The sequence below is a fragment of the Aegilops tauschii genome, chromosome 6 (assembly GCF_002575655.3).
Source record: "Aegilops tauschii subsp. strangulata cultivar AL8/78 chromosome 6, Aet v6.0, whole genome shotgun sequence".
NCBI classification, from domain to species: domain Eukaryota; kingdom Viridiplantae; phylum Streptophyta; class Magnoliopsida; order Poales; family Poaceae; genus Aegilops; species Aegilops tauschii.
The window spans coordinates 24545592-24617680 of NC_053040.3; the positions used below are offsets into that span (position 1 = coordinate 24545592).

The 72089-nt window shown below is 46.2% G+C and overlaps 2 protein-coding genes, 7 non-coding genes and 1 pseudogene across 9 annotated transcripts; all 10 read right to left on the bottom strand.

Annotated features, from left to right (window-relative positions):
• Positions 1 to 24937: 24937 nt before the first annotated feature.
• Positions 24938 to 25180, bottom strand: LOC120967719 (small nucleolar RNA U3; annotated as a pseudogene).
• A 3849-nt stretch (positions 25181 to 29029) lies between these two features.
• Positions 29030 to 29100, bottom strand: TRNAG-GCC (transfer RNA glycine (anticodon GCC)). Its single transcript has one exon. It is a non-coding gene; the product is annotated as a tRNA-Gly (tRNA).
• A 1087-nt stretch (positions 29101 to 30187) lies between these two features.
• Positions 30188 to 30409, bottom strand: LOC120967707 (small nucleolar RNA U3). The gene has a single exon (XR_005761432.1). It is a non-coding gene; the product is annotated as a small nucleolar RNA U3 (small nucleolar RNA).
• Positions 30410 to 31915: 1506 nt separating this feature from the next.
• Positions 31916 to 31986, bottom strand: TRNAG-GCC (transfer RNA glycine (anticodon GCC)). The gene has a single exon. It is a non-coding gene; the product is annotated as a tRNA-Gly (tRNA).
• A 1592-nt stretch (positions 31987 to 33578) lies between these two features.
• On the bottom strand, positions 33579 to 33798 carry LOC120967711 (small nucleolar RNA U3). The gene has a single exon (XR_005761435.1). It is a non-coding gene; the product is annotated as a small nucleolar RNA U3 (small nucleolar RNA).
• Positions 33799 to 36121: 2323 nt separating this feature from the next.
• LOC120967713 (small nucleolar RNA U3) lies at positions 36122 to 36345 on the bottom strand. Its single transcript, XR_005761437.1, has one exon. It is a non-coding gene; the product is annotated as a small nucleolar RNA U3 (small nucleolar RNA).
• Positions 36346 to 38828: 2483 nt separating this feature from the next.
• On the bottom strand, positions 38829 to 40396 carry LOC109735383 (putative serpin-Z12). The gene has a single exon (XM_073500882.1). It carries the CDS (start codon positions 40188 to 40190, stop codon positions 38922 to 38924), a length of 1269 nt encoding a protein of 422 aa, XP_073356983.1. The 5' UTR covers positions 40191 to 40396; the 3' UTR covers positions 38829 to 38921.
• A 4406-nt stretch (positions 40397 to 44802) lies between these two features.
• LOC120967708 (small nucleolar RNA U3) lies at positions 44803 to 45024 on the bottom strand. Its single transcript, XR_005761433.1, has one exon. It is a non-coding gene; the product is annotated as a small nucleolar RNA U3 (small nucleolar RNA).
• Positions 45025 to 47560: 2536 nt separating this feature from the next.
• On the bottom strand, positions 47561 to 47783 carry LOC120967704 (small nucleolar RNA U3). The gene has a single exon (XR_005761429.1). It is a non-coding gene; the product is annotated as a small nucleolar RNA U3 (small nucleolar RNA).
• A 1142-nt stretch (positions 47784 to 48925) lies between these two features.
• LOC109735374 (putative serpin-Z12) lies at positions 48926 to 50414 on the bottom strand. Its single transcript, XM_020294589.4, has one exon. It carries the CDS (start codon positions 50263 to 50265, stop codon positions 48988 to 48990), a length of 1278 nt encoding a protein of 425 aa, XP_020150178.3. The 5' UTR covers positions 50266 to 50414; the 3' UTR covers positions 48926 to 48987.
• Positions 50415 to 72089: the final 21675 nt, after the last annotated feature.

Genomic DNA, 72089 nt, shown 5'->3' on the forward strand with positions numbered 1-72089 from the left:
GGCCTCCATGAAGCGTCACCGTCTGTCTTCATGGGCTTCAGATGAACTACTTATGAAGTTAACCCGGCCTCTCCTGGCCGGTTTACGCCTAGTGGTAATATCCCCAACATTAGGCCCCAGATTGATTTGAAATGGTTCATGTCAATCCTCAATACTTGAGTAAATTTCTTCTTCAACATCTTCACACGATCTTGTAAACCGCCATGACATCATCTTCTAGGATCTTGGTAAACCGCCGTGACGTCACCTGTCATTAACGAGCCTCCGACAATCGAGGCGACAGCATTACCTTATCCAGAAATCCGGCTCCTCCATTTTCGTATCTGTCGTTTATCTCCTTATAAATAGGGCCAGGGGGTCTTTCCAGTTTCCCCCTCGTGCCTCTTCGCTTCATCTTCATCCTCGCGACGCCCGAACCCTCGACCTCAGCCGCCGCCGTCAACCTTCGACCGCTGCACCAACTTTGGCCGCTGCATCGACCTGAACGTGCCAGAGCTCCTCCGCGCGCCGCCGCTGCTCAATAGCATCCGTAAGTCTCCCCTTTCTCTTACCATAGATCTGCGCTTAGGGTTTCCGTTGTTCATCGGTGTTCGTCGCCGCCCTTCTTTTCCCTTGTTTATATTCGTGGGTTAGATCCAAAAACCACATACATCTCGTGCGGTAGTAGTTTAAACTACATAGATCTTGTGCTTTAGTAGTTTCAGCACATGTTTGATATCCAACTCATCTCATCTTGGTGAACCTTCAGTACACTAGAATTTAGGTCACAATATATTTTGTTTTTCCCATGTGCGGTAGATCTGAAATTACCATAGCAAGATGTGAAACTTGTTTCTTCCTTCTCTTACACCCTTTGAATACCAGATTGGCCGGTTTAACCTCACAGAAAAAATGATGACCCGGTAGATACCATTAGCCCCCTGTTGAACCGCCAATGCATTACACTGTTCCATTGCCAGACTCCGGTTTACCAATATGCTAGTATCCTCATACCGATGTATAGTTGTCCACTGTAAATCTTAAACCGGTAATCCTCATGTTTCAGATTTTCCTTGTCATGGCTAAACAAGTTTATGAGTGCAATTGGGCTCCCTCTCGAGTAACCGAGGAGCAATTAAACAACCTTGTTAAGACGGGCGCCCTAGCCAAGAAAGATGTCATCCACTGGGGGGTCCCTGGCCCGGAAAATCCTCCTACACCCAAGGATGGAGAAGTAATCGTGTTTGCTGATCATCTCGGACAAGGTTTTAGCCCTCCCGGTTCAAAAAAATTCCGAGATGTGCTAGCCAATTTTCAGCTGCGCCCTCAAGACATCGGCCACAACTCTGTTACCAATATCTGCCACTTCCAAGTATTCTGTGAAGCTTATCTGCAAGAGGAGCCTACAGTCGAACTGTTTAGGGATTTCTTTCATTTAAACCATCGCACCGAGTTCTCAGATGGACCCAATACGGAACTGGGCGGGATGGCGGTTCAGAAGAGAAAAGAAGCCACCTTCCCCCATCCCAAACTCCACAGTCACCCCAAAGAGTGGAACCAAACTTGGTTTTACTGCATGGATACCTCTCCATCTGATGAAAACCCCCTGCCGGGTTACCGCCCTGAACGCTTGAGCAACACACACTCATTTCCTCAAAGGCCTACAACAAGAGACTGGGCCAACTATGCTCCCCAACTTTCGAAGCTTAGAGCCTTCATGGTGAACGGTTTGACAGGAGTCGATCTTGCTCGTTGCTGGATAAGCTGGAGCATTCTGCCCTTAAGCCGCACCCCGGTTTGATTTGTGAGTACACGGGGAGTTTGAAGGATGCTCAGCGGCACATTGACATTCAGCTTACAGATGACGAAGTCAGTGAGGCTGTAAAGAAAATACTGAACAAACCGGAAGCCGTCTGTGCCCAAACCGGGCTACCCCCTTTCTGCACCTTCAATAAACCACCAGTTGTAAGAATCATATAATCCTTTGTATCTGAATTTGCTTCTGTCCTAATACTCTCTGAAAGTGTGATTATTTTTCTGACAGGGTGATGATCCATTTTGGAACAAGAAACCATCACAAGATAAACCGGCAAAACTGCAAGACAAACCGGTCAAGCCAATTCGTCCAAAGACCAAGGTTGTCAAGAAACCTGCCAAGAGAAGGACCACTGCATCCTCCGATGTACCAGTTGATGACAATGTGCGTAATCCGGAATCAGAGGTAGAACTTGACTCTCTTGGTTCATTTTTCGTACATTTCATTGACAATGATTATTATCAGGACGACGCTGAAGGCAGTCACGCTGAGGACGTAGAGGTAACTATTCTTTCCTCCGATTCAGATCCTCTGCCAACATCAAAAATCCGTCAAGCAAACCGGAAAGTATAATTTTCTCACCCTCTTGCTTATTTGGATTCAAACTTTCTTTTGAAGACGCAGCAGCATGAAGCTCGCCGTACAACTCGGCACAGCGGCCAGGTAGTTACCTCCGCCGGTTTACCGAACAGTCCGTTTCGGAAACGCCGATCAGAGGTCTCTTATCCCATTGATACTTCATGCCCAAAAGCAGGTTGTTCTCGCTAGCCTCTTAACCCGTCTGATTCAAATTATCAGGGTACTTCTCACTCATCCTCTGGCGAGTCTTCGGCCACACAGCTTCCACCTCTCAAAACAGTTCCTGGGTGAGTTATGCGCATGTCTTTATTTGGGATATGTTATCTTTTCATACTGTACTGGTCCTTATGTCTTATCTTTTCACAGTGCCAAGCCAAGACCCAGCAAGAAAGCTCGGTTGAACAAACCGGCTGATGAAAATGTAGCTGCTGAACCGGAAACAACTCCAGATCTGGAAGAAACCGATGCTGACGCCATGCTTCACGATCCGCCGCTTCAAGACCATGATTTCCTTGATGAACAAGTGCAAGTTGATACTACAAGTCATGCAGACCGGCCAACCAGCCCTGTCTGAACTGGTGACAAACCGGTCAGTCCAACGAAGGACACTGATAAACCGCCAACTCCGGCAAGAGCTGCGGATGAACAAGATGATGATGTTATGATTACTGGCACTGGCCACTCCGCTCCAGGCAATCCTGTAGCTTTGTCAAAGCATACTACCAAGGATGATCTCTCTGCTATCGGCAAAGGCAAATGGAATGCCGATTTATCAAGCTTCGCCAACCTCAGTGTTGAAGATATTCACTCTGGCTTCTTAAACCGTCTGTATACCAGCCGTCACTATGAAGCTAGTTTGGTAAACTTGATGAAGGAGCGATATGGGGTAATTACTGTTTTTCTCCTTTCTCCAATTGCAGTTCATCGACTCGTAGTAGCTCCCAAGTGACGGTTTATGATACCAATCTAAACCGGGACTTTTGTCATAACTTAACCTTGCCTATTTAGCCTCCAGGGATCGGATTACCTTGTTAAGATGAACCGGTTCCTTATAATTTGCCATACTTCTCTTTTGCCGGTATAGTCCCCAAGGGCCGGTTTAACTTTATAAAGATGAGCTGGGACTGTAGAAGAATTCCATATCAACAGCTTTTTGAGCAAACACACATTAGCCCCCAAGTGCCAAGCTTAATACTTGTATTGTGTTTGGGACTTGTAAAAATTTCTGAGTAAACGCAAATATGCATTAGCCCCCAAGTACTAAGGGCATAACTTGTTATGTGCTTGGTACTTCAAATATGTGTTGTCAACTCATTATGTATCTGTCTCTTTATAGGCGGAGCTGAGCAAGAAGGAACGCCAAACCGCTGATCTGCAGGAGAACATCAAAACCCAGCAAGGTGAAGCCTCCAAAGCGAAGGAAGAGTTGACCCGCGCTCTAGGCGCTATGGAAAAACTGAAAGAGGGCTTCAACAAAGAGCGGGCAGATTGGGAGACTGAAAAAGCCGCTTTGATAAAAAGAGCTGAAAACACAGAAGCCGCTCTTAAACCGGTGGTTGACGAGCTGACTGGTCTAAAGCGGCAAGTGCATGCTATGACCTCTGCTGTGTTTGGTAAGCATCCTTCCTTTATGCTTTCAACATATCCTCTCATGCGTTGCTGGTTTACTGATGTTTGTAACGATATAGGAACCTGCATTAGCCATCTGGGCTCAGATGTGCAGAAGAAGTTGAAAGCTGCCTACACGCTGATAGAGCAACTTTATACCGGCGCACAACGGATTATCTGCACCACTTCGCATAATAAGCCACCCCCGACGTTAATCAAGGATACCTTAGACAGGCTATCTATGCTGCCGGCCCGGATAGAAGAGCTGAAGAGGTCTGCTGCAAGGGTTGGCGCTCTGACCGCGCTAACCCGGGCAAAAGCATGGGTGCCTGATCTCGATCCGACAGACGTGGCTAAAGGCTACACAAGCTTGAAAGAGGACGGATTAGAATTTTGCACTGAAGATCTCCGCGCCATAAACCGGGAAGTACGTCCACTGGATTGTCAAATTGCTGAAGAAGCTGATCTTTCACATTATCAGGCGAGTTATGATATCAATAACAAGCGGGTTGCTGCACCAGCTCTTGAAACTCAAAGCCTGATCCCTCCAATCCGTAAGCACACTTATGCCCCTGATATTGAACCGTCCACCCTTATAAGCGACGAAGCTGTGTTCCAAGCTTTAACAGGGATCGACTGGACAACTGTTGACTTCCAGCCGCTGGGTAGGGACGAAGAAGAAGAACCGGTGCAAGATGACCCGTAGCCGTCAGGTCAAGCTGCTCCGTGATCATAAACCGATGGCCGGTCTAACCTTCCAAACTTCAATGTTTATTGTGAAACAATTATTCCTTTGAGTACTGAATCGCCTTGTAATAGGCTAGTTAAAACACTTGGTCTGTTATGCCTTTGTGCATATTTATCTGCAACTGATGCATGTTAATCCGCCATGCTTTGAGATATGATGTTCATAATCCATAGCTATTTATTCCAATTGTTCCTGCAGATAAAAAGCTTAAAATGCCCCGGCGGTTTACCATCGGGCGGGTCATGATACCCAACTATATATATGACCAAGTTTTATAACCAAGGTTGTAAAAGATAACCAAGTATGGAAATATATGATACCTGCGATCTTTAGGCATAGTGTTGGCTGACCAACCTTGTAATGAAGGTAATAACCTTGATCCGGAGTAAAAGTATCTCCTGTTATATAATGCCGGTTTACAACAAAATCGTTCCGGGTTGTGATAAACACCGGCTTATTCCATACTGGTGACTATGAGTCAAAACCAGACCGGGCTGATAGTCTCCGGATTATAACTTGGTCATGTACTGACAACTTGTAGCTGACAGTCCAACCGGGTTGATAAACACTTGTTTGAAAACATCACAAATCTTAGCAAAAGAAAAAGAAACTTAACAAAAGGCAAGTAAAACCGTTGTAGTCGAGGCTTTTCACGGGCTGCCAGGCCCCAAATTTGATCAAGAGGTGTTGCTATGGTTCGGGTTTGACCAAGCCCCCAAGTGATGTTGTGGCATTACGCTGATCAAAAGGCATTGCTATGGTTCAGGTTCGACCAAGCCCCCAAGTGATTCTGTGGCTTTACGCCGATCAAGAGGCATAGTCATGGTTCGGGTTCGACCATGCTCCCAAGTGATGTTGTGGCATTACGCCGATCAAGAGGCGTGGCTATGGTTCGGATACGACCAAGCCCCCAAGTGATTCTATGGCTTTACGCCGATCAAGAGGCGTAGTCATGGTTCGGGTTCGACCATGCTCCCAAATGATGCTGTGGCATTGCGACGATCAAGAGGTGTAGCTATGGTTCGGATACGACCAAGCCCCCAAGTGATCTGATATCAAGCTTTAAGAAGCTAAATCAAGGGGTAAACTGGACGCCGCTTTGCAACCTCCATGTAACCACACGTGGTGTAAGAAAACAACAGATACCCCGCTTTAGCTGAGGTTCCGGTTTATTATATTGATCATAATATATACAATGTCATAATATGTACATAAGCAGAGCCTGTAGCTCAAGTATAGTAGGGCCGAAGATGAGCAATATTCCACGGCCGGTTGGTCTCCTCCTCTGATTTACGTGAGTCTTTGCATTCTCGAACATCGATTAGGTAGCACGACCCATTGTGCAAATCCTTTCTGACCAGAAAAGGTCCTTCCCAAGGGGGGGATAGCTTGTGCATATCCGTCTGATCCTGGATGAGTCGAAGCACCAGATCTCCTTCTTGAAAGGTTCTGGTTCTAACCCGGCGGCTATGATAACGACGCAGATCTTGCTGGTAAATCGCCAAACGGGCTGCCGCCATGTCACGCTCCTCATCTAACAGGTCAAGGGCTTCCTGCCGCGCCTTCTCGTTGTCCGCTTCAACATATGCCGCTACACGAGGCGAGTCATGACGGATGTCACTAGGAAGAACCGCTTCCGCTCCATAAACCATGAAGAACGGCGTGTAGCCTGTTGATCTGTTGGGTGTGGTATTGATGCTCCATAACACTGAAGGTAACTCCTCAACCCAACAACCCGGCGTCCGTTGCAAAGGAACCATAAGCCGGGGTTTGATGCCTCTCAAGATCTCTTGATCGGCCCTCTCCGCTTGACCATTGGACTGGGGGTGAGCCACTGATGACACGTCAAGCCGGATGTGCTCACGTTGACAGAACTCCTTCATGGCACCCTTTGACAGATTGGTACCATTATCTGTTATAATGATGTGTGGAAAACCAAACCGGAAGATCACCTTTCTGATGAATTGAACTGCCGTGGCTGCATCACACTTACTAACTGGCTCTGCCTCCACCCATTTTGTGAACTTATCAACCGCCACTACAAGGTGGGTCTTCTTGTCCTTGGACCTCTTGAAAGGCCCAACCATATCCAGCCCCCAAGTTGCAAACGGCCAGGTGATTGGAATCATCCTCAATTCTTGAGCTGGTACATGAACATGCCGTGAGAATTTCTGACATCCATCACATCTTTTAACCAAGTCCTCAGCATCAGCATGAGCTGTCAACCAATAAAAACCGTGACGAAACGCCTTGGCCACCAAAGATTTTGAACCGGCGTGGTGTCCACAATCTCCTTCGTGGATCTCACGCAAAATTCACGGCCTTCCTCAGGAGATACACAGCATTGAAACGCCCCTGTCACACTGCAATGATGCAACTCTCCATTGATAATAGTCATGGACTTGGATCACCGGGTTATCTGCCTGGCCAAAGTTTCATCCTCTGGTAACTCGCCCCGGTTTATATACGCCAGATACGGAACCGTCCAATCCGGGATAATATGTAGAGCTGCCACCAACTGAGCCTCCGGATCAGGAACAACCAAATCCTCTTCACCAGGGAGCTTGACGGGCGGATTATGTAAAACGTCCAGGAAAACATTAGGTGGAACCGGTTTACGTTGGGAACCCAGGCGGCTTAAAGCGTCTGCCGCTTCATTCTTCCGCCGGTCCACATTGTCCACCTGATAACCTTTGAAGTGACCTGCAACAATATCCACCTCATGACGATATGCTGCCATTAGTGGGTCCTTGGAATCCCAAGTGCCAGACACTTGTTGAGCCACCAGATCCGAGTCACCGAAGCATTTAACTCGGCTAAGATTCATCTCCTTAGCCATCCGTAGACCATGGAGTAAGGCCTCATATTCAGCTGCATTATTAGTGCAAGGGAACATTAAACGGAGAACATAACAAAACTTATCACCTCGTGGGGAAGTTAACACGACTCCAGCCCCCGAGCCCTCCAATTGCCTGGACCCATCAAAATGAATAGTCCAATAAGTGTGATCCGGCTTCTCTTCTGGCGCTGGTAATTCTGTCCAATCATTGATGAAATCCACAAGTGCCTGAGATTTGATCGCCGTTCGGGGTATGTACTTCAACCCGTGAGGCCCGAGCTCGATAGCCCACTTAGCAATCCGACCAGTTGCCTCCCTATTCTGGATTATATCTCCCAAAGGAGGAGAGCTGACCACCGTGATGGGATGACCTTGGAAATACTGCTTAAGCTTTTGGCTTGCCATGAAAACCCCATACACCCATTTTTGCCAATGCGGGTACCTATGCTTGGATTCAATGAGTACCTCACTAATATAGTAAACCAGCCGCTGAACCGGATATTCCTTTCCTGCTTCCTTGCGCTCCACCACAATAGCCACACTAACAGCCCGAGCGTTAGCTGCCACATATAGCAACAATGGCTCCTTGTCAACCGGAGCAGCGAGAACCGGCGGATTAGCTAGCTGCCGCTTTAAGTCCTCAAACGCTTCATTAGCGGCATCACTCCAGACGAAGTTATCCGTTTTCTTCAGCATCTGATACAAAGGGATGGCCTTCTCACCAAGATGACTGATAAACCGGCTCAACGCGGCAATCCGGCCTGCCAGGCGTTGAACATCATTGATACACTTTGGTTTAGCCAAGGAGGCGATGGCCTTGATCTTTTCCGGATTAGCTTCAATGCCCCTGTTAGACAACAAAAAACCCAAGAGCTTGCCTGCAGGTACACCAAAGACGCACTTGGCCGGATTAAGCATCATTTTATAAACCCGCAGGTTATCAAAGGTTTCCTTCAAGTCATCAATCAATGTCTCCTTTTTCCTTGATTTCACCACAATATCATCCACATAAGCGTGAACATTGTGGCCGATCTGTTTATGAAGACAATTCTGCACACACCGTTGATAAGTTGCCTATGCACTCTTGAGCCCAAAGGGCATGGACACATAGCAGAAGGCTCCAAAGGGAGTTATGAAGGTCGTCTTCTCCTGGTCCTTAACTACCATCTTGATCTGATGATAACCAGAATATGCATCCAAAAAACTTAACCGCTCACAACCCACCGTAGCATCAATAATCTGATCAATACGGGGGAGGGCAAAAGGATCTGCTGGACAAGCTTTGTTGAGATCTGTTTAGTCCACACACATACGCCAAGTGCCATTCTTCTTGAGGACCAGCACCGGATTATCCAACCACTCAGGATGGAATACTTCAACGACAAATCCAGCCGCCAAGAGCCTGGCTACTTCTTCTCCAATAGCTTTGCGTCTTTCTTCATTGAACCGGCGGAGAAACTGTTTGACCGGTTTATACTTAGGATCAACATTGAGAGTGTGCTCAGCGAGTTCTCTCGGTATACCAGGCATGTCAGAAGGCTTCCATGCAAAGATGTCCCGATTCTCACGGATGAACTCGATGAGCACGCTTTCCTATTTCGGATCCAAGTTAGCGCTGATGCTAAACTGCTTGGACGAATCGCCAGGCACAAAGGCAACAAGTTTAGTCTCATCAGCTGATTTAAACTTCAGGGCGGGATCATGCTCCGTAGTTGGTTTCTTCAACGAAGTCATATCTGCCGGATCAACATTGTCTTTGTAAAACTTCAACTCCTCTGTTGCACAAACCGACTCAGCATAAGCCGCATCACCTTCCTCACATTCCAGGGCAATCTTGCGGCTCCCATGCACGGTTATAGTTCCCTTGTGACCCGGCATCTTGAGCTGTAGATAGATATAACAAGGCCGTGCCATAAACTTGGCATAAGCTGGCCGTCCAAATAGGGCATGATACGGGCTTCTGATTTTCACCACTTCAAAGGTCAAGGTTTCTGATCTCGAGTCATGCTCATCTCCAAAAGCCACCTCCAAAGCTATCTTACCAACAGGATATGCCGACTTACCAAGGACCACACCATGGAACACCGTATTGGACGGTTTAAAAAATTTATCTGTTAACCCCATGCGACGGAAAGTTTCATAATAAAGGATATTGATACTACTCCCTCCATCCATGAGTACCTTAGTGAACTTATAACCTCCCACCTAAGGTGCCACCACCAGAGCCAGATGACCCGGATTGTCAACCCGGGGTGGATGATCGTCTCTACTCCACACAATGGGCTGCTTGGACCAGCGCAAATAATGGGGCACCGCCGGTTCAACGGCATTCACCATCCTTTTATGAAGCTTCTGATCGCGCTTGTCCAAGCTAGTGGTGAAGACATGATACTGTCCGCTATTCAACTGCTTCGGGTTGCTCTGGTAACCCGACTACTGATGCTGCTGCTGATTGCCCTGATGATTATAGCCGCCTTGGTTACCTTGATTACTTTGATTGTTATGTCCACCCTGATTGCCATGGAACCCTGAACCAGAATTTCCTCCGCCTAAACCGCCTCCTGATCCATGATCATACCGGAAAGAGTCAGAATTTTTGAACTTTTGCATGATGTAACAATCTTTCCAGAGGTGTGTGGATGGTTCCTCCTTCGTCCCATGCTTTGGACAGGGCTGGTTCAACAGATACGACAAACGGTCCGGATTAGGATTCGACATTCCATTCCGCCGGGGCGGTTTACCCTTACGCCGTTGGCCCTTGTCATGCATATTAGTGTTAGCCAATAAATCTAAACCGTGGTCCGCTTTACGCTTGCCGCCGTTTCCATGACCCGCCGGGTTGTGGTGCTGCCCCTTGGCGTTGCCGCTCTTCTTTCCCTTCCCTGTCTTGTCATCGTCAAACTCGGGATCCTTGGTACTATCAGAGTCGGCATACTTCACCAGTGCAGCCATGAGGGTTCCCATGTCATTACAATGACGTTTGAGCCGTCCCAACTTCAACTTCAAGGGCTGAAACCGGCAATTGCCTTCCAATGTTAAAACTGCGGTGTCGACGTTGATGCTGTCTGATGAGTGCAAAATCTCCGAAACCCAGCGCACCCAATGGGTTGTTGACTCTCCTTCCTCTTGGACACATGCAGCTAAGTCCACAATTGACATGGGCTGCTTGCATGTATCTTTGAAATTCTGAACAAACCGGGCTCTCAACTCACTCCATGACCTGATAGAATTAGTCGGTAAACTCTTTAGCCAAGTGCGGGCCGTTCCTTCTAGCATCATGGTGAAGTACTTCGCACATGCCGCATCATCCACGTCCAGCATCTCCATGGCCATCTCGTAGCTTTCAACCCGTGTTTCAGGGGACAAATCGGTGGTGTAATTTGGCACCTTGCATGGGCCCTTGAAATCCTTGGGCAGGCGCACATTGCACAAAGCTGGGACAAGACATGGCACTCCCAAGGAACTAGAGGTAACTCCTGGTTCCATCGATGTGGTTGGACGAACCGGAGTAAGCTGTCGGGCCTCATACTGCGCCGCTAACTCGGCCTCTCTGCGTGCCCGAGCCCGGTCTACCACATCCTGAGCCTCACCGGCACCACCCGCCGGGTTATGGCCACGGGGCGGATCATGGTTCCGGGCATTGCTTGATACTGCCGGTTCATCCATACGCCTGCTGTAACTCCGGCTTGGACGGGGAGTGGAATGAACCCGATCGTGACTGTATGAATAAGCCTCCTGTTGAATCAAGGCTGTCTGAAGAAGCTCCTTAACCCGACGCGTCTCGACCGCTGCTGGAGAATCGCCTTCGATCGGGATGGCCGCCAGCCGTGAAGCGGCAGCGACAATGTTGTCCATTGGGTTAGAGTAATGACCCGGTGGTGTGGGGACATGAGGTACCACAATGTTGTTCTGACGAGGCGGATCCACCAAACGTGGCTGAACCGGCGCCCCTGCTCCGGGTGCCTCTGCCCGGTTTACCACCGGAGGATTGCTGGTTCCTGCTCCTGGGGTGTTAAAGAGATTTCAAGCTTCATAAACCGGCGGCAGGCGAGATCGGTGCCTCCTCTTCAGGACTTCGTTCGACGCACTCTGATCCAGCATAATCCGGTAGGCTTGTGCATCCAAAGTGGCCCGCTCCGCGGCTATCCTAGTATCCTCAGCTGCTAAGTCGGCTTTTGCCTGGGTGATCTGATCTTTCACTTTCGCGACTTCCGCATTGTGTGCATCCTGGTCCGCCGGGTTAACCTCTGCCATCAGCGTAGCCAACACATCAAACAAATCAGATAGAACCTGAGCTGGCGGTCGCACAGGGCCTCCTGCCCCAGCTGCTGCCGCCGCTGCTGATCCGAAAATCATCGCCGCTGCGGTCGAAGAGTGGAGCGCCGGTTGCGTGCTGGCCATGAAAATCGCCACCCGGTTTGGCAGATCAAAGAGGTCCGGAATACTGTCGCCATCGGAACAGCCCCCAATCCAGCCATCTTGTAACTGATATAACGACTCGGTCTCTCCAGTCGATGACTCGTCGCCGGAATAAACGACGGTCTCACCACCAGATTCCAATCTATCCTCAGATTCACCTCCATGGATAACTCCCACGAAGGCACGCTTCATGACAGGCTTGACCCAGGCAGATCTCGCATGCTGAGCCGTTTCGACGAAGTCGGCGCAGATGTCCGGCTTAGGGCCCGGTTCACTGATCTTGCCAATGAAAACGTGTATGCCACCAAAGGGGACCCGGTACCCGTACTCGATTGAGCCGGCCTCGGGGCCCCAGCCTGCATCGTCGATGTAGAGCTTGCCGCGACGACTCTTGGTCATCCGGCCCACAGCGTAACCCTTGAGTCCTTCGAAGCTGCCCTCCAAGAACTTGAAACCATCGTGCGATAGCCCCACGGTGGGCGCCAACTGTCGTGGTTTTGTCACGGCAGATGTCCTAGAGAAAGGACTTAGTCGTGGATCCATCGCTACGGGTTAGCTCGAAGGGGTTAAAGCGGACAAGGGACGCAAGAGAGTTTTATACTAGTTCGGCCCCTTCGATGAAGGTAAAAGCCTACGTCTAGTTGTGATGGAATTGATGGGGTTTCGATGACCAGGGAGCGAATACGCTTTGCCTGAGTCTCGAGTTGTTGTTTGTTGTCCCTGAACCGCCGCCGGGTCGTCCCCTTATATACATGGGTTGATGCCCGTCGGTTTATAGACTCCGAGGCCGGCTCATAATCGTGTCCAGCTCGGTCTCTGCTACGCATATCTTACAACACAAGTTTACATCTCAATGCCGGTTTGTGTCTACATGCCTTAAACCGGCTTTGGGCCCTGGGCCTCCATGAAGCGTCATCGTCTGTCTTCATGGGCTTCAGATGAACTACTTATGAAGTTAACCTGGCCTCTCCTGGCCGGTTTACGCCCAGTGGTAATATCCCCAACAGATGGGGTTGCACGAGCTTCATCAGATCCCATTTGTACTTCAGTAGCAATAGGGGACTGAGGAATTTGCTATAAAGGTGTGAAAAGTGGAGAGTTGGGGTGCTGACTTTCCCAAAAGTCATAATTCATCACTGGTGTGGTACAGCCAATGTCGACGTCTTCATCTTCCATTTCTTTAATGCCGGCCTCTTCAGCAGTAAACTAAGGCAAAGGCGAGGAAACAGCTAGAGTTGAAGGGATTTCATCCACTTCAATTTCCTCATCCATCTGCTCTGACGAAGCAGCAGAAGGATTTTCTTCATCAGATCCGCTAGGGATCACATATTCTTCATCAAAAGGAACAAGCTCCTTTGATGGCATGGTTGAGATCGGAACAGCATCAATGGGGTTTGCAACTGAGCTGGTCAATTTCTTCATCTTCTTCGGAGCTGAAGAATCTGAAGAAGCTGATGCTTTCCTTTTCTTCACTGCTGCACGCTCTGCAGCCTTGGTCTTCTTCACACTGATGCAGATGGACGGATTGGAGTTGGAGTAGGCGCAAGAGGAGCAGAGGAATGTGGTTAATTTTCTTCAGGCACAACTGATGCAGTTGCCCTGACCTCTTCATTTTCTTCAGGCGCACCACTAGTGGATGCCCTGGCAATTTCATCAGCGGCTGGAATGCAGTCATCAACCCTGGAACTCACATTTTCTTCAGCAGCCTGAATGTCATCAGCGGTGCTGGCATGTTCTTCAGTTGCTGAGCAGATGCTTCAGTCTGAGGAATTTCTTGTTGTGATGGGGCTGCAACATTGGAGGTGAACTTCTCAGTCAGTTTAACAAACCTGACCTTGGCTCCTTGCCAATCTGCATAGTAAGCACTGAAATCATCGCTGAGGACTTTGATTTCAGACTGGATCTTCACAAGATCATCAGTTGTCATAGAGACAACATTGTTCTTCAGGAATTTCTCCTTCCTGTACTGCGCTTTCTTGATCTGCCTGGCCTTCTCAAATTTCCATTTCTCTTCTTGGATGAAGGCAGTCAGCATATGATTTTGGCCAGGAGTCAGCTTGAAGTCAGGCATAGGAGTGTTTGGGTCCTTGTGCCAGAGATCAATGTAATCGAGGATCAACTTGGGATCCAAAAGCAGAGGCACATTTGTGCCCTTGGCTCTAGCGGCCCTGACTTGCCTATCTCTGATGATTTCAGCAAGTTTTTCATCATCAGCTTCATCTTCTTCAGACAGCACTTGGAAGGCGACCTGCTTCTTGTGAGGACTTGGGCGAGAACCTCGTCCAACAGTGGTCTTTGTCTTCAGCAGAGAGGGTCCTATTGAAGAATTTGGACCAGCTGAGGAACTAGTTGAAGCTCCTGAGGCAATAGAGATGCATGTAGTCCTTTGGCATGTGGCAAGATGCACAGGTGCTGAGGATTTGGTCGGAGCAGGAGCAGCGTGAGGAATTGACCATGAGGGCTTTGAGGATTCTGGCCGTGAGGGCATTGCTGAGGAACTTGGCCTTAAGGGCATTGAAGGTGAAGCACTTGGCTTACGCGCAGGCTTCTTTGCCATGGATTTCTTCGGCTTGACAGAGACCTCGGCGGCAGCAGCAGCAGCAGAGTCTTCATTGAATTTCTTGGCCTGACGCTTGGCCCATTCATCAGGATAATCCTCACCACGCTTGAGGCTGGTGGGATCAGCTTCTTGGCCAGGTGGCAACAGAGGTCTTGAGCATGGAGGATTGAGTGCGAATTTCTTCATGTACTTGGGAGTCACATACCTGTACTCCCTCCACTCTCTTGCCCATCTCCTCTCTATCTTCTGAATGCGCACCTTGCGCAGATTTTTATCTTCCTCAGGGGGTGTGCAGTACCCAGCATAGATGTCCTCAGGGATTTCAAATGCAGTGTTGACCTCAGGCCTCTTTCCTCCTTTCTGTGGCTTCTTTCCATCAGCCATTTTCTTCAGATGAGGAATTTGAACAATTGAATTCTCTGAAGAAGTATGCAACTTTTCTTCGAGGAACGCTGCAAATGAGTTAAGTTGATGAGAACCTAGAGATTCAGCAGCGGACATGAGTACCTGTGAATAGAGTATAGTTGCGAGGAATTTGGAGAGGTCATATGCGTTCTCAGAAGGTTTTTCAAAAAGAACAAGTTTGAGGAATTTGACCAGATGAGTCTTGAAGAATTTCATTAAGAGTTCTTTGTCTTAGGTTCCATAGTTGTATAGATCGAAGATCCCCACAATTGAGGAATCTTGAAGAAAAATTATTGCTTAGAGAAACGAATCAAGAACAGATGACATGTGAGGTGTTTAGTGTGTGAAGAATTTGAAGAATAAACACCTTTGAAGATTTTGTAGAAATCATTTGACTCAAAGAGGGCAGTAAAAGTAACTTTTAATTACCCTGAACGAAGAACACGACGAACTAGGATGTGGAGATGTGAAGTTCGTCAGTGCAGATCTTCCACGCCCTAACTTGGCGGAGGAAGACAGCTACGGCGGCGGCGGAGTGAAGAAATCCGCGGCCGGCGCAAGTACGGCGACGACGAGGTCGAGGCAGTGAAGCTCTTCCTCACCGGCGACGATGAAGTAGCGGCGGCGCTAGGGTTTGAGAAGCTCGAGCTGGAGAGAGGTCGAGCGGAGTAAAGGAAGTGAGGAAGGGGAGAGGGGGTATTTATAGCCACGGTGAAAAACTGTTCGCCCGAAGATTTTGGACGAACGTGCCCTTGACCCTTCTCATTCGCTTGACATGTGTCACCCACGTACTGAGAAGTGGAGATCATGTTAGATCGTGGGTGAATAGATAAGTATTTCGTGGGATGCGGAACGGTTTGAGCGGCAAAGCCGAAAATTTGGATAAGATAAGTTAAAAGTTCCGTTCGCAAATTCTTCAGCTGACAAGGACACAGTGAAGATTTTGAAAGAGTTTCAAATAGAACGCACATGAAGAATTTGTGAAAAGATTGGGTTGAGTTTAGCATAGAGGGGGAAGGGTCCGATCACATTCACTTAGCAGAAAAGCAACTTGAAGAATTAGCCATAAGTGAATGCTGTAGAGGACATAAACTCATATATATATATATATATATATATATATATATAGCCAATGAAGAAAAACGACGGAGAAGGTGAAGACAATGCAAAGTTGAAGAACATGAACAACTGAGGAAAAACTCAAATTGAAGATTTTCAACTTTTGTGGTGGCGTGACCCACCGTATAAGAATGATGATTTCAGACACCGCGTACAATTGTCGTAGGGCTCTGAGAATAAAATTATTCATTAATTTCTTCACACTTAGAGTGTTATTCTTCATTGATTGAAGAAAAACAATTCTTTATGTGTTGCACATCTAATTCATCAATTTTGCATAAGTGTTAGGATGAGTGTCCTTTTCAAAGAACATTCGAAGATTCTAGGATATTTAGCTCACACCGCAACTTGCTAAATCTCTTCTCATCCAAGGGCTTTGTGAAGATATCGGCTAGCTGTTCTTCAGTCTTCACATGCTCAATAGAAATGTCACCCTTCAACACATGATCGCGAAGAAAATGATGACGAATCTGAATGTGCTTTGTCTTCGAGTGCTGAACTGGGTTGTGAGCAATCTTGATGGCACTCTCATTGTCACAGAAGAGAGGCACATTCTTCACGTTGACGCCGTAGTCCTTGAGAGTTTGCTTCATCCACAGCAATTGAGCACAGCAAGAACCAGCAGCAATGTACTCAGCTTCAGAAGTAGACAGTGATACGCAGTTCTGTTTCTTCGAGGACCAACAGACCAAAGATCGTCCGAGGAAATGACATGTACCAGATGTTGACTTGCGGTCCACACGATCACCAGCATAGTCAGAGTCAGAATATCCAATGAGATCAAAAGCCGAGCCCTTGGGGTACCATAATCCAAGTGTTGGTGTGTGAGCTAGATATCGAAGAATATGCTTCACAGCCTTATGGTGTGATTCCTTCGGTGTAGCTTGAAATCGGGCACACATGCAAACACTAAGCATAATATCTGGCCTAGATGCACATAAATACAATAAAGAACCAATGATGGAGCGGTATACCTTTTGATCGAAGTCAATACCATTTTCATCAGTGCACAGATGGCCATTTGTGGGCATCGGAATTTTGACGCCTTTGCAATCTTGCATGCCGAATTTCGTCAGTACATCCTTGAGGTATTTCTCCTGAGATATGAATATGCCATTGCGCTGTTGACAAATTTGAAGACCTAAGAAGAATTTCAATTCTCCCATCATAGACATTTGATATTCTTCACTCATCATATATGCAAATTCATCACTATAACGTAGGTCAGTACAGCCAAAGATAATATCATCAACATATATTTGGCACACAAACAATTCACCATCATAAGATTTAGTGAAAAGAGTAGGGTCGAGTGAACCGGGTTTGAAGCCTTTCTTCATGAGGAATTCCTTCAAAGTATCATACCAATGCCCGAGGGGCCTGCTTGAGGCCATAGAGGGCCTTATTGAGTCTGAAGACTTTGTTAGGATGCTTTGGATCTTCAAAACCTAGGGGTTGAGCAACATATACTTCTTCCTCAAGCTTACCATTGAGGAATGCACTTTTCACATCCATTTGATATAAAGTGATATCATGATGGTTAGCATAAGCAAGTAATATGCGAATAGCTTCAAGTCTAGCAACAGGTGCAAAAGCTTCATCAAAATCAATTCCTTCAACCTGTGTGTAGCCTTGAGCTACAAGCCGTGCCTTATTCCTCACCACAAGGCCATTTTCATCTTGCTTGTTGCGGTAGATCCACTTTGTGCCAATGATATTGTGCTTGCGAGGATCTGGACGTTTGACCAATTCCCAGACGTTGTTGAGCTCGAACTGATGTAATTCTTCTTGCATGGCCTGAATCCACTCAGGCTCCAGAAATGCTTCATCTACCTTAGTGGGCTCTGTGATAGAGACAAAAGCATAGTGCCCACAAAATTTAGATAAATGTGAAGCTTTTGAGCGTGTGAGAGGACCTGGTGCTTCAATGTCATCGATGATCTTTTCAAGTTGCACTTCTTTGGCAACGCGAGGATGAGTTGGTTGTCGTCGAGGAATTTGATCAGCATTTTCTTTAGCACCATTTTCTTCAGCATTTTCTTCAGGTGCATTAGCTCAACATTCTTCACGTTCTGGAATGAATTCTTCAGCAGATTCTTCGGTAGGAATGACATCCTCAGTAGCCTTGAACTTGATAGTTTCCTCAGGTGCTGGTTCATCTATCACAGAGGGTAGGTGCTCTCTTTGCGAGCCATTAGTTTCATCGAACCGCACATCTACAGTTTCAACAACCTTGTGAAGAACGTTGTTGAAGACTGTAGGTGTGCGAGTTCTTTCCGTAACCAAGCATAAAACCTTCATGTGCTTTCGGTGCAAATTTAGCATTGTGATGAGGATCTCTAATCCAACATTTAGCCCCGAAGACTTTGAAATAACTCACATTGGGTTTCTTGTCAGTAAGGAGTTCATAGGCAGTCTTCTTGAAGAATTTGTGAAGATATACCCTGTTGATGATGTGGCACGCAGTATAAATTGCCTCAATCCAGAAGTGACGAGGCGTCTTGTACTCATCAAGCATAGTGCGAGCCATCTCAACAAGAGTTCTGTTCTTGCGCTCCACGACGTCATTCTGCTGAGGAGTGTAAGGAGCAGATAACTCATGAGTGATACCAAGTTCATCAAGATAGTCATCAAGCCCAGAATTCTTGAACTCAGTTCCATTGTCACTTCTGATGTGCTTGATTTTCACACCGAAGTTGGTTGAAGCCCTTGAGGAAAATCGTTTGAAGACTTCCTGCACTTCATGTTTGTAAGTGACAATATGTACCCAAGTGTAACGAGAGTAATCATCAACAATAACAAAGCCATAGAGAGATGCATCATTTGTGACAGCTGAGTAATGATTAGGACCAAAGAGGTCCATGTGAAGCAATTCGAATGGTCGAGTAGTGGTCATGATAGTCTTCGCTGGATGCTTAGCCTTGGTCATCTTTCCAGCTTCACAGGCTCCGCATAAGTGATCCTTGAGGAATTTGACATTCTCAATGCCAATGACGTGCTTCTTCTTCGCAAGCGTGTGCAAATTCCTCATGCCTGCATGACCAAGTCGTCGATGCCATAGCCAGCCTTCTGAAGCTTTTGCAAGTAGGCACACGGCTGGTTGTGGTCCTATAGAGAAATCAGCAATGTACAAGTCTCCTCTCCTAAAGCCTTCGAAGACTTTGGAATTGTCAGCTTCCATAACCACAACACAAAGATACTTGCCAAAGACAACAACCATATCAAGATCACAAAGCATTGAGATAGACATGAGGTTGTATCCTAAGGACTCGACAAACATGACTTTGTCCATGTGTCGATCCTTTGTGATCGCAACCTTACCTAGACCCAATACCTGACTTTTGCCTTTGTCAGCAAAGATGGTATGCTTCAGATGCGATGGTGATAAGGGAGCATCCATCAATAGATTCTTGTCACCAGTCATGTGATTTGTACATCCACTATCGAGGACCCACTCAGTGGCTTTGGGTTGATCATCCTGCAGATGAATTAGTGCAGCTTACGAACTTCATATACTTCATCAGTGAAGAATATGACATCACAATTCATCAGACCAATTTCATCAAGCAATGCAACAGTTAAAACAATATGAGGACGTGAGAAATGAAAGTTCATTTCTTCATGATTAGCTTGCGTCCTTTCAGGCACTTTTCAGGTCTCCAGCAAATTCTTCAGATGTTCACGCACGTCTGGAGACCTGACCCTGCATAAGAGATTAGTCATTTTTCTTCACCACCCACATCTGAAGGGGTGGCAAAGAGTTCATCACTCTGCAAGCTCCATACGAGAAAGGTGGCATAGAAGCCAATCCATTTCATTTCACATAAGAGGAGTTAGGGTAAGCATATGAATAAGCAGAGAAATTCTTCGAGGACTTATGAACATAATGATTAGAAGAATAATGCTCATATTCATAGCTCTTAGCTCTTCCCTGCGAAACAGAGTTGTTAGCACGATGATGTTCATATGAGGACTTTGATCCTTTTGAGGAATATGATCCACGTGAGGAATTTGATCCATATGAAGAATTTGATCTGGGGTTCCTATTCTTCATAGGTGGTGTCATGAGGACATAGACCTGAAGACTTTCAAGGCACCTTTTGGGAACCCAGATTTTCTTCATAGGAGAACCGTTCCTGCAGTTAGTGCCAACATATCTAGCAAATACTTCACCATTCTGATTTTTAAACAGTTTATAGTTGGAGTCAAATGACTCATCAGAAGAATGAGAAGATTCACATGTAAAGCCAGATAAATTAGATGGATCAACTGGAGGTCCCTTTGCAGCAACTCATGAGGTTCTGGGGTACTTCTCAGGCTTCCAATATGTACCATCAGCATTGAGTTTCCTCTCAAAGGCAATACCCTCTTTCCTAGGGTTCCTGTTGAGGATCTGCTTTTTAAGCACATCACAAAGAGTCTGATGCCCTTTGAGGCTTTTGTACATGCCTGTCATGTACAATTCCTTCAACCCTGCATCGTCAGTGATACTAGCAATGTCCTCCGATGAGGAATTAGTGATAGCAGAGACTGTTGAAGAATTTGTAGCATTAGAAGCATTTGAACATTCAGGTGAAGAATTAGCAGATTCACGTTCAATGCATTTCAAACATGGAGGAACAAATTCTTCCTGAGCAGCGCTGATTTGTTGAGCAAGTAATGAATCGCGCTCCTTCTGAAGATCTTCATAACTCACTCTTAGCTTTTCAAGATCTTGCTTTCTCTGAAGAAATTGATAAGAAAGCTTCTCATGATCAGATAAGAGAGTGTTATGATGACCTTGAAGGTTGTCAAATCTAGACTGAAGTCTCTGAAGATTTTCAGTCAAGGTTTTAATGCGATCCATTTCTTCACCCAACATATCATCACTTTTATCTAGCATGTTTTGAACCTTTTCCAAGGCCTTTTGTTGTTTAGTGGCAATACAAATAAGCTTGGTATAGCTAGGTCCAAAATCATCATCAGATTCATCATCACTACACTCGGATGAGGAACATTCGGTTACCTTGGCACCTTTTTCCATGAGGCATGGTGCAGAAGATGATGGTTCAGGTTCGAAAGTCATCGTTTTGAGTGATTCCTTGAAATCCTCAAACCAGGATCATGACAAGTTCGATGACCTTCATAGACGTCAGAGATTCGGTCCCAGATAAGCTTCGCATTGCAAAGATGCATAATGCGCCTGAATTCATCTCTGGATAGGCAGGAACAGATGATATCCTTCGCCATGATGTCAAGTCGAGTGTACTTGCGAATATCATCAGTGTCCGCCATCTTGCATAGATCGGTAAGACCAATCTCAGTGACGGTCCACAGCTCATTGTTCAGTGCCATGAGGCACTTCCTCGTCATGGCCTTCCACTTGGGATAATCATGACCGTCAAAGATGGGGCATGTCACTTTCTTCATACCTACGGTCGACATAACTAAAACTCCAGGCGATTAAACCAAAATCACACAGAACAAGGGAGTACCTTGCTCTGATACCAATTGAAAGTGCGTTATATCGACTAGAGGGGGGTGAATAGGCGATTTTTATGAATTCTTCACTGAGGAATTTTCCGGTGAGGAAATTCCTTAGCGAAGAACTACTTGCAGCGGAATAAGTACTCAAAAGTAAGCATAATAGAATACAAGCATGGTCATCATGATGAAATGAAGACAAACACAGAGTACAGAAAGCGTAAACACAGGATAACACAAGATGAAGACAAACAGACTCAAGAAATTGAACTGAGGAAATTGAGAAAGTCTTCAGTCAAAGTCTTCAAACACAGATATGAACAAGTGCACAACACAGTTATGAGGAAATGAAAGAGTTGAGGAAATAGAACCAGTTGGCTTGGTGAAGACAATGATTTGGTAGACCAGTTCCAACTGTTATCTCAGTTGTACGTCTGGTTAGGGCGGCTAGGTATTTAAACCTGAGGACACACAGTCCCGGACACCCAGTCCTGAACACACAGTCCAGGACACTTAGTCCTCACCGTATTCCCCTTGAGCTAAGGTCACACAGACCTCGCCCAATCACTCGTGGTAAGTCTTCAGGCGACTTCCGAACCTTCACAAACTCGGTCACTCGGCGATCCACAATTTCCTCTTGGATGCTCTAGACCATGACGCCTAACCGTCTGGAAGAAGCACAGTCTTCAAATTAAGGTAACAAGCGTCGGATGCACGCAGGATCAATCTCTTCAGTGATGCTCAATCACTTTGGGTTTGTAGGTGTTTGGGTTTGGGTTTTCCTCACTTGATGATTTTCGCTCAAAGTCCTCGGAGGATGGGATGCTCTCAAATGACAAATGTCAGTTTCTCTCAGAGCAGCCAACCAGCTAGTGGTTGTAGGGGCGGCTATTTATAGCCTAGGGAGCAGCCCGACATGATAAGACATAAATGCCCTTCAATGATATGACCGTTAGGTGGGTAGATATTTTGGGACAGCTGGCGCATAGCACAGCAACGGTCGAAAATTTGAGTATCAAATTCCTCAGGGCTATCATGTTCCTCACTGTGTAGGCAATCCGCACTGGTGAATTCCTAACTCCTCAGTAAGAACAAATTCCTCAGAGACCAGAAGAACTTCATCTCTTTCACTGAAGAATATGACTGAACTGTATGAGATTTCCAATGGCTTCACTCGAAGGGATTGGTAGGTGTAGGATTTTGAGTAGAGCATCACATGGAAATTTTTCCTTAGTATTTCCTCGACCCCCTTTAACAGTACGGTGTTTCCTATGACTCAAGAAAGAGAAAATGAAACTACGAAAACAAAAGTCTTCACACTTCATGTTCCTCAAATGAATATCAAGTCTTCAAGGTCACACCAATTTCTTCACTTTCAAAGTCTTCAGAAATCCAAAGTCTTCAGTCGAAGAACTTCATTTTTCGGGGTCAACTTTCTCTGTAAATATCAAACTCCTCATAGACTTATAGACCTGTGTACACTCATAAACACATTAGTCCCTTAACCTATAAGTCTTCAATACACCAAAATCACTAAGGGGCACTAGATGCACTTACAATCTCCCCCTTTTTGGTGATTGATGACAATATAGGTTAAGTTTTCAACGGGGATAAACATATGAAGTGTAAATACTGATATTGAGGAATTTGATTGCAAGATATAGAAGAACTCCCCCTGAAGATGTGCATAGTGAGGAATTTGCTTTTGAAGCAATGCACACTTGAAGAGTTGAATCATGGAGATCTCCCCCTATATCTTGTAATTCATACACGCATTTGACATAATATATGAAGAATTGAAATGCATGATGAAATATGGTGACTGATGTAATTCAGCATGCGTGCAATAACATTCACGAGGAATAAGCATGCAGAAGAAACAGCAAGAGTATCAGGCCACCATAGAGTTTTAAGTTTACAACTCGATCCAACAAAGTCATCAGAAGAACGAGAGTTGTAACTTAGAAAAAGCGCCCATAAAAGATAGACCCGCTTGAAGACTAACTCAAATTTCTCCCCCTTTGTCATCGAATGACCAAAAGGTTCGAAAATGAGGACTAACGCCCCTGAAGAATATCAAGTTGATGAAGGAGCGCCAGCGTTGTTGGGGTCGTTTGTTGATGTAGGGCCTGCCGCAGTGTCGTCCAAGTCTTCATGCTCATCAGTTTCGCGCGATGAAGAATAGGAGCTGGCCACCAAGGAAGGAACCTTGACCTTCTTGTATTTCTTCGGTGGAGGTGCAGATCAGTCAAAGTCTTCCTTGAGACCCATTTTCTTCAGATCTTCTGCGCTATAAATGTGAGACAGAACAGCCCAGGTACGGTTGAAGGTTTCATGGAGGTAGTAATGGTTTTTCTTCACTGCATTGTGGGTAGCAGTCATGTTGTGAAGAATTGAACCAAACTGACGCTTGACCCATTTGTGATTGCGATCAGCCTTCTGGGAAAGACTGAGGAGAAGCTCACGGTCAGTCATCACCCTGGGAGCTGTGCCTTGAGGATTTGGCTTGGTTGCGTTGGCGGCAGAGTCATGAGTGGCAGAGTCATCATTGGTGGAATAAGATGCAGCCTTGCGAAATTGACCATCCAATGGACGAATGCCTTCATCAATAACAGCAGTAGCCTTGCCCTTTTCATCAGCTGAGGAAAATGTCCGTTTGAGGGCTTCAATCGGGGGCAAGTAACTGCAATGGTTCAGTGTATCAGCTTTGTAGTTGAGTGAAGACCTTGTTCTGATGAATCTCATAATCCACGGAGCATAAGGCTTCAACTCAAACGGTGACACTGCGACATTCGCCAGAGTCCTCATGAAGAAATCATGGAAGTTGACGGGAACGCCATGAATGATATTGAAAAGCAGATTCTTCATGATGCCAACGACTTCTTCTTCATTCGAGTCGTGGCCCTTGATAGGATTCAATGTCTTCGTCAGAATGCGATAGACAGTCCGAGGCACATATAACAATTCCTTCACAAGGAATTTAGTTCTTGGGGCCTGACCTGGCTTCAATGGCTTCATCAGCACTTGCATATAGTGATCTGTAAGCTCAGGTTCACTGTAGACGCAACGAGCAGCTTCAAGGGGAGGACTGAGAGGCAAAGCACGAAGCAATTCAGTAGCTGGTGCCTTGTAGTGAGCATTTTCAGACATCATGTCCAGCACCCATGAATTCACATCTTCAGAGTCTCCGGTGATGTGCAGAGTTGCATAAAATTGAAAAATGAGCTCTTCATTCCAATTACATATATCAGTGCAGAAATTTAACAGCCCAGTGTCGTGAAGAACACTAAGGACTGGCACGAAGCACGACAGAAATTCCATATCCACGTGAGGAATGTGCTCATGATTGAAGACTTTGTCTTTGTTGAACGGCACTGAGGAATAAAAATTTGCCTGGCTGGCAGTCCAGAAACGCCTCTCCTAATGCGAGCAGAGTCATAGGGGTTGTAATCAGTGAAGAATACGTGCTCGCCGAAGAAATCATTAGCCTTGAATTTTTGCTTCCTTGAGAATGAATCCAAGCCGTTAATCACGCTCTGGCCCAGAGGTTAGAATGCATCAACCAGACTGAAGTGCTTGCCTCCTTATTGGTAAAGGATGCAGCAGTACAAGCCTATAGAACAAATCCTGTTCAAGTAAGGTCGTGCTACCTTCAGCAGTGCCTCGCCTTATAAACCACTCCAGCGTCCCTTAAACTGGTGAGGCGGGACTAATTGAGTATTGCAGGCACATGCAGCAGCGCCTCCTAGGCAGAGCTTGGAAGGCAGGAGGTTAGTGGCCCATGTACAAGGGCACGAGAATGAGCAAAGCCCAGCCCATCAGAGAAATGTTGAGCTGTGGAGATTTTGAACTAGTGTAAGTAATATGGCAAATGCTGCATAGCCTCTACTTTCCATGCCTAGTATTGAACAATGCTTATTGTAAAATTCTTTCAAGACAGCTAGTCTTTTGTTTTCTTTAGCTTTTATATATATATATATATATATATATATATATATATATATATATATATATATATATATATATATGCCAAATTAAATTACAGTCGGCCATTACCAAAGTAGCAGACACACTGCAAGGTTTGAAAGAAGAGAGGGGGAAATGTGATCGATAGGAACAAAACTAGAGAGAAAAATGAGCGTGGTGTAAAGCTCCGGAACATCGCAGACAGAACATACACTTTTCTGAAGTGTCATTCTGTTTTGTTTTGTTGAGTGAGCTGTTCAAATAGCCTCTGAGCACTCTGCTGAAGTGGGAACGCTGCTTGCTGCAACTCTGCTGGATCCAATAGCCTCTGAGCACCATCCTTCCTCCGTGGGGAGCATCCTTGGCGGCACCCTCGATCACGCCAGAGGGAGGGGTGCAGACACGACCGGCGATTGGCGATGACGCGGCGGGCCGCAGCTTATGCCCTAGTGCGCAGCAGCTGAGTTGCCAGATATCTCTACTCCTATAAAAATCTGAGTTGGTGATGATGGTGTGCCTGCCATCTATAATTTTCGACCGTCAGATCTGTATCCGACACACGGGAGGCAGCCCCACTTCACAATTGCAAAAGAACCCTTGTCCTTTATGTCCTGCTCCATCGATCCCCACCTCATCCAACCAGGAACTAGAGGCATCCGATCCTTCACGAAGAGGGGAGAACACGATGGAACCGAACTAGCCAATTGCCGCTGTCGCTCACACGCCGCCAGCGCCGGCCGCTCCCAATTCCTCTTCCGCAGCATCCCCACCACTCACTGCCACCTCCACCTCCTCCTTCCCCCTCCCGCCTGTTATCTCCTCTCCCCCTACCCTGTCTCCTTCAATGCCGATGTTGACATGTACGCCGCCGGCGCCGTCTGTCCCCGAGGTCCGTGACACCTCTTCTGTCTCCTTTGATGCAGAAGCCCCTCCGCCCGCCATCTCCCTCTATCGCATCTAATCTGCGTCGACATCGGCAAGTACGTCGGCATCGTCCGCCCCCTGATTCAGCAACGGCTCTCATGCAGCAGCCCCGGCGCCCACCAGCTTCACCTCCTTCCCATCGACGCGCTCCACGTCTGTCCAATTCGAGTATGAGCTGCTCCCCGGGACCTCTATGTCGTTTGCAACTGGAGCACTACCCACGAGCTCCACAGTCCAGACCCGCATCATCCTCCTTCCGTCTTGGAGATGGCAAGTCAAAAATTTCCGTTACTCAAAAGTTCAAATCCACACGCCTATCTCGAACTGTCTAGAAACCACTCATGTCATGTAGCCGCGCTGCTCAAACTACATCCCCAAGAAGCCACATAATCTTTAGCTCGAACGGAGTGTGAGGAGGCGTGAGTCACTGTTATTCTCCATCTAATCTACTTTTTCAAGGACCATGGTTTGGGTGTGGAAGAATAGTAGAATCTTCTCTACTTCTCATGAACCCCTTGCTTCATCTCTATTATACAATCTTTTTCTGGCAGAAATCTGGTTGATGTTAAATAAGAAAGTGACAAGAGGTCCAGTACAATTTTTATGTGCGTGTATGTACATTCTGTTTCTTTGCTTGGTACAAAATATATTGCAAGGGATGTTCCTTTTTGCTTCGTTTAAATATACTACATACCCTCTACAGACTCGGCTTATTTTCCTTTGTCTGAATATAACACAGACGAATTGTATGCAGTAGTTGTTGGAATTCAGTAATGTTCAGGCTTGTTCGAGTGTTAGTTTTCTTCAGAATTTCAGTGTTCCTTTTCTGAAGAAAGTTACAAAGGAACTTCTTGTGAATTTTGGTTGTTACTCGTTGAGATTGTATCCTCTATTTTCGTTTGCCTAGGTATATCTTCTGCGATTGTTCTGATGGAACGCCTCTCAACATGATCCTCTGTTCACTTTTTTGGTATGGCTTTGGTTGTTTGAATAGCTTTGCTTTCAACTGTACGTACTACATAAGGACTCAAATATGTCCTAATATTTTGGCCAACGAATTGAGCTTGGTAGCTTTAAAACTTGCTGGCCAAGAGATAAGATCTTCTTGTTCAGGATGAGTCTATATATACAGCCATGTATGGCAGGTCCTCTGCATCAATCTCATCTGGTGTTCCTCCACATACATCTGAAGCTTGGCATAGAGAGAGCTACGTTGGTGAGAACCTGTTGGTTCATCTCCTCTTGAGTGCACAACAGGAGATACGAGATCATTGTATCTTGGAGGAGAGCCGCCGTTTAACTCATGCACCATGGCGAGGGCGTGAATCTTCTTGAAGACGGCGCCTACCGGTGTGCCTTGATCCAGTCGAGCTGCTACACCATGATCTGCTGCGACCACATCTTCACCAACATACGACACCGACGACGTCAACAATAGTGGTTGTTTAATGTGTTTTTAGGCGAGCAGATTAATGAAGAGAAAACCCCATAACTAAAATTGTTGGCATATATGTTTGAGCAAGCAGGGTATACTATGCTTGACAAATGATTTTATGGCCTGATATAGATGACTAATGTATATAACTAATTAAGTTGAACTAGCTGAGTGAGTTATCTCTAGAATATTTCTTTTCTTCGTCGTAGCGCTGTAGGCAGATTCATTTTTCTTGTGCATATTTAGCAAATCATTTTGTTAAACACTTCTACTTCATTTTTGTTTTTCCTGGAACCATTCATAATTGTGTGTTCGAACTATAGTATGTACGTTATTAGATATATTAGTTTCTGCCATTTATCTTCACAACTAGCCGAGATCAAGGTTTTTACCCGGATCTACTCAAAGAATCTCCATCAAAAACCGTGTGCACGGGCCACCACCAATCATTGTCGGGGCTTGATGGTGCGGATCCAGCCGGCCGCCGCCTGGCCCGCTGCCGACACCACCACGGTGCCTAGCAGCCGGCGTCGTCAGGCCCACCGTGCTTGCCTTAGTCGCGACCCTGAACCGCCAGCCCACCCAAGCCCATCTGGACCATGCGAGACCCAAGCTCCCGGCCACCACAACAGGGGCGCCTCCGCCGCAGGGAGGCTGTGCCTCCACTGTCACCACTGGCTCGCGCTCGCCACAGGGAAGCTGTGCCTCCGTCGGTCCACGCGTTGCCAACTGTCACGTGAGGGAGAAGGCCCTGCCGCCGCCGTCATCTCCCGGGCTTCGCCCGACGAGACCTCTGGCAGCGATAGGAGGGAGGGGGCGAGGGGTGGACGGGCCGGAGGCAGGCGGTGTGGTCGCCCTCCGTGTCGTCTAGGGTTGTGCTCGATGTGTGTCTATTAGAAATTTAACATCACTTTGATCAATGTTGTCTCGGTACATTTTTATTATTCATAAGAACATACAAGTTCTAACTATGTCTTAGTATATATACTTCTTTATTACCATAGCAACATAGAGGTTCATGACCATGTCTCGGTATGTAGTCTTTTTTATGTACGGCATCTTACTAGTATGTATGAATGCATATCAGGGACTAAAAAACTGAAACCCACTTTGGAGCATGGTTTCAACAGATAAGTGAGGATGAACAGAGCAGTACCCAAAAACAAAGCTGCACCAGCCGGGAATCGAACCCGGGTCTGTACCGTGGCAGGGTACTATTCTACCACTAGACCACTGGTGCCTTTGATTGGTTTTAACTCGAGGAAGCTCAACTAATTATTATTAATTCGACTGCCTCTTTGGTTGTAAGCTCAGCACAGCGATACAGTGCCGTGCAGCTCTTGCATCTTTGCTGACTGTCGTTTGCTCCATACTTACTTCCATTCTTTGTCCCTCTTCCCAATGAAATAGACAACTGTCAGACGGCCATACACATGAACATGCGCACGGCAGCATGATGGCATGCACCTCCACAGAACAGCAAAGATTGCTGCACCATCAATATGTTGCTGCAGACAAGTGTTCACATACTGAACGTGACTTTCCTCCGTTGATTCAGGCAACCTAGCAAAAAAAATCCTACATGCCCTGAATAATCTCCTGCTCGTTTCAAAATCATGTCCAAGATTAATGCCAGAGCAGTGCTAGGAGTACGTACTTACCAACTTCATGTAACGCGGATGTATGTAAAATAATTTGTGTCTGAAGAAATAGGTAGTCAGGCTATATGCGTGGACGAGTTCTTCAGAAAGCAGTGTCTGTTCCCATTTTCCTTCCTGAACATACTTGTTTAGTCACTAGTTCCGTGCCATCTTGGTCAATTTTCTCTCCCAGTTCAGTGGTGAAACATCTCATTGCTACTGTCAATCTCAGTGGTGGCAATTTTCAGATGATCCATCCACTGAACTTGTAGTAAGGGAATTGCTAGCTGATTCTTGATTACTCCCTCTGTAAACTAATATAAGAGCGTTTAGATCACTATTTTAGTAGTCTAAATGCTCTTATATTAGTTTACGGAGGGAGTACTTTGCACACGTGGATGCAGTGTGGCACGTCGTGTCAGATGAAGGCAGCAAATCGGCCTCGACGACAACCAAGCTAAGCATGTGATCCATGGACCGGTAAACTGTTGTATAAAGATTAAACCGTGAAGCAAAATCTTTTCAGCGATCGAGCTCTCAGAACAGGTGTAGATATATGTACGCACGTGGTCAGTTGGCTTCTGTTACCTTCGGTTTTCTTTGCAGTGACCTGTACTAGTGCAGCTAAAAATAAGGTGCCAATCATACATAGTTTCAGATTTGTGATTAAGTAGAGAGATTTTGTGTAGTCTGTCAGACAACCTCTGAGCCACCCTGCGCTGGTGTGAAACCAGGCAGGAACGATCCTCTACAGCCGTCGGATGGCACCCATCAGGTGAATCCAGGCCGTTAATCACGCTCTGGCCTAGAGGTTAGAATGCATCAACCAGACTGAAGTGCTTGCCTCCTTATTGGTAAAGGATGCAGCGGTACGAGCCTATAGAACAGATCCTGTTCAAGTAAGGTCGTGTCTCAACCAGCAGCACCTCGCCTTATAAAGTGGTTTAGCGTCGCCTAAACTGGCCAGGTGGGACTAATTAGGGAGCAGGCATGCAGTGCTGCGCTTCCTGGGGCAGAGAGCATGGAAGAAGGGTCCGTGGCCCATGTAGCTGGGCACGAGAATGAGCAAAGCCCGGCCCATCAGAGAAACGTTCAGCTGTGGAGATTTTGATAGTTTTTTGTTTTCTTTAGCTTTTAGGCCGAATGAAATTTCAGTGGGCCATTACAAAAGTAGCAGACACATTGCCAGGTTAGAGAGAAGAGGAAAAGAAAAATGCAAGAACAAAACTGAGAGAAAAACAGGCGTGTTGTATAACTTTGAAACATGACAGACAGAACATACACTAGTCTGTTGAAGTACATTTGTTCCATTTACATCCTTTGCTGGCCCAGCTGTTCAAAAGTACTACAGCAGGAAAACTACTTGATGCAACTTACATTCGGCGACGCTCACGTCGTCCCCTACATGGAGCACGGCGATCCTAGGCACCCGGGCCGGCAAGCCGAAACAAGATCTCTCTGAAACAGGATCAGTTCATCGCGCCTGGGCAGGCTGGCAGAGCATTCTCGTGAAGGAAGCTTGCAGTAGCACCTTCAGCTCACCTGGTTGGCTGGTTCATCGGGCACACCGACGACCTGATCGAGAGCAGAATGTCATCAGGGCCATGCCTAATAATGAACACAAAGCAAGTTTGTGCGTCTGTATTTAATGGTGGCTCCCAAACACCACTAATACAACAGGCGTCGATCTATCAACATTCTTTTCTTCTTCTTTTTCTACAAGGAGTCAATCCTCTCGGTGGCTAACTGGGTACATAATTACTCTATAAAATGTGGAATCCTTTGGTTGTCGAATGAAATGTGGAACCAGGAAGCAGCTAACCACTCAGAATCTGAACCAGTAGCTAAAAGGTTTGTTTGGTTCAGCCTTCTGGACCAGATTCATGTACAGACAACCTTGAAGCAGAGCACTCCTAATTATGGCCTGGCATTAAACTTGGATATGATTTTTCTTAGTAGTATAATGTTTCAAACTCTTAAGCAAGCAATTAATAAGCCTTGTTTTTTCGGAGAGCGGCACTTATTCTTGTCACCTGGATCACTAGGTTTTTACCATGCCACCTGTGGTAGGCAAACCGCCGACTGTTTACTCAAAGGTGCAGAGTTCCCATCAAAAAAATTATCTGGCGCCACCCTCGATCGCGCGAGAGGGAGGCGCGCACACATGACCGCCGGCGATTGGCGACAGCGCGGCATGACGCAGCTTATGCTTGATGCGCAGCAACTGAATTGCTATGGATGAATGCATAAGAGGGACCAAAAAGACTGAAACCCACTTTGGAGCATGGTTTCAACCCATAAGCGAGGATGAGCAGAGGCAGTACCAAAAACAGGATCAGCAGTAAGGAATAATTGATTTGCAAGTGTGTGTATGCTAGTTATAACTAGCAACCTCGAAAACTAAAAAAGAAAAGATGCACCAGCCGGGAATCGAACCCGGGTCTGTACCGTGGCAGGGTACTATTCTACCACTAGACCACTGGTGCCTTTGATTTGTTTTTCCTCCAGGGGTCTGTACTAACCGTGACTTTATTCGACTGACTCTTTGGTTGTAAGCTTGGCACAGCGATACGGCACCATGTGTCCCGCTCCGGGTGTTGCCATTCATGTAATACTACTCTGCTGGGACTATCTATACACAATTTTCTTCTTCAACATACTACTTCGGTAGGCAAACCACCTGATGTTTTCTCAAAGACCATGGTGCAGAGTTCCTGTCAAATTTATTTATCTGACTACTACTACTAATTAACAGACAGACTGAATATACATATGAAACAACTCCTTTCTCCCATCTTACTCATGTGTCATGTGTGGTCCTCAGACAGTAGAAGCAAGGGATCACCTCTGTTTCAGCTGACAGTTTGCTAAGTGCTCCTAGTACTGCTCTGGCATTAATCCGGGACATGATTCTGTGGATAATGTTTCAGACTCTTCTTCAAAGGATTAATCTGCAGATGCAGGAAAGTGTTGAAAGGTGAGCTCTACCTAGTCTTCCATAGAGCATTTGGCTTACCAACGTGATGTAACACAGATGTATGTAAAATGATTTGTGTCTGAAGCAATAGGTATTCAACTCCTATATACAAAGACGAGTTCTGCAGAAATCAGTCTCCGTACCCATTTTCCTCCCTGAACATACTTGTTCAGCCACTAGTTCCTTGCTACCTTGGTCAGTTTTCTGACTTTCTCTCCCTGTTCAGTAGTGAAACATCTCATTGCTACTCTCACTCTCAGCAGTGGCAAATTTCAGATGATCATCCACTGGACTTGTAGTAAGAGAATCGCTAGCTGAATCTTGATTACTTTGCACGCGTGTGGGATGCAGTGTGGCACGTCGTGTCGGATGAAGGCGCCGAATCGCAAATCGGCCTCGATGACAAAACAAGCCAAGCATGTGATGTATGGACCGGTAGGTGTTGTATAAAAGCTTGAGCCGTAAAGCAAAATCTTTCAGTGATCGAGCTCCTGGAACAGGTGTAGGTATGTGTATGGATCATGCATGTGGACAGTGGGCTTGTGTTACCTTCAAATATTTTTGCAGTGACTACTGACTAGTACTAGTGCAGCTGAAAATAAAGTGGTTCCATCTTATCTTACTGCCACTACTAATAGTCTAATACTATACTGTGAACTGAACCATACATAGTTTCAGATGTGTGATTAAGGAGGGGGGTTTGTTGGTTAAACAAGTTCAAAAGAGATGAAAATGTACTGTGATTAAGGAGGGAGATTTGTTGGTTAAACAAGTTTCAAAAGAGATGAAAATGTACCTGCATGTTTCAAAAGAGATGAAAATGTACCTGCATTCCAGATCCATTGTAGAACTGAATCATGCATAGCTTTCAAGAGGATCGGTTGCCACAAGGTAAAAAGTGTTGCAAAAAACTAAAAAGTTTTGGGTAGTCTGTCAGACAACCTCTGAGCCACCCTGCACCGATGTTAACTGGACAGGAACGATCCTCTACAGCCGTCGGATGGCACCCAGATCCATTGTAGAACTGAATCATGCATAGCTTTCAAGAGGATCGGTTGCCACAAGGTAAAAAGTGTTGCAAAAAACTAAAAAGTTTTGGGTAGTCTGTCAGACAACCTCTGAGCCACCCTGCACCGATGTTAACTGGACAGGAACGATCCTCTACAGCCGTCGGATGGCACCCATCAGGTGATCCTGGCCGTTAATCACGCTCTGGCCCAGAGGTCAGATTGCATCAACCAGACATGAGTGCTTGCCTCCTTATTGGTAAAGGATGCAGCGGTACGAGCCTATAGAACAGATCCTGTTCAAGTAAGGTCGTGCTACACATAGCTGTGCCTCGCCTTATAAACTGGTTTAGGGTCGCCTAAACTAGCGAGGTGGGACTAATTGAAGCGGCATCCAGTAGCGCCTACTCACTCCTCAGCGAGAGGCTGAGCGTGCGAGCCTGGAACTGGAGGCACACAAGGGTCATGGCCCAGTAGTAGTTGGGCAAGAGAATGGTCAGAGCCCAGCCCATCTGAGGAATGTATTTCTTGCCCTTTTCTTTCATTGCCTTTTCATTCTGGTTACGTCAGCTGTGCCGATTTAATATGTACAATTATTCTGAACAATGCTGAATTCTAACTTGTTCTCATTCATGGCAGCTGTTTTTTTCCCTTATCTTTTCCTAAATTAAATTACAGCCGGTCATTACAGAAGTAGCAAGCACACTGCTTGGAGAGGAGATTTTTTTTCCTTTTTTTGCAACAGGTAAGAACGAAACCGGAGAGAAAAATGGGTGTGGTTTAAGTACTTTGCAGAACATCACAGAACATATATATGGATTTTTTTTGTAACAATATTGTTCTTCTCCATGAGTTGAGTAACAGAATATATTTTGCACTGATTGGTTTTCCAGTACATGATCGATCATGGACATATGCATGAAGATATATATGGACGAATGCATATATGGGTTGGGCTCCGGGTCCATCTAGACATGCAAAAACTGCCAGCCTGAAACTTAGTCTTATTATACAAACTGAAGTAGAACGGGTTAATTATCTTGATTTCTCGGCATATATCTATCTAGAAAAAAGGAATTGATCTCACACTCTGACAGCTAGCATCAGTCAGTCGCTACAATCACATCAGCGCAGGCAACAGAGCGCTCTCCTGAAGGAAGTTATAGCACCTTGAGCTTGCATGGTTCATCGGGCAATGACAAACGTCAACTTTAATGGTTCAGCTTGAATGTGAAGCAAGTGTGTGCATCTGTACAGGTGGCTCCCAAACACCGCTGACACAACATGCGTCGATCGGTCCGTCGACAAGGGACCCGGCTCTATTCTTCTTCTGCAGAGTGTGTGTGCGTGCTTCAAGTTATACCTGAAAAGCAGAATACAAAAGACAGTGAAAAATGGTACAGACAATCAGGCTCAGCCCTAGAACAACACACTGAGGAATCACAATTGTTGCATGTTTTGGCTAGAACAAGATTTATTTTATTTAATCACATCATCATCCTTTTGGTTGCCCGGACTGTTCTCCTTTTGTGTGGGATCCTCTTTTATCGATGTTACCGCATTTTATAGCTGTTAATTAATGGAGATACTGTTGTATTAACAAGCCTTCTTTTGGTGTATGATGTGTTGATGTTTGATAAAATATTCATAGACTCTTTCTTTCTCCCAATCAGCGGAGACATTCTATATATGGAGAAAAGTAAGCAATTAGAATTACCATGCTTTCAAAATATTTCTGGACTCTGCATAATGCTGATGCTGCTGTCCATACGCACCGCACAGCAGGGGGAACAAGGGGTTCCACCGGATCACGCACAGCAGGTACGAGCCCGGGATGCCGGCCTGAACTCGTGCATTTGCTGCAACAAGCTTGGAAGAATACACGCCGTCATGTCCATAGTGGCCTTATTCGTTCCCGGCAGTGGCCTGAGTTGTTCCTCTTTGTTCTATAGAATCCTCATTTATCTACAAAGATAGTACTCACTCTGGGCAGTGGAGATCTCTCGGATATTATTTCCAATTGCCTCTGTCGGAGCAGCGAGCAGGCCTACTCCCAGTTCATTGATCTCCAGCTCTTCGCTAATTCAGTAATTCTGTACTACTGATGATGACAGAGCACGATCTGTGGACATATCAACTGAATTTTATTCACCTGGATACTTTCCTACCTCGCAGGCATATGAAATTCTGTACTCTTGCAGTCATGAAATCCCTCCTGTTAAATGAAAAAAAAAGCAAATCTTGCTGTCAAAGGAAGCATCATTTTCAGTGGCCACCACTAAGAGACTGACTGAATACAAGAGCAATCTTACTCATGTGCCATTTGTGGTCTTCAGACAGTTGAAACAAGGGTTCACCTCTGTTTCAATTGGCAGTTTGCAAAGTCATCCTAGTAAGTGAAACAAGGGTTCACCTCTGTGTCTGATATCATCCATTCATGGATTTCACTCTGTACTTGAAGCTGCCTAGGGTAATTAGCACTAACTGAATCTACTTTGCAGATGATGTACAGATCACATTGCCAAAAGGAGTTCGGAAGAAAGGAAAAAATGGTAACTAACACTAACTTAATCTATTTTTGTAGCTGATGCCATATTGCCAAAAGGAGCTGGGAGAAAATGCAAAAAGGAATGTTTTTGTCTGTCAGACAACCTCTCTAGGCCATCCTGTAGAGGCAGAAGCCTATCCAGGAACGATCCTCCACAGCCATCGGATAACACCCATCAGGAGAATCCTAGCCGTTAATCACGCTCTGGCCTAGAGGTTAGAATGCATCAACCAGACTGAAGTGCTTGCCTCCTTATTGGTAAAGGATGCAGCGGTACGAGCCTATAGAACAGATCCTGTTCAAGTAAGGTCGTGCTACAACCAGCAGCTCCTCGCCTTATAAACTGGTTTAGCGTCGCGTAAACTAGCGAGGTGGGACTAATTGAGTAGAGCAGCCACATGCAGCAGCGCCTCCTCAGGCAGAGCATGAAAGAAGGGTTAGTGGCCCATGTAGCAGTTTGGCCTGAGAAAGAACAGAGCCCAGCCCATCCCACCCGAGTGATGCTTTTGTTTCGTTTTTTTCTTCTCCTTGTTGAGTTAGCTGTGGAGATTTTGAACCAGTTTAAATATGCAGCAAATGCTGCATGCCCAACAATTTCAATATGTAATTTTTAGCAATGACCACTATTTTTAAATTAAAGCAGCAAGCACTGCTGACTTCGAAAGAAGAGAGAAAAAATGCGACAGACAAGAACAAAACTGGAGAGAAAAATGGGCGTGGTGTAACTCCGGAACATCACACACAGAGCATACACTTGTCTGCTGAGGTACTTCGGTTGCATTTACAGTATCTTTTAGTTTTGTTCAGTCAGCTGTTCAAAAGTTTTCCAGAGGAAACATTAGTTGCTCCAACTTTACTAACAAGTCAAGGAAGGTATAGCACGGCAATGTATCTTAATTTCTGGAAGAAGAAAAAAGACATTGATCTAGCACTCTCACCACCAGCATCAGTCGGTCGCTACAGAGGACATGTGTTGAAGGAAGCTGGCACCTTCAGCTCGCCTGGTTCCTCGGGCAATGACGAACGTCAACAACCTGAAAGACAACAGAATGCTGCTCGTCAAAAGCCTTGCCTAATGGATGTGAAGCAAGTGCGTGCATCTGTGCAGGTGGCTCTCAAACACCGCTGACACAACAGGCGTCGATCGGTCGGTCTGAGAGCGGGGTTCTAATTATTATACCTGAAAACAGTATACATTTTTTTTAGAAAAGGAGGATGACCCCCGGCCTCTGCATTTGGGAGATGCATGCGGCCACTTTATAGATTATTCTCGAGGACCTTATAATGTATTACATCAATATGCCTGAATCCGCCATCTTGGCATCAACTGCCACTACTCCTATCCATATGACGAAGGGACGCTAGCTGGGCCAAATACCCAGTCCACTCACCTAAGCCTATCATCAAAAGCCAGACGCCCCAGCCGAGCCACATACCGGGTCTGAGGCATGAACTGGTCTGACGCACTCACATGTGTCGTCGCCGCCATCTTCCGCTGGTCCGTCTTCAGAGCAGATATTGAGGCTTCTACCTTGTCAGGCCACTCGGCCATCGACGCCACAATGACGTCAGACAGCAACCCCCTCCTGCGCGAGTCCAGCACCACGCATCGGGCACCGAGTCTCCACTGCACCACGCCGTCGAGATCCGCCGTCATCAATGTGCAGGATGAAGCACCGCTCCACCAAAAAACAAAAACCGCCCACTGGTCCCTCGAACCGTGTACGCCTCCAAGAATGACGCCCCCAAGGAGGAAACGACACCAACGCGCCGCCGTCATCTGATCTACTGATCTAGGGTTTCCCCCGGAGGTAGCAGATAGAGGTCTGAAGCTTCTCCACGGCGAGGCCTTCAAGAAGGTAATGACACAAAAGAGTGCCGCCAACGCCGGTCTTGGCAACAAGCCGAGAACTAGGTTTTCACCCGGATCCGCTGAAGGAACCTCCATCAAGCATCATGTGCACGGGTCGCCGCCGATCTGGGCCGCCGCACATTGAGGTCGCACCGGCCAGATCAGATCTGTCCGGAGGGCAAACCACTCATGGCGCCGACCCAACCAACAGGCCCTTCATGCCGCCAGAAGCGTCGGGGCCTCCAGCACGCGCAGCCGCCCTGCCACCCAAGCGGCCCAGGACGGCCAGCACCGCCGCATCCCGCCGACGGTGCGCGCCCACCAGATCCGGGCAAAAACGCCCCGATCCGCCGCCAAAACGGTCAGTCGCCGCTCCTCCACCGCGAGGAAGAGAGGATGGGGCCGCCGCCCCAGCATCCAGCGCCACCGCGCCGTAGAAGAGGCCGGAGGGCCAGATCCACGCCGGCGAGCAGCTCCGCGACGCACAGCACGTCGTCCAGGGCTGGCCTCCATGCGTGACGGGAGAGAGAAGGCCCGCCGCCGCCGGCAGCCGCACGGGCTTTGCCTGGCGGGGACGCCCGACGGCGGCGAGGGGGAGGGAGCAGGAGGGGGTGGCGGGGTTAGGTCACCCGAGCCGCCCCCCTGGAGAGCGACGCGGGTGCGGGGTTCAGATTGAATCCAGGCAACAGCGAAGCTACATATGAGAAAGAAAAATGGTACAGACAAACAATCAGGCCAAGTTCTGTAGAACAACACATTGGGGAATCACAATTGTTGCATGTTTCAGCTAGAACAAAATTTAGTTTATTTAGTCAGCATCATCCTTTTGGTTGCGTGGACTGTTATCGTTTGTGTTGGATCCCCATTGATCTACAATGAGCTTTCTTTTTCAGTTGCCAGTTTGCAGAGTCATACTTATGCCCTCGCATTGATCTGGGACATGATTTGCTGGATAATGTATCAAGCTCTTTTTAATGGAGATCAGCACTCACTCCTGCTCGTACTGCATTTAACAACCACATGGTTCCACAATTTACTCAGTTAGCGAGAGGATTAACCACATGACCAAGGAACAGCGTTGTGCCCGTCCTCTCCTCAACCACGGCAAACAAGAATGGCCGATCCGCCACAAAATCGACAAAGTGCGGCGGCTCGCTTGGAAGCGCGCTACCAGCCATGTCTATGGCCGTGGCAGCAGCGGCCACGGTACCTTGCTCGTCCACCTCGATGGTGGCCTTGTGGTGCACCCCGCCGATGGAGAGCCGCCCATCCCCGCCGCTCACCATGCCTGAGAAGTCGCCGCCTGCGAAAGCCCTTGTGACACCAAGCTTCCTCATGTCGGACGACGCTTCGAACTCGGTCGTGAACTTGAACCTGGGGACCATGAACCGCCGTACTTCAACCTCCTCTTCTGGCGTGTGCTTCCTGATGAACTCCGGCGATGACACCACCTTGTCGTAGAGATCGGGGAGGCTGAGAGCGCCGCTGTCCGGGAGAAGGATAAGCATGTAGAATGCAGCACGGTGGTCGCCGTCGTTCCTGTAGGGAAGCTTGAGGGCCCTGAAGCCCGGGTAGAGCGCGATGTACTGTGACCGGCCTGTCGTCATGGACGGCACGCGCACGGTGGCGCCGCCTGGGATGTGGAACGGCGCGGTGAAGACGTAGAACGGCTCAGGCCACGCTCCTTTGAAGTAGAGCGCGTTGGCGAGGATGACGGCCGTGGACGAGTCGACGGAGCCGGGAGGGAGGATGTGACGGATGCGCTGCTTCGTCTTGTCCGCCACGAAGCCGTTCACTCGCCGCCTCGCCTGCTCGGCCCCCGACACGAAGTCCACGGACTCCGCCGTGGCGGCGTACCGCGATGCGCCGGTGGCCGTGAACTCCGGCCTGAGCGCCCTCCTCCGGTCGACCCACACGCCGCAGGCGAAGGACGTCTGCTTTAGCCCGTTGAGCCTGCCGACAAGCTTGATCGCCGGAGCTCTGTGAAGCTCGTCGAGCGACGCTGACCCGAGGAGCCCCAGGAGCTCCCTGCGCGTCTCGCCCCGCGCGCCGGCGGCCACCATCGCGAGCGCCGCGTGGATGGACAGCGGCGAGACGACGAAGTTGCGGCCCATGCCGGCCGCCGCCCGGACGCCGGCCTCCCTGGCGAGACTCAGGCCCGACGCGTTCCCGGCCGCGTCGCTGACTACAGCTTTCTCCTCCGCAGAGTGGCCACCAGGAGGCGCGCCGGCGAACAGGGTCGAGCAGAGGTGCCATCCGGCGAACAGGGCCAAGCAGAGGAGGACGGTCTTCCCGAAGCGCGACATCGGAATGGCCGTGGGTTTGTGGTAAGACGCAGACAGGATCACCGGCGATCCGACGACGAAGACAGCCGGCCGGCGGCGGGCAGGTGGAGTCCCTCCGTGGGAGCTGACGCGTGGGTTAGGTAGGTTAGGTGCACAATGGGCTGATGGACTTCGACCTTCGAGTCCAGTTCCGGATGGGAGAGAGACTGGTGGACAGGTCGTTCTTGAACTGGGATGGAGTACTAGTATAATATATTTCATTTTCTCAAACAAAAATATTTTTCAAATAAGAAACCACTACAGTGGCAGGAGTATATTAATTGCACACATATAAGTATTAGGTAGGATATATTTTGTGTATTAATTATGTGATCAGCGGTGCTGATATTTGGTGCAATCTAGGTCCTTGCATTGATTTAGTCTGATGGGCGAGATTACTTGGACTTGCCCCTTTGAATTTTTATATTGATATATTAATTATTTCTTTATTCTATCTCAAGTACTTCGCCTGCTTTTGTCATCATTGAGTTATCTATATGACGATCTGTGAATTCGTTCACCCCTCCATGCACCCTGCATGTGTGCTTTGGCATGATGTTGCTGGCTCAGAAATAGGTACTGGGCAATGTCTGCATCTTCATCAGGGGCTGGGGGAGGGGGGGATATGTGAAAGGTAGCAGGAAGGGTAAGGAGAAGGCAGACCTGCAGGCACTGTTTGCTACAGTCAACCAAGTGTTGACTCTCTACGCCCCCAGGCCAGCCCGGGGTCTGCCTACACCCCTGCTTTCAAGGGCACGATGAAAATCGCATGGAGACTTGCTTGTGTTCTTCCTTGGCGAACGAAACAGGGTTCTCCTTATTGAAGACTATGACGGTAGAGTTAGGCCTTTATCGAATCCATGCGTGGACACACATACAGAGCATCCTAGAGCTATGTCTAGTCATTGCAAACCAGCTATCGAGGTCCAGAGCATTGAGATGAATAAAAATATTTCAAATTTTAAAACAGGTTCTAAAATGTATAATAAAGTTCAAAAAGAAAAAATAAATTAACAAAAAATGAAACAATAGAATAGAAGAAATACGCTCAGGCCTTGCCTAACCGGGCGACGGCATCGCTTCCGTCGGGCCGCCCAAACATTTGCCAATCTGAAAAAAGTTCTTCAATTTTGGAAAAGAATGTTTATGGATTAAGAAAATATACGGGCTTTAAAAGTTGAAAAGAGTTCCTGGATATGGAAAAAGTTCATGAATTTGAATTTTTTTTGCCAATTTAAGAAAATGTTCACGAATTGAAATAGAAAAAAATTCATGTTGGGCAGAAGGTTCTCAGAGTACCTTTTTCCAACATCGTTCAAATGGGCCAAATTTTTTCTAGGGCCTTGTATCACCATTCCAAGGCACCATGCCAAGTTTTTCAAAATTTATTTGGAATTTATAAAATAATCCCATATACGAAGTTTCTCTACACAAACAAAAAAATGTTCACGGAAATTCAAAATAATTTGGTTCCAAATTTTTGTTCATATTTTCTGTTTTTTGCTTGATATTTCAAATTTCGTAGTGTTTTTCAAAAAATGGACGTGTTCAAAATTTTGTTCGCTCTTTTAAAATATGTTCATGTTATGACATTCTGAGCAATTTTGAAAGACACGAACAATTTTCTGACTTACCTGTACAAATTTTTAAAAATGCGAATATTTGTACTTTACGTACAAATTTTTTCATTTTTTTAAAAAAATGAACAAAATATTATAAGCATGAGCATTTTCAAAATGAAAAGGAAACAAATAAAGGAAAAAAAATAGTGATAAAAGGACCGATTCAACAATGGCCTAGCCCAGCCGAAAGCAAAAAAAGAAGAAGTAAATACACCCAAGCATTAGGATGTCCTAGTTGGTTAGTATGGTCCTCCTTGAACCAAGAGGTCTTGAGCACACATTTAACTGAGGACTTTATTGCCTGGCACAAGACTCGGTCGTTCTCATTTTCAGTCCGGTCTGCATACTATACGGAGTGGGAACACCAGTTTGGAGCGCGTATAAGAAGATGTGATGATGGACCATCTGCTTTAAACCCAATTTGGGAGATTCTTTGGAAGATACAAGTGCCAAGCAAAATTAAAATCTTTGGCTGGAAGGTGTTGCATGGAACTATTCCGGGTATGTCAGTTCTCGCAAACCGGCACATTCCAGTTTCTGGACTCTGTCCGATCTGTAAAAGGGGTGCAGAAGACCTGAAGCACCTCATGTTTACTTGTGATCGTGCAAAAGAAGTTTGGCTATCCTTGGGCCTTCGGGAGACGATTGCACATGCTGATGCATTAGACCGGTCTGGATGTGTCATCCTTGAGAGTTTACTTCGAGATAAAAGGCGAAAGTCTGCTATATTGGAACATATTGGCTTCCAAGAGATCATATTGGTTGGTGCCTGGTACATACGGTGGCAACGAAGGGAATCCGTGAAGGGGGAAGTGGTGGCGAGTCCTCCTGAATCGGCATTGGCTATACATGCAATAACAACAAATTATGCGGGGGCTTCGAGTGCTGGCCAAATTACTGAAGGGAAGTGGTCTAAACCTTGTCACAGCATGTATAAGATGAATGTGGACACATGCTTTATGGAGGATGGATGCGGGGCTACTGCGGGCGTTTTTGGCTGGTTCATCGTCCCTGGTTAGTCACGTTCTCGATGCCCCTTCCGCCGAGGCGATGGCATTGAAAAATGGTATGATGCTTGCAGACCAACTTGGATGTTCCAATATCACTTTTGAATCAGACTGCCTCGAAATTATCTTAGCATGCAAGGGGGAAGTGGACATTCTGAGTCCTTATTCGGCGATTTTAAGTGACTGCTTTATATTAGCTCAAAGAATTGGGTCAGTATCTTATGCTTACTGTCCAAGAGGGGCAAACCAAGTGGCACACAAGTTAGCTAGATGTTATTACGATTCTAATTCTGTAATCTCGTGGGATAATGATCCTCCACAGTTTATTCTATCTGAACTTGTTTCTGATGTATCCCTTATTTGAGTTGAATAAAGTGTGCCACAAGTTCAAAAAAAAGGTCTTGAGTTCGATTCACATTAATTGCGCGCTCTTTATTTTTATTTAAAGAAAGTGAAAAACAGGTGAGGGCGCCACGAGGAAAAAATGGGCGCTGAGAAAAGGAAGATGCCGCGTATCGGCACGGATAAAAAGACCATACTACCCTTTATTATGAAGGAGCATAGAGATATCTCAACCATCAATGTGTTTACTGGGGGGGGGGGGGGGGGGGGTATACCGAAGCAAAAAGTGAGTGTGAAGTTGGTCTAAGTGAAACTGAAGAGTCGAATACTGAACAACTGCAGAGTAATAACAGTTTTAGTGCAGGATTTGATGTCCATCCCATCCTTTCTTTTATCAACAGAGTACATATATCTATTTTACCATGCAGGTGTAAGATTTTGGGATGTCAAGGATGAAGAGTAACACTTTCATTTCCTCCAAGTCCACAGCTGGAACAGTAATATTTTTGTATCTTTTCATGCATTTGTATCGCTGTGTTTGGCTCTTGTGTGATGCAACACTCCATCCATCTAGAATCATTTTTCTTGATTTACCGGTTGGCCTACAGCCGGAGCGGATGGCACCAGAGGTCCTGCGTAATGAGCCGACTAATGAGATGTTATACCCCCATGCTTTTGCGACGTCTACAGTTTTGGTGCGATCCTATGGGAATTAATTGGCAACGCTACAGTTTTGGAGCGGGCTGCATCCAATGCAAGTCGTCGGAGTAGTTGGGTGCCAGAACAAACGGCTAGACATTCCCAAAGAGGTCGACCCACTGGTGGCTAGCATATAATATCTTCTAATCATTTCTCAAAATAATATGCTGCTTTTCTCAATTATTATTTTCTCCTTTTTCTGCCACCTACCTCGACGATCTTTGGTGCAGCCATCCAAGCCAACGACCGCTGAAGCAATTAGAGCGGTCACTTATTGTAGAAAGCCTCTGACAATATATATGTGAGACAAGTATCTGGATAAAACGCAAAAAGGAAGAAAAATACAAGTATTTTTTGCTACTGAGTGAACAAAGTTGTTCATGTTGAAGCCCGTGGGAGATCCATTCAAGATCTCTGCAGCATGGATCTGTATGGACCAAGGTTCTGCACATGAGCACATGCTTCACCTCTGATTCAGTTAGCAGTTTGCAAATTCCTCCTAATTGTGCCCTAATCCAGGACATGCTCTTTTAGATAATGCTTCAAACTCTTAAGCAAGAAATCGATAATCTTTTTTGATGGAGTTAACAAGACACGAGTTACCACATCACCAAAGGATTACTTAAAAATGTTGGATTGTTCTAAAAAAAAATGTTGGAAATTGTCGAAAGATGAGCTGAACTTTGCTTTCCATAGAGCTCTCTTTCTGATTTGTCAGAGATCATTTGGGTTAAAAAGCATAGTCTCTTTCTGAATTGCCAGCCTCATGCAAACCTATATGGAAAGTCTCTTTCTGAATTGCCAGCCTCATGCCAACCTATATGGAAAGTCTCTTTCTGAATTGGCAGCAATCATAATATTTTTTAGGTAACGTACAGATCATACTGCCAAAAAAAGCAAGGCAAAAAAAAAAAGTTGTTTGAAAGTCTGTCAGACAACCTCTAGGCCACCCTGCACCAGTTAAACCAGGCAGGAACAATCCTCTACAGCCGTCATCAGATGGCACCCATCAGGCGATCCTGGCCGTTAATCACGCTCTGGCCCAGAGGTCAGAAAGCATCAACCAGACTGAAGTGCTTGCCTCCTTATTGGTAAAGGATGCAACGGTACGAGCCTATAGAACAGATCCTGTTCAAGTAAGGTCGTGCTACGTTCAGCTGAACCTCGCCTTATAAACCACTCCAGTGTCTTCTAAACTAGCGAGGTGGGACTAATTGAGTAGAGCAGACACATGCAGCAGCGCTTCTCAGGTTTAGCGAGGTGGGACTAATTGGAAGAAGGTTTAGTGGCCCATGTAGCTGAGCACGAGAATGAGCAAAGCCCAGCCCCATCGGAGAGACGTTCAGCTGTGCAGATTTTGAACTAGTTTAAATATCTGGCAAATGCTCCACAGCCTGTACTTTTAATACTCCCTCCAATCCGAATTAATTGACGGAACCTCTATACAAAGTAAAATGGACATTGTATCGAGATTGCATCAGTTTAATTGCTCGCAGGGAGTATATATAATTTCGAACAATGCTTATTCTAACTTTCTTTTTCATGACACCTAGTTTTTTTCGTTTTCTTTAGCTTTTATGCCAAATTAAATTACAGTAGCAGACACATTGCTATAGGTTGGAAAGAAGAGAAAAAAGAATGCGACCGATAAGAAAAAAACCGGAGTGAAAATGAGTGTGGTGTGTAACTCCGGAGCATCCGAGACAGAACATACACTTGTTTTGTGGGCTCACCTGTTCAAAAGTAGTCCAGTTGGGAGCAATGCTTGCTGCAACTTCCCATTTAGATTTCCTGCAAGCCAAGGTATATCACGGCCTCTAACCCTCATACTCTGTTGGGAGGACAGCGCTGTCATCGTGCCGTCCTCGATCACGTCAGAGGGGGGGTGTGCACACAGCTGACGCGGCACGGGTGTCATCCTTGGCACCGTCCTCGGTCGCGTTAGAGGGAGGCGCGGCGCAGCCCCAGATATATGGATGAATGCATATATGGGTTCCAGCCGATCATATACATATGCAAAAACTGCTAGCCTGAACATCTTCATATGATAGACTGAAACCCATTTTTGCAACCAATAAGGATGAACCCAGGATGAGCAGAGACAGAACCAAAGACAGGATGATCAGAAAGGGTCAATGCATCTTAATTTCTCAGCGTCTCTCTCGAAAACCGTATTGATCTCACACTCTCTCAACACTAGCATCAGTCAGTCGCTACAAAGCACATCTCGCGAAGGAAGCTGGTACCTTCAGCTCGCCTGGTTTGTGAAGGCAGGGCAATGACGAACATCTATAACCTGATCAACAACAGAATGCTGCTAAGCAAAGCCTTGCCTAATGGATGCGAAGCAAGATGTGCATCTGTACAGGTGGCTCCCAAGCACCACTGACAGTCGGTCGACAAGAGTGCACGTGCTTCTAGTTATACCTGAAAAACAGAATACACGTGACAGCGAAAAATGGGGCAGACAATCAAGTTCAGTAACCTTGAACAAACACATTGGGGAATCACTTACTGGCTAGAACAAGATTTAGTTTCTTTAATCAGCATCCTTTTTGTTGCCCGAACTGTTCCCCTTCGTGTTGGATCCTCATTGATCTACAATGATAGTGCTGAGTGAGATCTCAGAGATTTGTTTGGATTGCGGATCACAGAGCAAGATCTCTGTACATATCATATCACTGGTTAGTTCACCTGGACTCCGCCTCGCCGCCTTGTCGAATCCTGTTTGAGAGTCATGTAACTAGACCCTCCTGAATTTAAATGGGACAGGAATCATGTAGCTAGACCCTCCTGAATTTAAATGGGACAAGAAATTTTGTTGTCAATTTATTTTTCTGGTTACAGGAATCATATCAATTTTGTACTGATCTTTTTATGTATTAATTCCAATTGCCTGTGTCTGAGCAGTGAGCAGGCCTGCTCCCAGTTCAATGATCTCCACCTTGGCTAATTTTGTACTGATCTTTTTATATATTAATTCTGTACTAATGACAAAGCAAGATCTGTGGACATATAAACTGAATTTTGTTCACCTGGATACTCTTCTACCTCACACGTCGGTCATGAAACCCTCCTTCTTCTAAATGAAACAAGGAAATCTTGCTGCAAAGGAAGCATCGTTTTTTTACCGGCCACTGCTAAGTGACTGGCTGAATACAGTCGAAACAATGCTTCACCTCTGATTCAGTTAGCAGTTTGCAAATTCCTCCTAATTGTGCCCTGGCACTAATCCAGGACATGCTCTTTTGGATAATGTTTCAAACTCTTAAGCAAGCAATCGATAATCTCTTTTTATGGAGATCGTTTGGGTTAACAGGAAACAAGTGACCACATCATCAAAGAATTACTTCAAAATTGTTGGAAATTGTCGAAAGATGAGCTGAACTTAGCTTCCATAGAGCTATCTTTCTGAATTGTCAAAGATCATTTGGGTTAAAAGATAGTCTCTTTCTGAATTCCCAGCCTCATGTAAAACCTATATGGAATTCTCTGTACATACTTTATTTGTCAAATATCATCCATTTCCTGGATTCGATTGACTGAATATAGTTTGCAGAAGATGTACAGATCATATTGCCAAAAAGAGAAAGTCAAAAATGTTGTTTACAGTCTGAATCTAATTTGCAGATGATGTACAGATCATATTGTCAAAAAGAGCAAGGCAAAAAATGTTTTTTGTAGTCTGTCAGACAACCTCTGAGCCACCCTGCACCAGTGTGAACTGGAACAGGAACGATCCTCTACAGCCATCGGATGGCACCCATCAGGTGAATTCCAGGCCGTTAATCACGCTCTGGCCCAGAGGTTAGAATGCATCAACCAGACTGAAGTGCTTGCCTCCTTATTGGTAAAGGATGCAGCGGTACGAGCCTATAGAACAGATCCTGTTCAAGTAAGGTCGTGCTACAACAAGCCGCTCCTCACCTTATAAACTGGTTTAGCGTCGCCTAAACTAGCGAGGTGGGACTAATTAGAGAGCAACCAGTGCAGTGCTGCGCTTCCTGGGGCAGAGCATGGAAGAAGGGTTTGTGGCCCATGTAGCGGGGCACTAGAATGAGCAAGGCCCAGCCCCATCAGAGAAACGTTCAGCTGTGCAGATTTTGAGCTAGTTTAAATATCTGGCAAATGCTGCATAGCCTGTACTTTTAATACTCCCTCCAATCGGAATTGTATAGAAGTCGCGTCAATTTATTCGGATCGGAGGGAGTACATATAATTTCAAACAATGCTTATTCCAACTTTCTTTTCATGACACCTAGTTCTTTTTTTGTTTTCTTTAGCTTTTATGCCAAATGAAAGTACAGTCGGCCATTACCAAAGTAGCAGACACAGTGCTAGGTTAGAAAGAAGAGAAAAAAAAATGCAACAGACAAGAACAAAACCGGAGAGAAAATGAATGTGGTGTAACTCCGGAGCATCCGAGACAGAACACAAACGTGTCGTTGAAGTACTTTTGTGGCATTTACAATATCTATTTGTTTTTGTCGACTCACCTGTTCAAAAGTACTCCAGTTCACTGGCTAGAACAAGATTTAGTCAGCAACCTTCTTGTTGCCCGAACTGTTCCACGTTCGTGTTGGATCATCATTGATCTACAATGGTGTTCCAATTGCGGATCACAGGGCAAGAAGATCTCTGTACATATCATACTAATGGTGAATTCACCTGGATACTCCGCCTAGCTGCCTTGTCAAATCCTGTCTGAGAATCATGTGAGTAGACCCTCCTGAATTTAAATGGGACCGGAATCATGTAGCGCTACCCTCCTGAATTTTAAATGGGACAAGAAATTTTGCTGTCAATTTATTTTTTCTGGCTACTAACCAAGAGACAGACTGAATACATACAAGAGCCTCTTTTTTCAGTTGCCAGTTTGCAAAGTCATACTTATGCCCCGGCTTTGATCTGGGACACGATTTGTTCGATCTTGTTTCAAGCTCTTAAGCAAAGCAAGCAATAATCTTAGCTTTTTTAATGGAGATCAGCACTTACTCCTGCCTCCTCGAATTAGGACATTTCTGTTACCAGGACAGGAGTGACCAAATTTTCCAAGGATGACCAATGTTCAAATATACTATTCAACAGCCAAAAGATTCCACATTTTACTCAGTTAGCAAGAGGATTAACCACATGACCAAGGAACAACGTTGTGCCCGTCCTCTCCTCAACCACGGCAAATAAGAACGGCCGATCCGCCACAAAATCCACCAGATGCGGTGGTTCCCTGCGAAGCGCGCTACCATACATGGCTATGGCCGTGGCAGCAGCGGCCATGGTGCCTTGCTCGTCCACCTCGATGGTGGCCTTATGGAGCACCCCGCCGATGGAGAGCCGCCCATCCCCACCGCTCACCATGCCTGAGAAGTCGCCCCCTTTGAAAGCCGTGGTGACACCAAGCTTCTGCATGTCTGACGACGCCTCATACTCAGAGGTGAACTTGAACTTGGGCACCATGAACTGCCCCACTGGAACTTCCTCTTCCGGCGTGTGCTTCCTTATGAACTCTGGCATCGACACCGCCATGCCGTAGAGATCCGTGAGGCTGAGAGTGGCGTTGTCCGGGAGAAGGATAAGCATGTAGAATGCAGCAGCTTGCCGATCGCCGTCGGTCCTGTAGGGCAGTTTGAGGGCCCTGAAGCCCGGGTAGAGAGCGATGTACTGTGACCGGCCTGTTGTCATGGATGGCACGCGCACGGTGGTGCCGCCTGGGATGTGGAACGGCGCGGTGAAGACGTCGAACGGTCGACGCCACGCTCCTTTGAAGTAGAGCGCGTTGGCGAGGACGACCGCCGTGGACGAGTGGACGGAGCCGGGAGGGAGTATGTCATGGATGCGCTGGTTCGTCGCGTCCGCCACAAAGGCGTTCACGCGCCGCCTCGCCAGCTCGGCCCCCGACACAAAGTCCACAGATTCTGCCGTGGCGACGTACCGCGACGCGCCGGTGGCCGTGAACTCTGGCCTGAGCGCCCGCCTCTGGTCGACCCACACGCCGCAGGCGAAGGACGTCTGCGTCAGGCCGTTGAGCCTGCCCACAAGCTGGATCGCCGGCGAGCGGTGCAGCTCGTCGAGCGACGCTGACCCGAGGAAACCCAGGAGCTCCCTGCGCGTGTCGCCTCGCGCGCCGGCGGTCACCATCGCGAGCGCCGCGTGGATGGACAGCGGCGAGATGACGAAGTTGCGCCCCGCTCCGGCCGCCTCCCGGACGCCGGCCTCCCTGGCGAGAGGCAGGCCGGACGCTTTCCCGGCCGCGTCGCTCGCTACCGGCGCCTCCTCCGCAGGGTCGCCACCAGGACGAGGAGGCACGTCGGCGAACAGGGGCGAGCAGAAGTGCCATGCGGCGAACAGGGCCAAGCAGAGGAGGACGGCCTTCCCGAAGCGGGACATCGTCGGAATCGCCGTGGCTTCGTGGTAAGATTCGGATAGGATCACACTGGTTGAGCGCCGGAGATGGTGCCGGCGGCGGAGCTGAGCCCCTGCCCTGGAACTGGAAGCTCTCGCGTGTGCGTTAGGGTTAGGTGAACAATGTACTGGGCTTCCAGCCCAGCCTGCAAAGCTGGCTAAACGGGTCGGGAGAGCTGGGCTGGCACGGCATGACACGGGCTAAACGGCTGTGCGAGGCACGCGGCATGCCAGGGCCGTGCCTGGGCCTGAAGGCTGGGCACGCGGGCTGGCACGACGCGAGCCTCCAGCCCATTTATTTTTTTGAGAAGTTTTTATTTATATATATATATATGGCCTAAAGAATAACCCAATAGGACAAATATGGCTAAAATCAACCTAGCAGGCCATTAGCCTAGGATATGGCATGCCTGGCATGCTGTCGTGCTGGCCCGTATAGCGGTTGAGTCGTGCTTGGGCTGAAGGGTGCAGCACACCGGTCGGCACGGCACGGCCCATTTAGTAAACATGCCCCCATGAGCCATCTTTTTGTGCTCAGTAGTTCATAGATTCTTAAAGAGGTTTAGCCCCTGACCGAATCACAAAAGGGGGTCTACTTAATCCCTGATATGGAGGGTTTTCCCGTCAACATTTGGCATGCCAGGTAGGCGACTAAGGCTCCAAGTTTTCTTCGGCTTCATCAAAATATTTATCAACCATGTCGAGAGAGCATTCTCCACAAGTCTCGGAGCACTCCCATGTCGGGAGAGCATTCTCCACAAATCTCGGAGCACTTCCATGATACGTCTTCAACGTATCTATAATTTTTATTGTTCCATGCTATTATAGTATCAATATTGGATGTTTATATGCAATTATATATCGTTTTTTGGGACAAATCTATTAACTTAGTGCCAAGTGCCAGTTGTTGTTTTTTTGCTTGTTTTTTGCTTTCCAGGAATTCAATAGTAAATGAAGTCCAGAAATGCGTGCCCAAGTACCTCGTGGACCTCTCGTTCATCCTTTTGACCTAATTCCGACTCTATAAATTCTCTAAAATCGGGAAACCAAAAGAGGGCCACCCAAATTACTTTTTCCGCCACCGCAAGTTCCTGTTCTCGCGTGATCCCATCTGGAGGCCTTTTCCGGCACCTTGCCGGAGGGGGGATCAATCACGGAGGGCTTCTACATCAACCTTGTTGCCCTTCGATGATGTGTGAATAGTTTACCAAAGACCTACGGGTCCATAACTAATAGCTAGACGACTTCTTCTCTCTTTTTGATCTTCAATACAATGTTCTCCTCGATGTTCTTGGATATCTATTCAATGTAATCCTTTTTTGCGGTGTGTTTGTTGGTATCCAATGAATTGTAGGTTTATGATCATATTATCTATGAATATTATTTGAGTCTTCTCTGAACTCTTTTATGCATGATTATTATAGCTTTGTATTTATCTCCGATCTATCCGTTTGATTTGGCCAACTAGATTGATTTATCTCGCAATGGGAGAGGTGCTTTGTGATGAATTCGATCTTGTGGTGCTCAAACCCATTGACACAAAGGAACATGACACGTATTTGTATCGTTGCCATTAAGGATAAAACAATGAGGTTTATTCATATTGTTTGGATTTACTTTGTCTACATCATGTCATCTTGCTTAAGGCGTTACTCCGTTCTTTATAAATTTAATACTCTAGATGCATGCTGGATAGCGGTCGATGTGTCAAGTAATAGTAGTAGATGCATCTAGAAGTCCGTCAACCTGTCTCGGATGTGATGCCTATATACATGAACATTGCCTTGGATATTGTCATAATTATTCGCTTTTCTATCAATTGTCCAACAGTAATTTTATTACCCACCATATACTTTATGTTCAAATGAGAAGCCTCTAGTGAAAACTATGGGCCCGGGGTCTATCTTTATGATATATTAAAATCCAAAAATACCTTGCTGTAATTTATTTATTTTATTTTATTTTGTATTTTTATTTATCTATCTATCACTACGAGATTCGACCCTTACAATTAACCGTCAAGGGATTGACAACGTAGGCTCCTCTGGCCCCATGGTCCCACTATGGTGGAGGAGCAGTCTCCTTTGGCCCCATGGCTCAAGGAGGTTGCTAACCGCTGTCTTTACGATGTTCTCTATTATCTATTCTTGTTATGGGCTAATCCTTGTCTTTACTGTGTGCAAATCACAAAGTGCATTGTTTGTTCTTTTCAGTTTACAATAGCAGTCTATGTTCTTTACAAAGTGTAGTGTAGTCTAATGAACATCGAAGTAGCAAAGGTCCGGCGAGGCGTCACTGCAGTGCAGAGGACGATCGTGTTGAAGGCAGAGGAGGGAAGTGGGGTGTGGTGGGTAGCATGAGCTACAGGTGGCGCCAGCGTCAGTGTGGATGCAGGGCTGTGGCCATGGAACACTAGAGAGCGCTGGGGAACGGGAAGAGGAGCGTGTGGCTGGGTTGAGCGGGTATACTCATGGGTTGAACCCATGGTGTCGTCTAACCCAATTTTCTCATTCATCCTCAATCCGCACCGCCCCAATCCAACTCGTTTTCTGCTACACCCACACCGCCCCAGCCCAGTTAGCCTTTTTGCCCATTATAGCCCAACCAAAGGAAACCAATCAACAATCGACACGAAAATTCCCAATTAAAACCGCCCCATTCCTAGGTTAACACACGTGCGAATATGCAAAACCGTGTGCGTAGTCGGTGGTACTAAATGCAGTTAATTATATCCAAATTCTGACCACCCTCTAATGCGCCTATATAATAAGTCAATCATCGATTCAATTGTCATTCCTTCCTTCTTCATCCCAGCGTTCTCACACACTCTCTCTTGCGGTCTCTCCCATCGCAGCCATGGCCTCTCCGAAAGGGCCATGGAACCAGTACTCCTCCAGTGACGACGACATCCACAGTCCTGATGTAAGTGAGGATTCATTGGGACCGCAATCCACGCCACCCTCTAGCCTCTACAGCTCCGACGACCTCGAATATATTGAGTTCATGGAAGGGCCAAAGGAGCCATCAGAGACCGACTCGGAGGAGGAGCACCCGGAGAACCATGAAGAAGAAGATGAGGAGGAGGAGGACGAAGAGGATGTCTATGACAGTGATGGCGACGACGACGACTTTGATGATAGTGATAATGACGACGACGACGACGCTAAGCCGACAGTAAGCGGCAAAAAGTATCCTCGCCAAGACAAGGGCGCGAAAGTGGCATCCAAGAAGAAGAAGGAGTAGACTAGTATATCTTTGTTGTTGAGTTTTCTTATATATATACTCCATATATGTTTTTACTTTCCTCCCTAGCTATTAGTTGATGTAATTAATGGAGTCTTATTAATGGTTATCCAGAGTTGTTTATACTTTTGTTTACCTTCTTGGTATGTGCATATGGCAGGTTTACTCTTCTGGCTCTAGGTTTCGTCGATTTTATATCTTCAGATAGCTCTAGATCTCACACAATCCATATGATAAAATTGTGAGCGATGGTTCTCACTATCACACATAGTTTCATTAATTCAATTGTGTGCCTAGTAGAGCACACAATTCTCACCACACAATTGTATGCGCTCTGACGAATTATCACACACGAGTTACCTTGAGAAACCATATCATGTGATGCTCCATGTCATCACACACAATTCATTTTAAGTGTTTGCTAGGAAGCGCACAAGATTATGAAATTTCAATCTTGTGCATTATCACGACTTATCACACATGCTTCTTGGGGTGTTTGCCGTTCCCGGCCGGGGGCTGGTGGCCAAGTTGGGTTTGCTCGGGCCTAGACCTTCACCCAGCCATAGGGCTAGGGGACCTTCATTTGTGGCACCCACATGCTGGTGGCACCTTGAGGGGTGTGAGAAGCTTCCAGGTAGGCGACGACCGTCAATTTGGTGACCACTCCGGCTTGCAGTGGAGGCCTTGCTGAGTATTGCGGTGGCCATCGGAAGGTCTTCTTTAGATTTCGCGGATGCTTTTGGCAGTGATATGCAATCTACAGATGACGGTTTTAGCTGGTCTGGTTGTCTAGCAATGGCGGTCCATTTTCTAGCCAAAGCATGTACCTTGACAACACATGATTGCCTTTGACAAACTCTCGGATGAGAGCCTTGGTCTGGCCTAAGTTTGTAATACCTGGCAATGGTGATGTTTTTGTGCCGTTACCTTGTTGAAGGCATTGCTCAGATATGCTCAGACTGGTTGCTCAAGGTAAAAGCTTAGGACATGGCCTTTGGTGGTCAAATCCAGTGATGCCGGTGCTTGAGTGGCTCTTCCTTTCTGAAGGCGATGTTGTTGAAAAACCTCCTTTTCCTTGTGGTGTCATAAGATGCCGATACTTCCTTTTTGTGATCTGGAAATGGAACAGAAAGTACCCACACCTATTTCCCTAGAGGTGACCCTGGGTTATCGAACCCACGAGAGGAAGGTCCCCTTGAAGCTAGGGTCTCTAGCAAGCTTTCGTTAAAGAAACAATTCTAGCTTTTGACTGAAGCAAAATCAACAACCTTGAGTTGAACACTTATAATAAAAGTAGGTACGGGTCAGTGGTCTTAATGCTTACAACCATGTATTTGTGTTGGGACCAGATATGATCTTAATTTGTGCGCTAGAAGTCACCCATCGAGATGTGCTTTATTCAGGGTTTCATTTTATCAGAAGAACACGGATAGGACCACGACCAACATGAAATGAGCCACTCGCTCAGGATCACCAGTCATAACTGGGGTCATTCCGGCAAGATAAGGAGGGAGAGAGAGAGAGAGTGAGAGAGAGAGAGAGAAGAGTGGATGCACCTTGACTACGTACTAGAAGACGTAGTTGTCAAGTGAGTTGAGGAGGAGTGCCTCGTCAGTGGTGATGACGCATCAGAGCTGCTTGGGGTTGATGGTGATGGTCACTTGCTGCCGAGGATTGTTCAGGGGACAGGAAGAGCAGGTCAAAGAGGCGGATGTCATGCGCGGGCAGCTCGTCATTGCACGTCATGGTGGCCTTGTAGGCCTCTACCATCTACACAAAGGTTGTGGCCTCCTCTAGACCGGTCCGACTGTGCATGTTTCCACTGCGCGTCTTGGGGTTTGGGATGTCAACGCCTCCTCATGGATCTGCTGCTGCATTTCTTGAGATAGGGGACGTGAAGGATGCCACGAGCCACAACTGGACCAATCAAGCAGGATTGGGTTGGGGCAGGGAGCTAGTCATGGAATCGCAATCGGTAGTAGAGCGCTCAGGGACTCAACCCCGCTGAGGGAGTCCTGGACTAAGGGGTCCTCGGGCGTCCGGCCTGTTATCCATTGGGCCAGACTGATGGGTTGTGAAGGCATGAAGGCCGAAGACTATACCCGTGTCTGGATTGGACTCTACTTGGCGTGGAAGGCAAGCTAGGCGACCAACTATGAAGATTCCTTCTTATGTAACCGACTCCATATAACCCTAGATCTCTCCGGTGTCTATATAAACCGGAGAGCGTAGTCCGGATAGACAGATACACATTACCATAGTTATACAGGCTAGGCTTCTAGGGTTTAGCCATTACGATCTCGTGGTAGATCAACTCTTGTAATACTCATATTCATCAAGATCAATCAAGCAGGAGTAGGGTATTACCTCCATAGAGAGGGCCCGAACCTGGGTAAACATTGTGTCCCCCGTCTCCTGTTACCATCGATCCTAGACGCACAGTTCGGGACCCCCTACCCGAGATCCGCCGGTTTTGACACCGACATTGGTGCTTTCATTGAGAGTTCCACCGTGTCGTCGCCAAGAGGGTTGATGGCTCGCCTTGTTGTCAAGGATAATATCATCTCCGAAGGAGCCTTGGCCCCAGGCCAAACCCTCCGGCTGGGTGGCTTCGTCATGACCGCCAGTTCGGCCCTTAAGCCAACGATGACCTCTCAAGTCATCAAAAATCGCCTCCGCGTTGATCCCGAATACTCCGCCCGGATGGATCCGACGGAGTTGTCGTCGTTGAACGAACTCCTGGATCGCATGGCCGCCTTGGGGGTCGCCACAGACTACGATCGGGTTGGGCTTAAACCCGACCAGAGAGAAATTAAGACTCCGCCGATCACTCACCAGATAGCGGTAGTCGAGGAGCGGGACAACTCTTCCGCTATATTGAAGACGAACTATGTTCGGATCTCCGATCTCGAAGGGCGGATATTCTCCGGCAAAAAGGCATATCTTGTCCTCCGAACATAGAGTCGGACGACGAGCCTAAAAAATCAGTCGATATCCCGGGCCGAACTGTCAGGTCTGGTAGATCTTCAAACTCCGGACCCAAAATCGGGTCAGGGTTCAGATTTAATTCCACCCACCCGCCCGGACATAGACGCTCTCATGAGCATCCAACAACAGTCTCAGGAAACAGTCCGCCACTTCTGGGCCAGATTCCTCCTTGTCAAAGATAAGGTAAAGGATTGCCGCGACGAAGACGCGATAGCAACATTTTGCAACAACTGCGCGGACGAAGGTATCCTCAACGCCATCAATCGCCGCCGCATACTAAAGTTTGCTGACTTAGCAACGATTGTACAAAAGTACAGCGCGATGGAAAGCGCCTGGAAAACTCAGGCAGCTTGCTGGGAACCGTCGGTCCCAACTCAACTCCTAAATAAAAGCGAAGAGGACGCAGCCCCGTGGCACGCCCAGCCCAACAGTCAAAAAACATAAACCCATTACGCTGCACGACACCGTTCTGGAGGGATGGCTCAATGGCCCATGCAAAATACACACAACGCCAGACACCGTGGCAACCCACAGCCTTAGAGCATGTTGGATACTTCGGCAGGTAGCCAAGAGCGGCGAGGACATCCTTATCAAGGACACCCCAGAACAGCACCCTCCAGAAAACGACGACACAAGAGTATTGACAGTCTTCGAGACATTTGCTTCAAACAATAAGCGTAAAAGGGCACTACGCGATCTCGCCGAAGTCTGCCATGTCGCCGCAATTGACCCCTGGAACGACACGGCCATAACCTTTAACGCCAGTGACGAACCTAAATACAGAACAATCCGAGCGCCAGCCGCGTTAGTCCTCAGTCCCATCGTGGACGGTTTCCGACTTACAAAAGTCCTCATGGACGGCGGCAGCGGACTAAACCTCATTTATGAAGACACGCTCCACAAGATGGAAATAGACAGGAGCCGCATCGAGAGAAGCAGCACAACCTTTCGAGGTATCATTCCCAGTCGGGAAGCATGATGTGCGGGAAAAAATACACTTGTTGTGGTATTGGGCACGCCGGAGAACTATCGGTCCGAAGAAATAACTTTTCAGGTGGCCCCTTTCAATAGTGGATACCATGCCCTGTTAGGGCGAGAGGCCTTCATGCGCTTTCAAGCCATACCTCATTATGGGTATATGAAGCTAAAAATGCCCGGGCCTAATGGAATAATCACCCTCGTCAGCGATCCGGATATAGCACTCCGCACCGAGAACAGAACCGCATCCTTGGCCCTCGAGGCATTATCTGAGGCCCTTGCGGCCGAAGAACTAACCGCACTACGCTCCACTATGGTTAGGGACGATGTGATCCTGGACAAACGACCCAAATCTACTTCCTTCAAGCCAGCAGAAGAAACAGTCAAATTTCAGGTCCATCCAACAGACCCGAAGAAGACATCATCTATCGGAGCGCAGCTCAGCCCCACAGTCGACGCCGCACAACGAGACTTCTTGCGCGAAAACTGGGATATATTCGCCTGGCACCCCTCAGATATGCCAGGAATCCCGCGCGAGTTGGCCGAACACAGCCTCAACATACTGAAGGGACACAAACCGGTCAAACAAACACTGCGACACTTTTCCGAGCCCAAACGACAAGCTATGGGGGAAGAGCTAGCCAAACTCATCGAGGCCGGATTCATCAGAGATATCAAACATCCGGACTGGCTGGCAAACTTGGTAATGGTACCAAAGAAGGATAAATCCTGGCGCCTGTGCGTCGATTTCAAAGACCTTAACAAGGCTTGCCCTAAGGATCCCTTCCCCCTCCCTCGCGTTGATCAAATCATCGACGCTACCGCAGGACACGACTCGCTGTGCTTTCTTGATGCATAATCCGGATACCATCAAATCAAAATGAAGGAGTCCGATCAAGCCGCAACTGCATTCATCACACCATACGGGCCGTTTTGCTTCAACACCATGCCTTTCGGACTCAAGAACGCCGGTGCCACCTACCAGCGCATGATCCAAACATGCCTCGAGAAACAGATCGGCAAGACAGTGGAGGCCTACGTGGACGACGTCGTCATCAAAACTAGACACGTCGAAACACTAATAGACGATTTGCATCTCACATTCGACAACCTCCGCACATATGACATCAAGCTTAACCTGAAAAAGTGCGTCTTCGGCGTCCCCGCCGGAAAACTACTGGGCTTCATCATTTCCAACAGAGGGATTGAAGCAAATCCAGCCAAAATCCGAGATCTATCACAATTGGCTATGCCAACCGAACTTAAACATGTCCAAAAACTTGCTGGGTGCGTGGCAGCTTTAAGCCGCTTTATCTCCAGGTTGGGGGAAAAGGCGCTGCCACTTTATCGCCTTCTACAGCACACCGATAACTTCGAGTGGACAGACGCGGCGGCGGCCGGACTGGAAGAAATAAAAGCCCTTCTGGCAAGCAACCCAATCCTGGCCGTGCCAAACGTCGGCGAACCAATGCTCCTATATATATCGGCAACACACCAGGTGGTGAGCGCCGTACTCGTCGTCGAGCGAGAACAGGACGGACACAAATTTCTGCTCCAAAAGCCGGTATACTACGTATCGACCGTCCTCACACCATGCAAATCCCGGTACCCTCACTATCAAAAGATAGCATATGCAGTCTTCATGGCATCTTGAAAGTTACGACACTACTTTCAGGAGTGTTCGATCACGGTGGCTTCTGAAGTGCCCCTCAATGATATAATAAGCAATCAGGATGCCACGGGTCGGATTGCCAAATGGGCCATTGAGCTCCTTCCATTCGACATCACGTAGAAACCATGTCGAGCCATCAAATCCCAAGTACTGGCTGACTTCGTCACCGAATGGATAGAGGCCGAACTCCCTAAAGAGGACGGCGCGTATTCCAACTGGGTTATGCATTTTGACGGCTCCAAAATGTTGGCGGGGCTAGGAGCGGGCGTCGTATTAATGTCCCCACCAGGAGATATCGTCCAGTACGTACTCCAAATATTATACACAGACTCCAACAACGCAGCCGAATACGAGGCCTTGCTACATGGCCTTCGGATGGCCGTATCAATGGGCATACAACGCCTGCAGGTGCGCGGGGACTCAAACCTCGCAATATCCCAAATTAATGGAGACTTTGATGCCAAAGATCCAAAGATGGCAGCTTATCGCAACGCCGTCTTAAAGATGTCGGCTCGAATTTCATCACGTCGCCCGCGAAAGTAATCAGGCGGCAGACGTCCTTGCTCGCATCGGTGATGACCCACAAGTATAGGGGATCTATCGTAGTCCTTTCGATAAGTAAGAGTGTCGAACCCAGCGAGGAGCAGAAGGAAATGATAAGCGGTTTTCAGCAAGGTATTCTCTGCAAGCACTGAAATAATAGGTAACGAATAGTTTTGTGATAGGATAATTTGTAACGAGCAACAAGTAACAAAAGTAAATAAAGTGCAGCAAGGTGGCCCAATCCTTTTTGTAGCAAAGGACAAGCCTGGACAAACTCTTATATAGAGAAAAGCGCTCCCGAGGACACATGGGAATTATCGTCAAGCTAGTTTTCATCACGTTCATATGATTCACGTTCGGTACTTTGATAATTTGATATGTGGGTGGACCGGTGCTTGGGTGCTGTCCTTACTTGGACAAGCATCCCACTTATGATTAACCTCTATTCCAAGCATCCGCAACTACAACAAAAGTATTAAGGTAAACCTAACCATAGCATGAAACATATGGATCCAAATCAGCCCCTTACGAAGCAACGCATAAACTAGGGTTTAAGCTTGTGTCACTCTAGCAACCCATCATCTACTTATTACTTCCCAATGCCTTCCTCTAGGCCCAAATAATGGTGAAGTGTCATGTAGTCGACGTTCACATAACACCACTAGAGGATAGACAACATACATCTCATCAAAATATCGAACGAATACCAAATTCACATGACTACTAATAGCAAGACTTCTCCCATGTCCTCAGGAACAAACGTAACTACTCACAAAGCATATTCATGTTCATAATCAGAGGGGTATTAATATGCATATAGGATCTGAACATATGATCTTCCACCAAATAAACCAACTAGCATCAACTACAAGGAGTAATCAACACTACTAGCAACCTATAGGTACCAATCCCATACTTGGAGACAAGAATTGGATACAAGAGATGAACTAGGGTTTGAGAGGAGATTGTGCTGGTGAAGATGTTGATGGAGATTGCCCTCTCCCGATGAGAGGAGCGTTGGTGATGACGATGGCGATGATTTCCCCCTCCCGGAGGGAAGTGTCCCCGGCAGAACAGCTCTGCCGGAGCCCTAGATTGGTTCCGCCAAGGTTCCGCCTTGTGGCGGCGGAGTCTCGTCCCGAAAGCTTACTTATTATTTTTCTTCGGACGAAAGACTTCATATAGCAGAAGATGGCCACCGGAGGACCAACAGGGGGCCCACGAGGCAGGGGGCGCGCCCCCCACCCTTGTGGCCAGGTGGAGGCCCCCCTGACGTATTTCTTCCGCTCATTATTTTTTATTATTTCCAAAAATAACTTTCGTGGAGTTTCAGGACTTTTGGAGTTGTGCAGAATAGGTCTCTAATATTTGCTCCTTTTCCAGCCCAGAATTCCAGCTGCCGGCATTCTCCCTCCTTTTGTAAACCTTGTAAAATAAGAGAGAATAGTCATAAGTATTGTGATATAATGTGTAATAACAGCCCATAATGCAATAAATATCGATATAAAAGCATGATGCAAAATGGACGTATCAACTCCCCCAAGCTTAGCCTCGCTTGTCCTCAAGCGAAAGCCGATAACGATAAATATGTCCACATGTTTAGAGGTAGAGGTGTCGATAAAATAAAATACGGACATGAGGGCATCATGATTATTCTCATAACAGCAACATGTATGGAAATTGTCATATGATTTCTTATGCTCAAGTAATAATCTATTCACAATGCAAAGTATGAATCAGAAACTTTATTGAGAACTAACAAACTATAATCTCAGTCATTGAAGCAATTGCAATTTATCATAACATCAGAAAGAGTCTATGTCAGAGCTTTCTAGCAAGTCCACATACTCAACTATAATTTAGTCTTTCATAATTGCTAACACTCACGCAATACTTGTGGTTACGGAGTTTTAATCGGACACAGAGAAAGATAGGGGCTTATAGTTTCGCCTCCCAACCTTTTACCTCAAGGGTAATGTCAACAATAATAGTTCATGCTAACCCACATCCAATTAGATATATCTATCAGGATCTTTCCAACACACTGTGCTTGCCAAAGGATAAAATATAAAAAGGAAGGTGAAGATCACCATGACTCTTGCATAAGGTAGAAGATAATAATAAAAGATAGGCCCTTCGTAGAGGGAAGCAGAGGTTGCCATGCGCTTTCAGGGTTGGATGCACAAAATCTTAATGCGAAAGAACGTCACTTTATATTGCCACTTGTGATATGAACCTTTATTATGCAATCCGTCGCTTTTATTTCTTCCACATCACAAGATCGTATAAAGCTTATTTCCTCCACACCAATCAATCATACATATTTAGAGAGAAATTTTTATTGCTTGCACCGATGACAACTTACTTGAAGGATCTTACTCAGTCCATAGGTAGATATGATGGACTCTCATGGCAAAACTGGTTTAAGTGTTTTTGGAAGCACAAGTAGTATCTCTACTTGATGCAAAGAATTTGGCTAGCATGAGGGGGAAAGGCAAGCTCAACATGTTGGATGATCCATGACAATATACTTTATCTCAGATATAAGAAAACATAACCCATTACGTTGTCTTCCTTGTCCAACATCAACTCTTTAGCATGTCATATTTTAATGAGTGCTCCCAATCATAAAAGATGTCCAAGATAGTATATTTATATGTGAAACCTCTCTTTCTTTATTACTTCCTATTAATTGCAACGATAACCAAAGCTATGTTTGCCAACTCCCAACAATTTTTAATCATCATACTCTTTCTATGTGAAGTCATTACTCTTCATAAGATCAATATGATCTCTTTATTTCTTTTTACTCTTTTCTCTTTTCTTTTATTCACTCAAGATCATAGCAAGATAATCAAGCCCTTGACTCAACACTAATCTTTATTATATAGCTCACGGACTCGATTACATAGAGGGATCATAAAGCAAAACTCAAAACTAGATCATACCAAAACTTTATTCTACTAGATCAAGATACTACTAAAAGGATCGAACTAAGAAAAACGGTAAAGATAGGAGATGTGGTGGTGATACGATACCGGGGCACCTCCCCCAAGCTTGGCAGTTGCCAAGGGGAGTGCCCATACCCATGTGATTATATCTCCTTTGCTGGTGAAGAAGGTGGAGTTGTTGATGATGGGTAATCGCACATCGAGCGTAAGAGATCCTCCAACTTGCGGATAATGCCCTTGAGTGCGACAATATGCTCCTTCAACAAAATATTTTCACGGGTGAGATACTTGTTTTGTATACGAGCTAACTCAATCATCTTGAAAGCTTCGATCTCAGTTGGGGTAAGAAGATTGTGATCAGGTTGAAGGGTGTCTCTTGCAGCCGGAACTTGGTCCTCCGTGGCCTTCTTGATCCCTTCATCCTTGTTGATCTCCACGGGTTCCTCCCTCTTCAGCTCTATCTTCATTAGCCAAGCATCGTCATCACCATTGTTGGAGGAGGGAGACGACATGATGATCTAGATCTGTCAGAAAAACAGCTCGAAACAAGAACAGAGGATATTTGCGTGATACAGGAGTCAAAACCTTCGGGAGAATATATAATGAATTTTTACCGACCAAAATATGTATCGTGCAAGAAAACGGAGTCCGGAGAGCACACGAGGTGCCCACGAGGTAGGGGGGCGCGCCCAATAGGGTAGGGCGCGCCCTCCACCCTCGTGGAGGCCTCATGTCCTTCCCGGACCGCTTCTTATTTTTCTATTTTTCTAAATATTCCAAAACGGAGAAATATTGCCATAAAAAACCTACCGTACCACATACCTATTCCTTTTCGGAGTCTGAAACGTTCCGGAAAGTGTCCCTTATGTATTCCTCCGGGGTTACGGTTTCAATAACATTGGTTTCAACATTTATGGGATGACCTGAGATATAATGTTTGATTCTTTGACCGTTCACCACCTTCGGATTTGTGCCTTCGAAGTTGTTGATTTTTATGGCACCGGAACGATAGACCTCCTCGATAACGTAAGGGCCTTCCCATTTAGAGAGAAGTTTTCCTGCAAAAAATCTTAAACGAGAGTTGTATAGCAATACATAATCACCTACATTAAACTCACGCTTTTGTATTCTTTTGTCATGCCATCTTTTAACTTTTTCTTTAAACAACTTGGCATTCTCGTAGGCTTGGGTTCTCCATTCATCAAGTGAGCTAATGTCAAATAACCTCTTCTCACCGGCAAGTTTGAAATCATAATTGAGCTCTTTAATAGCCCAATAAGCCTTATATTCTAGTTCGAGAGGTAAGCGACATGCTTTTCCATAAACCATTTTATACGGAGACATACCCATAGAATTTTTTATGCAGTTCTGTAGGCCCATAATGCATCATCAAGTTTCTTGGACCAATTCTTTCTAGATCTATTGACAGTCTTTTGCAAAATTAATTTGAGCTCTCTATTACTCAATTCTACTTGACCACTAGACTGCGGGTGATAAGGAGATGCAATTCTATGATTAACATCATACTTAGCAAGCATTTTACGGAAAGCACCATGAATAAAATGTGAACCACCATCAGTCATTAAATATCTATGGACTCCAAACCTCGGATAAATAACTTCTTTAAGCATCTTAATAGAAGTGTTATGATCAACACTACTAGTTGGAATAGCTTCTACCCACTTAGTACCGTAATCAACAGCAACTAAAATATGTGTATATCCATTAGAGGCAGGAAAAGGTCCCATATAATCAAAGCCCCAAACATCAAATGGTTCAATAACAAGTGAATAATTCATAGACATTTCTTGACGTCTACTAATATTACCAATTCTTTGACATTCATCACAAGACAAGACAAACTTACGGGCATCCTTGAAGAGAGTAGGCCAATAAAAACCGGATTGCAATACCTTATGTGCAGTTCTATCTCCAGCGTGGTGTCCTCCATAAGCCTCGGAGTGACACTTGCGTAGGATTTGTTCCTGTTCATGCTCAGGTACACAACGTCTAATAACACCATGTACTCCTTCTATATAAAGATGTGGGTCATCCCAAAAGTAATGTCTCAAATCATAGAAAAACTTTTTCTTTTGCTGGTATGTGAAACTAGGTGGTATGAATTTAGCAACAATGTAATTAGCATAATCAGCATACCATGGAGTAGTACGAGAAGTATTTATGACATTTAATTACTCATCAGGAAAGCTATCATCAATAGGTAGTGGGTCGTCAAGAACATTTTCTAACCTAGACAAGTTGTCTGCAACGGGGTTCTCAGCTCCCTTTCTATCAATAATATGCAAATCAAATTCTTGTAGCAAGAGAACCCATCTAATAAGTCTAGGTTTAGCATCTTTCTTTTCCATAAGATATTTAATAGCAGCATGATCAGTGTGAATAGTTACTTTAGAATCAACAATATAAGGTCTGAACTTATCACAAGCAAATACAACTGCTAAGAATTCCTTTTCAGTAGTAGCATAATTTCTTTGAGCATTGTCTAGAGTTTTGCTAGCATATTGGATAACATTCAATTTCTTATCAACTCTTTGCCCTAGAACAGCACCTACAGCATAATCACTAGCATCACACATAATTTCAAAAGGTAAATTCCAATCAGGTGGCTGAACAGTAGGTGCAGAAATCAATGCTTTCTTAAGTATTTCAAATCCTTCTACGCAATCATCATCAAAGACAAATGGTATATCTTTTTGTAATAAATTAGTCAGAGGCCGAGAAATTTTTGAGAAGTCCTTAATGAACCTCCTATAAAAACTGGCGTGACCAAGGAAACTTCTTATACCTTTGATGTCCTTGGGACATGGCATCTTTTCAATAGCATCAACCTTGGCTTTATCAACTTCAATACCTCTTTCAGAAACTTTATGCCCAGAGACAATACCTTCATTAACCATAAAGTGGCACTTTTCCCAATTCAAGACAAGATTAGTTTCTTCACATCTCTGCAAAACTCGGTCAAGGTTGCTTAAGCAATCATCAAAAGAGGATCCATAAATAGAGAAATCATCCATGAAAACCTCACAAATCTTTTCGCAAAAGTCAGAGAATATAGCCATCATGCATCTTTGAAAGGTAGCAGGTGCATTACATAAACCAAAAGGTATACGTCTATAAGCAAAAGTACCAAAAGGGCAAGTAAAAGTGGTCTTTGATTGATCATTGGCTGACACAGGTATTTGAGAGAAGCTAGAATAACCATCTAGAAAGCAAAAATGTGTATGTTTGGATAATCTTTCTAGCATTTGATCGATAAAAGGTAAGGGGTAATGATCCTTTTTAGTAGCTTTATTTAATTTGCGGAAATCAATTACCATCCTATAACCTGTAATAATTCTTTGCGGGATCAATTCATCTTTATCATTAGGAACGACAGTAATACCTCCCTTCTTAGGGACACAATGGACAGGACTTACCCACTGACTATCAGCAATGGGATAAATTATACCTGCCTCAAGGAGCTTTAGTATTTCCTTTCTTACCACTTCTTTCATCTTAGGATTCAGCCGTCGTTGATGATCACGAACTGGTTTGGCATCTTTCTCCAAATTTATTTTATGTTGACATAGAGTGGGACTAATGCCCTTAAGATCATCAAGAGTATATCCAATAGCAGCACGGTGCTTCTTCAGAGTTTTCAATAATCTCTCTTCTTCATGCTCTGAAAGGTTAGCACTAATAATAACAGGATATATCTTTTTCTCATCAAGATAAGCATATTTAAGAGTATCAGGCAACGGTTTAAGCTCAAACATGGGATCACCCTTGGTTGGAGGAGGATCCCCTAGGATTTCAATAGGCAAATTGTGTTTCAGGATAGGTTCCTGTTTAAAGAATACTTCATCTATTTCCCTTCTTTCATTCATAAACATATCATTTTCGTGGTCTAGCAAATATTGTTCTAAAGGATCACTAGGAGGTACGGCAATAGAAGCAAGACCAATTATTTCATCATTGCTAGGCAATTCCCCTTCACGGTGTTGTCTACGAAATTTAGACAAATTGAACTCATGAGACATATCACCCAAACCAATAGTAACAATATCCTTTTCGCAGTCTATCCTAGCATTAACAGTGTTCAAGAAGGGTCTACCAAATATAATGGGACAAAAGCTATCTTGTGGGGAACCAAGAACAAGAAAATCAGCAAGATATTTAGTTTTCCCACACAAAACTTCAACATCTCTAACAATTCCAATGGGTGATATTGTATCTCTATTAGCAAGTTTGATGGTAACATCAATACCTTCTATCTCAGCAGGTGCAATTTCATGCATAATTTCTTTGTATAAGTCATGAGGTATAGCACTAGCACTGGCACCCATATCGCATAAGCCATGATAACAATGATCTCCTATTTTAACAGAAATAACAGGCATGCCTACCACAGGTCTATGTTTATCTTTAGAACAAGGTTTAGCAATTCTAGCAGTTTCATCACAGAAATAAATAACATGCCCATCAATATTATCAGACAAGAGATCTTTAACAATAGCAATACTAGGATCAACTTTAATTTGCTCAGGAGGTGTATAAGTTCTAATATTGCTTTTACGAATCACAGTTGAAGCTTTAGCATGATCCTTTATTCTAACAGGGAAAGGTGGTTTCTCAACATAAGAAGTAGGAACAATAGGTGATAGTCTTTTCTTCAACTTTAATAGGTGCAGCTAATTTTACTTCTATGGGAGGATGATATTTAAACCACTTTTCCTTAGGGAGATCAATATGAGCAGCAAAATATTCACAGAAAGAGGCTACTATCTCAGAGTCAAGTCCATATTTAGTGCTAAATTTACGGAAAACATCGGTATCCATAAAAGATTTTAACACAATCAAACTTAGGTGTCATACCTGACTCCTTACCTTCGTCGAGATCCCAATCTTCAGAGTTGCGTTTAATTCTATCCGATAAATCCCATTTGAATTCAATAGTCTTCATCATAAAAGAGCCAGCACAAGAAGTATCGAGCATGGTGCGATTGTTATCAGAAAGCCGAGCATAAAATTTTTGAATAATCATTTCTCTTGAGAGCTCATGATTCGGGCATGAATATAACATTGATTTAAGCCTCCCCCAAGCTTGAGCGATGCTTTCTCCTTTGCGAGGCCAAAAATTATATATATAATTGCGATCACGATGAACAAGATGCATAGGATAAAATTTCTGATGAAATTCCAATTTCAATCATTTGTAGTTCCATGATCTCGTATCATCACATAGCCTATACCATGTCAATGCATCTCCCTTCAAATATAAAGGGAAGACCTTCTTCTTAATAACATCACCAGGTATACCTGCAAGCTTAAATAATCCACAAACTTCATCCACATATATTAGGTGCTCATCAGGATGCTTTGTTCCATCTCCTGCAAAAGGATTAGCTAGCAGTTTTTCTAACATACCCGAAGGAATTTCAAAGTGGACATTTTCATTTTCAGTAGGTTCAGTAGGTTGAGGAGCAACTCTTTGCTCTACTGGTCGGGGTGAGGATACCCCGAACAAGCCCCTCAGAGGATTACTTTACATAGTAACAAGTGACAGTAAATTTCAGCACACTATATAAATTTTTCCTTACCAAATTCCACCTACCAAAGGCGCTTCACTCCCCGGAAACGGAGCCAGAAAAGAGTCTTGATGACCCACAAGTATAGGGGATCTATCATAGTCCTTTCGATAAGTAAGAGTGTCGAACCCAACGATGAGCAGAAGGAAATGATAAGCGGTTTTCAGCAAGGTATTCTCTGCAAGCACTGAAATAATAGGTAACAGATAGTTTTGTGATAGGATAATTTGTAACGAGCAACAAGTAACAAAAGTAAATAAAGTGCAGCAAGGTGGCCCAATCCTTTTTGAAGCAAAGGACAAGCCTGGACAAACTCTTATATAGAGGAAAGCGCTCCCGAGGGCACATGGGAATTATCGTCAAGCTAGTTTTCATCACGTTCATATGATTCGCGTTCGGTACTTTGATAATTTGATATGTGGGTGGACCGGTGCTTGGGTGCTGTCCTTACTTGGACAAGCATCCCACTTATGATTAACCTCTATTGCAAGCGTCCGCAACTACAACAAAAGTATTAAGGTAAACCTAACCATAGCATGAAACATATGGATCCAAATCAGCCCCTTACGAAGCAACGCATAAACTAGGGTTTAAGCTTGTGTCACTCTAGCAACCCATCATCTACTTATTACTTCCCAATGCCTTCCTCTAGGCCCAAATAATGGTGAAGTGTCATGTAGTCGACGTTCACATAACACCACTATAGGATAGACAACATACATCTCATCAAAATATCGAACGAATACCAAATTCACATGACTACTAATAGCAAGACTTCTCCCATGTCCTCAGGAACAAACGTAACTACTCACAAAGCATATTCATGTTCATAATCAGAGGGGTATTAATATGCATATAGGATCTGAACATATGATCTTCCACCAAATAAACCAACTAGCATCAACTACAAGGAGTAATCAACACTACTAGCAACCTACAGGTACCAATCCCATACTTGGAGACAAGAATTGGATACAAGAGATGAACTAGGGTTTGGGAGGAGATGGTGCTGGTGAAGATGTTGATGGAGATTGCCCTCTCCCGATGAGAGGAGCGTTGGTGATGACGATGGCGATGATTTCCCCCTCCCGAAGGGAAGTGTCCCCGGCAGAACAGCTCTGCCGGAGCCCTAGATTGGTTCCACCTCGTGGCGGCGGAGTCTCGTCCCGAAAGCTTGCTTATTATTTTTCTTCGGACGAAAGACTTCATATAGCAGAAGATGGCCACCGGAGGACCAACAGGGGGCCCACGAGGCAGGGGGCGCGCCCAGGGGGTAGGGCGCGCCCCCCACCCTCGTGGCCAGGTGGAGCCCCCCTGACGTATTTCTTCCGCTCATTATTTTTTATTATTTCAAAAATAACTTTCGTGGAGTTTCAGGACTTTTGGAGTTGTGCAGAATAGGTCTCTAATATTTGCTCCTTTCCAGCCCAGAATTCCAGCTGTCGGCATTCTCCCTCCTTATGTAAACCTTGTAAAATAAGAGAGAATAGGCATAAGTATTGTGACATAATTTGTAATAACAGCCCATAATGCAATAAATATCGATATAAAAGCATGATGCAAAATGGACGTATCAATTGGCGCTAAGTGCGACCCCGTCCCACCTAACATCTTCCTCGAAAGGCTCTTTAAGCCATCCGTGGTGTGGCAAGGGGGAGACAGCAACGACAGTCCCGTTCCGAACACAAACATAGATAGCGAACACGCCGATATCATCGGAGGCTTAGCCACCGAAATAACACCATCGGCCCACCTCATTATGGCAGTCATTGCCCCGTGGACCGAACCATTCTTGGCCTACCTTAATAGGAAGGAGCTCCTAGAAGATCAGAACGAGGCTCGCCGCATTGTCCTGTAGGGGATCGTAGCAGAATTTTAAAATTTTCTACGCATCACCAAGATCCATCTATGGAGTATACTAGCAACGAGGGGAAAGGAGTGCATCTACATACCCTTGTAGATCGCGAGCGGAAGCGTTCCAATGAACGTGGGTGATGGAGTCGTACTCGCCGTGATCCAAATCACCGATGACCGAGTGCCGAACGGACGGCACCTCCGCGTTCAACACACGTATGGTGCAGCGATGTCTCCTCCTTCTTGATCCAGCAAGGGGGAAGGAGAGGTTGATGGAGATCCAGCAGCACGACGGCGTGGTGGTGGATGTAGCGGGATCTCGGCAGGGCTTCGCCAAGCTTCCGCGAGAGGGAGAGGTGTTGCAGGGGGAGAGGGAGGCGCCAGGGGCTGTTGTGTTGCTGCCCTCCCTCCCCCCTTTATATAGGCCCCTTGGGAGGGGGGGCGCCGGCCTGGAACCCATCTATGGGGGGGGGGGGGGGGGGGCGGCGGCCAAGGGGGGAAACTTCCCCCCCAAGTCAAGTGGGGCGCCCCCCACCCTAGGGTTTCCAACCCTAGGCGCAGGGGGGAGGCCCATGGGGGGCGCCCCAGCCCACTAAGGGCTGGTTCCCTTCCCACTTCAGCCCATGGGGCCCTCCGGGATAGGTGGCCCCACCCGGTGGACCCCTGAGACCCTTCCGGTGGTCCCGGTACAATACCGGTAACCCCCGAAACTTTCCCGGTGGCCAAAACTGGACTTCCTATATATAATTCTTCAGCTCCGGACCATTCCGGAACTCCTCGTGACGTCTGGGATCTCATCCGGGACTCCGAACAACTTTCGGGTTTCCGCATACTCATATCTCTACAACCCTAGCGTCACCGAACCTTAAGTGTGTAGACCCTACGGGTTCGGGAGACATGCAGACATGACCGAGACGCCTCTCCGGTCAATAACCAACAGCGGGATCTGGATACCCATGTTGGCTCCCACATGTTCCATGATGATCTCATCGGATGAACCACGATGTCGAGGATTCAATCAATCCCGTATACAATTCCCTTTGTCAATCGGTATGTTACTTGCCCGAGATTCGATCGTCGGTATCCCAATACCTTGTTCAATCTCGTTACCGGCAAGTCTCTTTACTCGTACCGTAATGCATGATCCCGTGACTAACTCCTTAGTCACCTTGAGCTCATTATGATGATGCATTACCGAGTGGGCCCAGAGATACCTCTCCGTCATACGGAGTGACAAATCCCAGTCTCGATCCGTGCCAACCCAACAGACAGTTTTGGAGATACCCATAGTGTACCTTTATAGTCACCCAGTTACGTTGTGACGTTTGGCACACCCAAAGCACTCCTACGGTATCCGGGAGTTGCACGATCTCATGGTCTAAGGAAAAGATACTTGACATTGGAAAAGCTCTAGCAAACGAACTACACGATCTTTGAGCTATGCTTAGGATTGGGTCTTGTCCATCACATCATTCTCCTAATGATGTGATCCCGTTATCAATGACATCCAATGTCCATAGTCAGGAAACCATGACTATCTGTTGATCAACGAGCTAGTCAACTAGAGGCTTACTAGGGACGCGTTGTGGTCTATGTATTCACACATGTATTACGATTTCCGGATAACACAATTATAGCATGAATAATAGACAATTATCATGAACAAAGAAATATAATAATAACCATTTATTATTGCCTCTAGGGCATATTTCCAACAGTCCCCCACTTGCACTAGAGTCAATCATCTAGTTACATTGTGATGAATCGAACACCCATAGCGTCCTGGTGTTGATTATGTTTTGCTCTAGGGAGAGGTTTAGTCAACGGATCTGCCACATTCAGGTCCGTATGTACTTTACAAATATCTATGTCTCCATTTTGAACACTTTCACGAATGGAGTTGAAGCGACGCTTGATATGCCTGGTCTTCCTGTGAAACCCGGGCTCCCTCACAAGGGCAATAGCTCCAGTGTTGTCACAGAAGAGAGTCAT

Bases quoted from the DNA above. Each gene is read 5' to 3' on its own strand.
- LOC109735383 (XM_073500882.1), bottom strand. From the start codon at position 40,190: ATGTCGCGCTTCGGGAAGACCGTCCTCCTCTGCTTGGCCCTGTTCGCC.
- LOC109735374 (XM_020294589.4), bottom strand. From the start codon at position 50,265: ATGTCCCGCTTCGGGAAGGCCGTCCTCCTCTGCTTGGCCCTGTTCGCC.